The following is a 64,199-nucleotide window of genomic DNA, read 5'->3' as shown; positions in this document are numbered from 1 at the left end:
CCTCAGCCCTCCCAGGTCCTGTCTGCAGCTGACACAGGAAATAGTCTTCACACTATGTGGGTGGGGTGTGGCCTCCCGTTGACAGTGGAAAGCCTCCTGCACAGGAGACACCTCTGATGCTGGAGAGAACAAATGAATGAATGAATGAATGAATGAATGAAACACGGCTTTGCTCCCAGCACAGGGCTTGTCAAATAGACACGGGGCTATGCGAACAGATCTCAGCATCAAGAGGAGAGAGTCGTACTTTAAAGAAGAACATCGGCAAGACCAATAGAAGAGCTGGGTTTCCAGTGGACATGTTCATGGGGTGTCTACCCATGGGCTCCACTGCCTTCAGCACTGCCCTCCTCCCAGGACCTTTGCACATGTGCACATGCTGTAGTCTTTGTCCAGAGCACTGCTCACCTGCTCTGCCCCTCCACTTATCACAGCACCCACAAGTCACCCCCGTGTGAGGTGGCTTTAGGTACAGTGGCCAGCTGTCATCGCTCATCATCATGGATATTGGCTGACATGCTTCTTGAACACAATGAAGCCTGCAGGATTCCTCTCCATTTAACTACAGTGAACATCAAACCTGGCCCAGAGTAGCTGAGTCATTTGCTAAAAGGCACACAGTCTGGAAGACCTCTCAGTCAGGACCTCTCAGGTCATCTCTCAGGTCAGGAGTGTGGACATTACCTGGGGCCCTCTGTTCATCTTCCCCACTGAAGCATCATGGTGGGTCTGACTTTATTTGAAGGCTTCCTCTCTCTTCTGTCAACATCTGACCTTCCCTAGGTCTCTTCAGAGATGTCACCAGCACAGTGACTTCATTTAGCCTGGTTTCTCATGAGGGCACTGAAGGATACAGAGGCAAGAAACTCTTGAGAGCTAGAGTAAAGCCAAACTATCTGTTGTGTTTTATAAAACAGAGCAGGATACGTTTTGTAGAACTAGGTATGGTGAGGTGGGAGGGGTGCCTTGGCGGGCCCACACTGAGGCATCCCTTCCCCCTGAGGTACCAGCCATATGATGGGTATTGTATGGAATAGAGTTTATTTAGGGGTGTAGGAAGGGGAGTTGAGAAGGGAATAGAGACAGAGAGAGTGGGATGGAGAGAAGAAGAAAGGAGAGGCCAGCCAGGAACATGTGGAGAGGGGGAGGTGGAAGAGGACAGAGGGAGAAAGGGGTCAGGGAGAGAAGAGAGTCAGAGAGAGAGAGAGAGAGAGAGAGAGAGAGAGAGAGAGAGAGAGAGAGAAGAAGGAGGAGGAGGAGGAGGAGGAGGAGGAGGAAGAGGAGGAGGAGGAGGAGGAGGAGGAGGAGAGAGTGAGACAGAGAGAAAGGAGGAACAAATAGTGCCTTTTATAGTAAACCAGGTCTACTTGGTTGTTGCCAGGTAACTGTTGGGCAGAGCCTAGAAGGAATGCTACCACTATCTTTTGCTTGCCATTTGGCTTTAGAAATTATTTCAAGTATTTCCATCAAGCTGGGCTTAACACTCTATCCTGTCTTAGAATTCTCAATGAAAGCACAACGGGCTTGGCTTGTGTTCTGTGCTGGAGCCTGGGTGCCGTGATCTCACCCTGTCTCTGCCCTGGCTCCACAGCCAGCCAGCCTTGCTTTGCCACTGGCCTTTGTACATACCTTCCTGTTCCAGTTGCATGCCCTGAGTCCACTGGCCTGTCAGGCTTGTGATTCTAGCTTCTTGTCTCTGTGGCCATGGCTAAGTTACATCTCCTCTCTGACTCTATTTCTTCTGTCTAATGGACTAATAGCCACCATTGCCTGATACCACTTAAAGTTAGAGAAGGGAGCCCTACAGTCAGTACCTAGTATGTGTTAAATAAAGACCATGTGGTCTAAGGGTTACTGGGCCCCAGGGTTCATGAGTTGGCTCCTAATCAAGTCTGTGTATCATATGCAAAGGCCTTGGGGGGGTGTCTAGGGCAGGGAAGGAGCTCATGAACAGGATTAATAGCCATGGAAAAGAGGCCCAGAAGAGCATGGCAAGCCTGGAGTTTGGTCCTTGGTGGGGTACTGAGGAGAGAGGTGTATTGATATTGAATAACATCTGGGATAACCGAAGTGCAGAACGTTGTTCCCAGATGCCTTTCCAGCTAGCACTCTGCTTTGGGCTTCCTGAAAGAACTCCAGAGCTGAGAGTCAATGGTTTCTGCTACTTCTCAGCCTGTATGAACCAGAACATTCTGCTGTCACTGTAATGAGGACTGCCTGTCACTTTCTGGGAAGATGTGTTTGTCTGTTTCCAAAGTGGCAGTCAGCAATATGTTTCCAAAGTGTGTTCTCTTACACACACACACACACACACACACACACACACACACACACACACACAAACACACACACTCTGGCCCGACCTCTGTGCTGTAGGCCTCTGGCTTGAAGTACAAACTGGTGACTCACAGACTCCTGTGGGGCCCGCCTGCTATCTGGCTGGGTTCTCTGTGTATGCTCTGCCATCTGAGTTCAAGGCTGACATTACTCAGAAAGCTGTACCTGAAAGTCACTCCATGGGCATCCTTTTTTCCTTGGGAGGAAAAGTACCTTGTCCATCCCTCTGCCTTTAATAATTGGTCTGATGCCCAGGCCACAGTGTCCCCATCAAGGCATTCCCTTGACTCATAAGGGCTGCACTTAGACCCAGGCTCAGCAACCTCTGCCTGTGGCCATTCTTTCTGTCTTAGCCCCTAGTGTCGTCCAAGGGTCTGTTTCATAGAAACACGTGCAAGAGTTTATTGAGTGAATAATTCCCCACCTCTGGATAGGAGCTGTCTCAGTAACATCCTAAAGCAGAAACCCGGATGTCATCTTTCTCCTTCAGGGCAGGGGTGGCAGGAAGTCCCCTCTGAGTCACTGAGTCTTTGTAAGTGTCTTGCCTCCAAGTATAGGAAACTGACCGACACCAAGGTGTATTTTGACTTTCCCAGCATGGAGGCAGAGTGTGAAGAATATATTTCTGCTATTTACTATGTTGACATTTGCTCAGTTTGTCAAAAATTGGTGAGCGGTACAGCTGAGAAGTTTAGCTCTAGTTTCAGATATAACTGGACCTAGATGTTTAGAAGATAGTAGAGATTTTTCTTTCTTGTCCAGGGTGATTTTCCTCTGTTGGCTTCACTCTCTGACAATCCCTGCTATGACTGCTACCACCTTCTATCAAGCCAGTAGCCCTTAGAAACGAATGCCTGTTTCTTGATAGCTTTGAGAACATCCCAGCTCAGGGCACATAGCTGTTGTTCCTGGACCAATCGCTATAGCTGAGGGCTGAATGGGTTGACCACACTGCTCTGTATGCTAAAGCCTGGAGCAATGGAACAGGTCCTGATCTCTTGAGACCTTGGTAGTCTTCTCAGAAACCCAAGGGGGCACAAAGTCACTGTCCACCTGCCCACCTCCACTCTAACTCAGTCATCCGAGTGAGTCACTGGGCTTCCTCAGTGAGCCTGTGGGGCCCTGGGCCTTGCCTTGCATTTATCTCACAGGGAACTGACATCTAGTGGAGGAGAGGGAGGCCATCATCCAAAGCCAAACATAGGACCTGGTGGTCCAAAACATCTGATTTTTCGGCTCTCAGTAACTTGGTTTTGAAATGAGCCATACCTGGTGAGTCACTTGATTTGGTCTTATTAAGTATCCATAGCAAAAAGAAGACAAATGTCACCAATCTAGAGCCCCACTGATGGTTACTACCCAGTACCCAGTGCCCTGCATTTTCAGTGACTTCCCCCAGATTCTTGCTTTTCATCTTCTGGATAGTGAGTGAGGGATGCCACCAGTCTGGCCTCACAGTGCTACCCTCCTCTCAGAGGTCATTATGTGGGCATCTCCCACAGCACTGATGTAAGGTAAGGTCCTGGCAGGAAGCTCCAGGGATGATAGCAACCCTGGAAGATGGTCTTTTAGTGTCCCCAGGAAGCCAGGGATCAAGTTTTATGCATCAGGCACTATGGTACCTTCAATAATCTTTCACTAAGACAACAATATGTCACATGTTTCTCACCTCTAGTAGCTATCACTCAAACCCAAACCCAGAGATGCAGAACACACCACACTATACCACATACATGCGCGCGCGTGCACACACACACACACACACACACACACACACACACACACACACACCCTCCAGAAAGAGAGAAAATAAAGGCAGCCTTCTCTCTGTGTGCAGCGTCAGCTGTGGCTGTTGGCCAAGACAGTTGGATATTGGAGTGGCCTGGGTTCTGAGATACATGGCAGCCCTTTGGTTTCCAAGACAGATAATCCCAGGGAGGGTGGGGCACAAAGCATTCAAGTCCCTCAAGCTTAAGCCTTCAGCATGAGAGCCAAGGTCAAGCAGAAAAGACCTAATCCTTAGTGGGGAGCAGGATAGGAAGCACCTTACCATCTCTGGGTGGTATGCTGACCACCACATAGTGCTTAAACATCTGAGAACTTCAGGTGGCTTACTGTCACCTGTGTTGGTGTCAGAAGGAGTCAGCCTCTCTTTGTACCCAGTCGTCCTTCAGCCCCTATGACACTGAAGGTGCAATAGAAGGCAGAATTCTTTCCACATATGATGTTAGAGAAACTGGCCCAGAAACAGCATTGGTTCTGTTCTAAGTCACCCAGTGTGCCATCAGCAGCCCAAGCAGATAGGCTTCAGACACAGCTGCTGCTGTGGTCAGTGCATGGGCTCTGTGGAAGATCCTCTTGGCCCGTCTCCCTCCCGAACTCCTGAGCATTACCTTGGTCCTGCCAAGCCAGAGATCCCGAGGACCACAGTGGAAGATGCGATATCCTTTCGGCCCTGGGTAGCCTGGGCCACTGCCATGCCTGTCCTTTCTCAGGCCAGGAGCTCAGCTCCAGCCTGCCTCTGGCTCTCCTCCAGGAGAGGACCAGGCCTGCCAGGTCGGGGTGGCGGTGGGGGTGCAGATCTATTTTGGAACCTGGGACCCTGCAGAGGCCAGGAGGAGCCTGTGACCCAGAGAACCAACAGCCCCTTCTGGATTCTGTTTATTTTCATTTAACAAGCACAGCATGTCCCTGGTGGGAAGAGCTCCCCAGCTGGGGCAGAGTCCACAGTTTCACAGTCATCCCCCTCAGCCATTTCTACATGGATATAGGTTTTTAGTGATATTTTCTGAAACACACACAAACACACACAGAGAGAGAGAGAGGGGGGGGGGGAGAGAGAGACTAGTCTGTAAACCATTTTTAAATTTTATTTTACTTATTTCAGATTTATCTTTTGGAAAAACATTGTAACAAAACCCTGCGTTGCGCACACCCCTCCCTTAGATCAAGAGTTTGTATATTTGTCTTCAACTTTGAAAGGACTGAAGTAGTCCAGGCAAAGCAGGCATGCCTATAGCTCCTTCACAGAGCTCCTTGGTCCCTGTAGATATGCGCAATCGATGTAGACACTTTTGTGTTTTCTGAAGGCAGACTGGCAGTCTTCTGTGGGATGCACTTTTCTGCCCACTGTTTCCAGCCCACTGTTTTCAGGTTTGTCTAGATTGTATATCCTGGCTTGGCCCCAGGCCCAGGGTCATTTTCTCTCCTGCTGGGAGGTGCTGCATCCTGTAATTATATCCCGTGTTCCTTCAGCCTTGCCGATGGATGCTGGCTCCATTCAGGAACTTTTGCTTTTCCTAGTGAATTTGTGTGCATCGTCCTCCCACCCCCACTCTGCCCCCACAAGAGCCTTTTGGCCCAGAGCAAGGGTACGTGTCTAAGGGACTGAGTGAAGGGCATCCCTGCTGGGATGTGGCTGGCTGTACAGACTACTTCCCACCAGTCTGGGTCATCACTCCACCTGCCACTGGTATTGTCTAATTTTGCCTTTGTGACAATCTGGTGGTTGGGAAAGGACCTGTGCATTTTTCTAGCTCGTTCTTCCTACTTCATGACACACAAAGAGCTACTTTCCTCAGCACAATCTTCTGTAATTGTGTTTAGTAGTGGCCTCTGCCTCCAGGCCTCTAGTGGGAATTTTCTAAGTGCCCCCTGTTGTTGGACAGAGGGTTATTTCTGTGGTAGGCCTCCCCACAAGTCCAGAAGCACATTCCTCTTCCATTCCCCATGTCCTCAGCTCATTCGATAAAGAGGTAGGTTCTCTTCCCCGATCCTTGAGAGTGGCTGTGGTCCTGTGACTTATTTTGGCCAGGGAGATACTTTCAAACAGAGGCATGCAGAGAGGCTTTGCTTGGCTGTGCGCCCTGAATTATGGAGCCCAAGTGACTCATAGAGGGGGATACCGGTTCTTACAAACCCTCTGTGAGGGGTTATAAGAAAGCAGGAGCCAAAGTGGTCCCGGCCGGCCAGTCCACAGGCTTGGGGCCTCAGTCTCTGTAACTTGGTGAACACAAGTATGTTCCCAACTGTGGCTGGGATGGAATGAGTGGTCCATGTGGAGATTATACAGGGAGGACCCGATGCCCACGGTTCCTGTCACTGTCATGTCTCAGACATGACAAGTGACCTTTCTAACTTCCTAGCATTCTTCTTGATTGTTCTAGTCTGAGCTTGCTTATCTGACTAGGTATTCTGGAAGGTGCAGACATGTAATACACTGCAGAACAACTCCCTAACCCATCCCCTGGTATCCTTCAACAGGCAGGGTTCTCTGTGAAGATGTCACTAAAGATGGAGCTATGGGGCTACAAGTGATAGGCAACCAGGACCATGGCCACAACCAGAGGCTTGGAAGAGCCGGGAAAGGATGCGTATAGTACCAGAGGGAGATCAAGAGCACAGCAATGGCTCTTCTGGTACAAAGCTCTGGGCGAGGCCACTTTAGTCATTTTAAGCACCGGCCTTGTGGCACTTCAGGTAGCGGGGGGGAGGGGGGGTGGAAGGGGGGGGTTGGGGGGGGGAGGGACATACCAAAATCCATTGACTAATATGGACACCGAGAGAGGGCACCTCTTTAGGCCATCACAGAGTGGAGTCTGTGAGGCTCAGACACTTGGCACATGCTCAGTATGTCATGTCCATTTGCTCCTGTTTCTGTTTGGTTTGTGGACTGTGCAACCATCACATGCCCAGCCTTCTCTCCAGGCAATACCCACTCTGCACAGACTAGAGGGGCAGGCACTGAGAGATAGATACTTGTGTGGTGGATGGCCAGCTGTCATCTGAACCTGAAGGGGTCCCTCATGCCTGTGGGGGGGGGTATTGGTTGCTGTCTGCTGGAAGCCTCCTCCTCCTCGCAGGATAGGAAACTATAACAAATTCATGGGCTTCAATATCCCAGAGCAAGGCTCAAAGTGGATCAAATGGTTAAAAAAACTCATAGATTAATTCTAGTACTTGGAAGCAGAGGCTGATGGATCTTTGTGAGTATAAGACTAATGTGGTTTACATAGCAAGTCTCAGGACAGTCAGGGCTACATAGAGAGAGACTGTCTTAAACAAACCACCACCATCACCAAAATCAAATTACATGTCACAGTTTGAATATGTACAGGGCCCCACAGGCTCATGCTTTGAACCCAGCTGGTGGCACTATGTTGGCTGTGGAGCCTTTAGGAGATATTATGGCCTGGCTGGCAGAGACAGGTCCTAAGGGTTGGGCTTTGGCAGGGAGGCGTCTTTCTGTTAGGTGTGGTCTCAGACACAAAGTCATGTCACAGGACATGTGACTCAAGATAAGAGACTCATCACGAGTTGAACTTCACCAAAATTAGTCATTTTACTTTTTTTCAATGTACTTTTCAAAATCTATTTATTTAATCTTCTCTCAGATATCACACCCCAACTAGTTTCCCCTCCCTCCTCTCCTTCCCACTCCTCCTCAGTTTCCCTTCAGAAAAAACATGCCTCCCAGGAGGCATCAATCAAACACGACATAAGTTACAAAAAGATGAGGCACATACCCTCATATCAAGGTTGGAGGGTGCAACCCAGTCAGAGGTAAAGGGTCCCAAAAGCAGGCAAAAGAGGCAGAGACACCCCACCCACTCCCTCAATCCCAGTTGTTTTCCTCAGCACTTTCTTTCCATTCTTCCTTCCTACCCAGTCCCTCCTGTTCCCATCAACACTTGCTTCCAGCCCACCTGCAAAATCTATTGTTTCCCCTTCCCAGGGAGATCCATGCATCACCCCTGAATCCTCCTTGTTTACTTAGCTTCTCTGGATCTGTGGATTGTAGCATAATTATCCTTTACTTTATAGCTAATAGCTACTTATAACTGAGTACGTACCATATTTGTCTTTCTGAGTCTGGGTTACCTCACTCAGGATGATTTTTTTCTAGTTCCATCCATTTGCCTGCAAATTTCATGATGTTGTTGTTTTTAACAGCTGAGTAATACTCCAGTGTTTAGATGAACTACATTTTCTTTGCCCATTATTCAGTTGAGGACATCTAGGTTGTTTTTAGTTTCTGGTAATTATATACAGAGCTGCTATGAATATAGTTGAGCAGGTGTCCTTGTAGTAGGATGGAACATCCTTTGGGAATATTCCCAGGAGATGTATAGCTGGGATTTGAGGTAGATCTATTCCCAATTTTCTGAGAAATCATCATATAGATTTCCAAAATGGCTGTGCAAGTTTTCACTCCCACCAGCAACAGAGGAGTGTTCCCTTTGCTCCACATCCTCGCCAGCATGAGCTGTCACTTGCATTTTTGATCTTAGCCACTCTGACAGGTGTAAGATGGAATCTCAGAGTCATTTGATTTGCATTTTCTTGATGGCTAAGGATGTTGAACTTTTTTTTTTTTTTAAGTTTTTCTCTGTGAGATTCCTCTTCTGGGAATTCTCTGTTTAGATCTGTATCCCATTTTTAAATTGGATTATTTGGTTTGTTGATATCTAGTTTCTTAAGTTCTTTATACATTTTGGAAATTAGCCCTCTGTGGATGTGGGGTCCGTGAAGATCTTTTCTTATTCCGTAGGCTCCTTGTTTACTTAGCTTCTCTGAGTTGCTCGATTGATTGTCCTTCGCCTTATAGAAGCATTTCTGTATCAGGACGTCTCATTTATTAATTGTCAATCTCGGTGCCTGCGCTACCCTCCTGCTGCTGCATACAATAAACACACCCCAACATCATTTTACTTTTTAAAATTTATTAGGGTAAAGTAATGAAAAAGAAAACTGCAGAAGGAGAGAAAATATTTGCAAAACGTATCTGAAGGAAAGAGTTACTCATATACACATGAAGATGCTACCAGATCCAATAACAGAACAACCCATTAAAAACAGAGGCATTAGTTTTATGGCAACTTGATATACCGTGGCTGATTGATATCCATTGAGGCTGGCACTTCTATGAAGAGAAATTGAGGAGGAGAAGCTAGGTGGGGAGGAAGAGGGGAAGGGTGGGGGAGGGACTGTAGCAGAGGAGAGAGGAGAAACTGTGGTCAGGATGTAGAGTAAATAAAATGAAGGGGAAAAACCTCTGAATTTAAAACAAACAAACAAAGGAAAAACAGAGATAAGAAAGTTTTGAACTGTCGAGACCTTCCCTCCCCAGCAGTCTGTCCTGGGCTCTGGCTGGCCCAGTGAGGGCTCTGGTCTTGGGCCCCTGAAAGCCCAACAGTGTGTCATGCTTCCAGGCCCTGGAGCCTTCTGCATCTGTCCATGGGGCATGGTGTATACTCTGTCCTCACCGGCTCTTCACAGCCCGTTTTCTCTCCTGAGAGGCTGCTGCTTAGTTCTTTGGGGCAGTGCAGTAGTGCTAAGGGGCTGAGAGGCACCGACATTTTCCAGCTTCAGGACCTCAGATGGCATCCTGGGTGTTGGCACTTGAGACTGGTGTCTACCATCCTCCCGTAGTCAGTGATGGACACAGACAACAATGGTGACAGAAAGAGATTGAAAGGTTAGGAAAACAGGTCCTCTGCTGATTTGGTCTGGTGTCCATGAGCCTCACTTTCCTTGCCTGTAAAATGGATCTAGTCCTGTACTTACCAACCTTATATCATTTCAGGCGGATGTTACTGGATCAGCATTCAACGCCGTCAGTTCTTGGAGCAAGGTTCACACTACGGGCATCGTTACCTTTTTCTTCGGCTACTAGAACATTTACCAAGGACTTTCCACAGACCAAGGACTCAGAGACAGGCCGTCCACTCTGTGACTGAGGATGGTGCAAGGCAGTTAAGCTAGGTAACAGCAGGGATGGCCTGATGGAGCCACACTGAGCCCAAGGGGCAGCACCCACTTAATCCACAATGCTGGCTCAAATGGTCTCCACTGGAGACTAAGTATCACTGCCAAATCGGTCCATATGACAGACTCTGTCTGCACGACCATACCTCTACATACCATGCCTGTTGCTGATAGCAGCATGCTTCAGGCTCTGGGCTCACACACCCTAGGTACATCCCTGTCTCCCAAATGAGTGAAACCAGGAAAGTCGCCCCACCTCCTGCACTAGATGCCACCTGCTACAGAGTGTGGCTGGCCCCACAATCCACAGGCAGATGTAGCAAGCTGGACAGAGCAGGGACACCATGGGCTTTGGAAAGGCAGATCCAAGCCACAGGAGCCTAGAATTCAGACCGATAAATATGTATCCAAAACTCATCTCTGTGGCATCAGTGGCTTCCTGAAACCCAACAGAAGACAATGTCTGGTAGACTCCTGAGCTGTTCCACCTGCCCGTTTTCTCTGGTTCCTGCGTTCTCTAGCGTTGGCTGCTGCAGACACCTGCTCTCTCATCCATCATCCCCCTCTGTTAGATTGCTGGCACCAGGCTGGGGCTCACCACTGACTGTGCCCATCACCGTCCCTGGGTTTCTCCTGTTCCTCTACCCAGGCTTCCTATGTGCTCTCTTCCTGGATGCCCTACGACCTGCACCCTGGAATGGGACTCAGGCTTGGCTAACCCAGAACTCTTGGCTAACCCACTCCTCCAGGGCCTGTGCAGTCAAATGTCCCCTTTCCTGTCATTCTGTATGCCAAGATCAGCTTGAGAAATGTGGGTGGACACTGGCTGCAGGGGAGATGTTTGCTGCTCAGATCCAAGGGGCAGATGTGTCTGGAGATATGCCTCCCTATTTCTGCTTGCTTTGAATGTCCTGGATTGCACACCACCCTGCAGCCTTGACAGAAAGCAGGGCTGGTGGCAGCACTTGGAGAGGGGGTGACACATTAAAAAAGCATGCTGGACCAACCCTAAGGCCACCCTGTCACCTAAGAGAAAACTAAACTGATCTTTTCAATACCACACAGGATTCCCCTTGGGGACAACAGAAAGCATTCTGAGGGACTTACCTCTTGCCTCAAATCTCCTGAACCCCTTAGGAAGGCACTGGTTGGCTCCAACAGCCACTCTTTCTCACTCTGACTCTCTGAGCTATTCCCCTTCTGGGGTTTGGTTGTGGCTCGGCTGGTACAATGCTTCCTATCATGTGCGAAGTCCCGGATACAATCTCCACTACCACATAACCTGGACATGGTAGTGCATGCCTGGAACCCTAGCATTTCAAAGGTGAAGGCAGAAACATTAGAAATTTAGTCACCCTCAGCTACATAGCAAGTTCAAGGCTAACCTAGAACATGTAAGACTCTGCCTCAGAAAACCAAGCCACTACTACAACGAAAAGTTTTCCTTCTCTCCTCAGGACACGGGACACACTCCTATCGCACAGTGGATCATGTGACCAGCAGATGCAAATACACCTGACTCCTTGGGTGGGCACACTTGCTTAGGAGCTAAGTGTGTATGGACAGTTCCCAGCATAAAATCGGGGGCGGGGGGGAGGTCTTTCCACAGAGGAGAGATATGGGGTCCTGGGTCAGTGCGGATAGTTAGTGCCATGTTCCTGGCCCTCCAGTTTCTCTGACAGATGCTGGAACATGGAGGCTCTGGCTTATGGCTCTTCCAGGCTTTTCGTTTGGGTGGGATCTCCCTGGGAATAAAGTTTAAGCCATGATTCATGAATCAGATGACAAGCTGCGTTGGTGTTCTTCTGTTCTCCAGGCCCAGCATTGCCTTGCTTGGTCATGGAATCATACTGTTCTTTCCCCTAGCCCTTGGGATACCGAAGGCTGAGGACGACTCCTCTCTGCCCCCCTCCCCCATCCCCCCCTCCACTCCTCAGCTCTTTAATCCTTTTCCTATGGAGTTCTTGGGCCAAGTAGGTCTGAGTTCAAACCCTCCTCTCTCCCCATCCCATGCAGGTGTTACATACCTGTCTACACTTGTGACTCAGGGTGTGGGGACAAGCAGAAACACCAAGTGTCTGCCCTGGAGGCCCTGGGGCAGCTGCCTGTACTTGCTCTCTGAACTCTGCTCATTAATCCTCCTGTTCTAGGACCAGGGCTGGAAACATCTAAAGAAGCACCGGCCCCACCTAGGTCTCCCAGGGACCTGCCTTGACAAAGAGGGGACTCTGACTGGGCTCCTGTCCACAGGCCTCCCTCCCAGTGCTGGCTAATTTTGTGTTAACTTGACACAAGCTAGAATCATCTGAGAGGAGGAAGCTCCAATAGAGAAAATGCCTCCTTAGATTGGCGTGTAGGCTAGCCTGTAAGGCATTTTCTTATTTAGTGATTAAAAGGGAAGGGCACAGCCCATTGTGGGCGGTGCCACCCCTGGGCTGCTGGTTCTGTGTTCTATAAGACAGTAGGCTGAGCAAGGCACATAGAGCAAGCCAGTAAGCAGCAGCCCTCCATGGCCATCAGCTCCTGTCTCCAGGTTCCTGTCATGTTTGAGTTCCTGCCCTGCCTTCCTTCAGTGACAGACTATGACGTGGAAGTTTAAGCCAAGTAAACCCAAGTAGATAATTCCTTCCCAACCTGCTTTTGGTGTTGTATCACAGCAATAGAAACTGTAACAAAGATACTCCCCTTTGGAGGAGCCAGAGTTTGGGGGTTGGGCTTGGGCCTGTCAGGGCTGCTAGTTCCTTCTGCAAGGATTGTCACGCTAGACACTGGCAGGGGAAGTCAATCTTCATGGGCTTTGGCACAGAGCACCTTTTGGTTTCCTCATGTTACCTTGTACCTTTTGCCTGGAGCCCTCAAAGGTCTGAAGATCAATGACAACCCATCCTAGCGCCACCCCCGCTGGCACCAGTGAGGCAGACAGGCGAGAGAGGTGCCTGGGAGAGTCCTGGTGACCACTTTGTGAAGCCCAGGCCAGACGTTTCTAGAGCCCTCCCCTAGACTGCCAGACGGCGCCCAAGCAGGCAGAGGGTCTGGCGACGGGACAGGACACTAACCGTAACAAGGGTAGTAATCACAGAGCCTCTGCAGCATTCAAGGGCATTGAGGGGCCAGGGCTGGCAAGCTGAGGCCATCCAATCCTGGCTGAGGCAGAAGGAAGACTGTGCTGAGGTCAGCCAGGTTCACGGATGAAAACACAGATCTTGGGTGGGCAGATCCTTCTCTGAGCTCCCTACTGGTGTGCTCTCCCCAGTATCATCATCTTCAGTATGATCTGTGGGCTAACACCTGGCACCTTTACAGCCAAGCTCACAAGAGCTTGATGTGAGGAACCCTCGGCCTCCTGAGGCACATGGCTCATCACAAGCGAGAAAATGAACCTGAAGAGTTTGGTGGGGATGAGTGCCATGAAGATCCTAAGACACAAGACAAAGAGGGCCTGTGGACCTCTACACTGGGGACTACTTTTGTTCCTGGAGCTTAGACATTGTGGTAGAGGAAATCCCTGAAGAGTTGGTGAGGAGGCCGCTCTGGGCAGAGGGAACAGCCCGTGCAAAGGTCCTGAGGGTGGACAGCTTGTCATCATGGAATGGAAGTAAGGGTATTATGATCAAGTGGAGAAGGCAGGAGATAGTGTGACGAGAAGGTTAGCTCCGGTGGGCAGTAGAAGGCCTTATCTAAAGGCCAGCTGCGTGGGGGTGAGGGTGGGAGGTAGGAGAGAGAGTCCTGGAGATGGGGATTTCTCCTTTCCCTCCATATGACAAGCTGGTCCCTCCTGGCCTTTTCTCCAGTTTTCACTTTCTGTCTCTGGGTCCTTTGCAAGTAGAGGTTGAGTCCCCCAAGACAGAGACTCAGGTCTGAATCCAGGCCCTCAGAATCTAGATCACAGTCTCACTTTCCCAAAGAGCCTGCTACAAAAGGGGGCAGTCTGGGAGTCCTGTCCTGACTCACTGTGTCACCTGGCTCTTCTCTGTTCAGAGGTGGGCTAGTCTGGAGCCACACTTGGCAACTGTCTGACTCTGAGCTCGTCTCTAGCTCCTGTCTCATCTGTGGAGTAAGGATGGCTCAGTCCCAAGGTCATCATGAGGTAGCTCATGAGTCACTGTGGGAAATCCCCATTCTTTGACTCTCTATGGCTGTTGCTAGGGCTGTCATCAGGATAATTATGTAGACCCTGACCCAGGTCCCCTCTGGCTTCAGAGAGGGTGGATGGCTCAGTAGTCAGTGTGTGGGAGGGTGGCTATTGACACTTGTATGCTCAACCTAGGCTGGGGGTGGGGGTGGGGACAGATCATTCCTTCAGGACTGAGTCTTCCTATTTGTTCCAAAGTTCTACCTGGTCCTTGTCCCTCCTCTCCTTATTCACAGGGAAGCACTTTGTCTTCACATTCCTGAAGGCTGGCCTTCTCTGCTGCAGAACAGTGACCTGCCTATGGGCTCTGTGGCCCGGCTCCATTAAAATGCAATTAAAATTCAGAAGGCGCCTCTGTCCAGAGCTCTGGGCTTGGTCCTAATCACTCCCAGGCATCTTGGCTAAGTAGCCACCGGCTGCTGGCTGCCCTCATCCTCCACTGAAAGGGATGAGTACAGACCTGGAGCCAGGCTTCAGGCTCTTGGCCTGTGAGTGGAGGGCAGTTGGTCACGGCTCATGGGCAGAGCTAAGCAGAGACTGTGGCGGCAGCCAGCACGTGTGACTTGTGCTGCTGCTGTTTGCTGGCTGCAAGGGATGTCAGTGTTCTAGGATCAGGTTCCCCATCTGGAAAATGGGATGGTAAAGCTCTCTTGGGAGAATGGTTCTGGCCCACAACCAGTGCTCTTCCCTCTAGCTTCCCTTCCTTTCTTCCTAGTTTCCTTTCTTCCTGCTGCTACCACCCACCAGACACTTGGAGTTCTGAGGAAGGGGCTGCAGGCAAACTTAGAACTCTGCTCACACATCCACTTCTGGCCCATTTCCTTCCCATTCCCAGTTCCCAGTTCCCCAGGATGCTCAGGGCACACACTGGCCAGCAGCTATACTCCCAAACAGTTATGAGGGCTCAAACCACTCTCGTCAAACTTGAGCTGTGCTCCTATTATGTGCTTATCACAGCTCTTTAAGAGAAACATTCTGATATACTATTACTGATTTAGTGGGGAAAGGTCTGGAAGGTATAAGGTGGTGAGTTAAAACTCTTTCCACGTGTGCGTCCTCTCTTGGCCCCGCTTCCTGCTCATTCCCAGTTCCTTACGCAGACAGTTCCCCAGAATTCACCCTGCACACGATGGCCAGCCGCTTCCTTTGTCCCTGGAACAATGGACTCCGCACAGAGCCTGTCAGCACAGGGCCTGTGCGTCAGAATTTTTCATCACTGCATCGTTTTCTGCACTGTGGCTGGGCCACACGGTTGCTGATGTCGGGCAGCTGAGCTGGGGCTAATGTCCTGTCACTAGCAGGGCTGAGGGGAAGTTCTTGTTGGTGCCACTGTGTCCACACAAGCCTGCTTCTGAAGGGGAGCGTCCTAGACAGGAGGCCAGTGGACACTGCATTCTTTAATGCTGGACTCAGCCGCCCACATTCCACCTAACCAGCAGCAGGCTGGTCTAGACTGTCCTAGTGTGGAGTTCCCAGTGCCCTCCCCTCACCCCTGCTTCTATGAGTTACTTTTCTCACTGCTGTGATCAAATACAAGGCTAGAGGCAGCTTATAGGAGAAAGAGGGTTTATTTGGGCTCACAGTTCAAAGTTACAGTCCAGGAATGCAAGGGCATCGGTGACTGCAGGGACATGAGGTGGTGTTGTCACCGCAGGCAGGGAGCAGAGTCAAATGAATGCTGCTGTGTATGAATATATGTGTGGATGTATGTGAACACTTGTGTGTGCTAGTGTGTATGGACATGTGTATTGCTGAAGAGAGACAGAGACAGAGACAGAGACAGAGACAGAGAGACCAGAGGTTAACATTAGGTGTCTTCTTCAATCTCTCTCCACCTTGATTTTATGAGACAGGGTCTTTCACCGAACCTGCAGCTTCAGTTGGACTGGATTATAGGTGTGGACTGTCCGTCTGTCCCAGTTCTCTCCTTTTTTAAAAACCATAGGTTCAGGGGATTTGGACTCAGGTTCTCATGCTTGTCCTCAGACTCCTCTCCTCTTTTCTTTTTTATAAGAGCCTAGCCTATGGGACAGTGCTCCTATATTCAGAGTGAGTTTTCCCTTCTTAGCTGATACTCTTTAGAGACCTTTCTCCTAGGTGATCCCCAAACACAAGGCTGACAATAAAAACAAGCCATCTCACTGGCCTTCCCCAACCTCCGGGCCCCTCACCTTGTTCATTTCCAATTGCTAGAGATGGCTATTCCTCTGTGGCCTTGGCAACCAGTACTGGTAGAGACAAGTTCTCACCCTCATCTTAGGGGACACTACCACAAATACCAATAGAACCTGAGTCCACAGGTGCAAAGAATGGTTCAGTAGTGTTTGGATGTAGGATTTTTGGAGCCAGGCACCCAGGTTCACATCTAGCTTCTGCCACCTGCAGGCTGTGTGACTCTGGGCAAGTTACTCAATGTCTCTGAGCCTTGGCAGGGTCATGAGAAGTGCCAAGCTAGTAGGGGTGCCTGGCTCAGATGGCTGCTGTACAGTGTAAATGAGGAGCAGACATTGCTTGGATCCTCATTGGATGCTTCAGCTTCTGGTATAGTCGCCTGCCCTGTGGTACAGAGATGAGGAGGTGTGTGTGTGTGTGTGTGTGTGTGTGTGTGTGTGTGTTGGGGAAGTGATTCTTGTGAAGCTTGCCTGGGTTATGGAATCCCTACCAGGAAGGGAACCAGGGGATCTGTGAGGTATGGGGCTGTAGCCAGGCTGTCTGCTTCTTAACCCTCACCTCCACCCTCTCTCCTCATGGGTCTTATGTGGGGCTGTTCTGTCCCTGTGGGGAGGGTGGCTGGATCTGGCTGATATACAAGGTTTCCAGGGCTGGGGCCCAGTCTACAGTTCAGGCTTGATGAGGAGCAGATGTTTATGTACCCAGGTCCTCTTGCCCTCCTCCCCTCCCTCTTTCCTCCTCCCACCATCCTTCCCCCCTCCTCCACCACCCTCTTCCACTGTCCTCCTTTTTGCCCAGGGCACAGATAGCTTCCAGATGGGTTGGCCTCTGAGCTGGCCCTAAAGCAACTTTGTCAGGGTCTCCTCAGGGACAGGATGAACTGAAGGCCCCTTGCTGGCTCTTAGTCCCAGTGGCTCCCTGACACAGCACCTTGGTTCAGCCCCAGTGGTCACTCCATCAAGCTGATCTGTCCAGTGGATGTGTTTTAGAAAGCAGGAGGGAATGGCCTCCCCAAAGAACACTCTGGGGAAGCAGCTTCTATTTTCTGAGGATGCACTCCTCAAGAATAGCATGAAATCTCAGTGTTACAAACAGACACTTGTCCCTGATTCCAGCCCCCGAAGATGCTAGCTCTGCTCCCTGAGGCCACAGTGTGGCCAGTTTCCTGTAAAGCTTCCTAGGTGTGTTTTATCCACATTTAAAGAAATGCACAGATGGTGAGCTTTGGTTCAACACACGGGCCTGCGCTGTCTTTTGCTGTTCCGACAGAACTCGTCAGGAATGCCCCTATGTCCCACCAGGACAACTGCATTCTTTCTGCTGTCCAATGAAGATGGTTTCAAAACACAGAGTTTAGCATGGGCACCGACCAACTGTAGTGGATTCCGTCCAGCCCCTGCAGATGCACATGGCTGACAGCCAAACGCCAGTACTGTCGCTGTAGTTTTCCACGGCGCTGGCAGGCCAGCATGCCCTTGGGCAGTCTGCAGGCTAGGGGCACAGGTGGCTTCCGATGTTTTCTCTTTGAGTCAAAGTTGCAATAAATACCATCTTGTACATTTATGGGAGGGTGGACAATACTTTCCCTCCTTCCTTCCTTCCCTCCCTCCTTCCGTTCCTCCCTTTCTCCTTCCTTTCCTCTCTCTCTTTTTTTGTTAGACTGAAATACTCTTTAACTCCCAGTCATCCCTGTCAGCCTCCAGAGTGTTAAGATCACAGGCATGCACCACTAAACATGGCAGATGGGTAGTTTTCTTCCTTTCTTTTTTCCTTTTATGCATATGCTGCAGTGTGTGTGTGTGTGTGTGTGTGTGTGTGTGTTTGTGTGTGTAGGCCAGAGACCAGTCTCGGGTTTTGGCCCTCATCTTCCATCTCTCTTTTTAAAAAAGGGTCTCTTGTTGCTACAGTGTAGCCCAGCCTGCAAGCAGGAAGTGGAGGCAGGAGAATTAGGAGTTCAAGGTCGTCCTTGGCTATATAGCAACTCCAAGGCCAGCCTGGGAAACATAAGACCCTGTGTCAAACAAACAAACAACCCCCAAACCAAAACAACAACAAAACTCCCAGCAATAACAAAATATAAAAGTTCTGTTCTAATGACATTGACTGTTGAAAAAAATGAAAAGATAAACCAGAGATTAGAATATGCAGGCAAAACCAGCTTCGGTAAAAGGTTTACATCTAGAAGATACCTTTTATCTGTCTGTTCATTTATTTGTCTTTATTTCTATACTTGATCCTTGTCTACATAGAGAAAGAAAGGAGAGGGAGCTTTTACAACTAGGTAAGAAGAAAACAATCCAATAAAAAAGACAAAATATTTTAAAAGAAACTATATTTATTATCTTTATTTATTTCTAGTTATATACATATACATTATACATATACATCATATACATCATATACATTTCCTCTATGTTGGTGCACCATGAGTCTGGTTAGTTCCTGTGGAGGCCAGCAAAGGGCATGAGAACACCCTGGATCTAGAGCTACCACCATGTGGGTGCTGAGAACTGAACCTAGTTCTCTGCAAGAACAGCAAGTGCTCTTAACCACTGAGCCAGCCCTCCAGTCCCAAGATAATGTATTCATAGGCATTTTAATCATTGTGAGGAAACCCTTGAGAACAGGACTTAAGGAAGGCTTCTTTTTATTTGGATCATGACTTCAGAGGCTTCAGTTCATGGTTGCTCAGCTCTGTGTGTCTGGGCAGAACATGGTGGCAGCAGGAGTGTGTGTGTGTGTGTGTGTGTGTGTGTGTGTGTGTGTGTGTAGGGGATCCTCACTTCATGGTGTTTGGGAGACAGAGAGAGGGGGTGGGAGACAGAAGAGGGGAGAAGGAGAAAAGGGAGGTCTCAAGAACGTGCCCCAGTGACCTTAATTCTTCCAGATAGGCCTCACATCCTAATATTTCCAGATCTTCCCTGAATAGTGTCATGAGCTGGGGACCACCCCGTAATCACCTCTTATTTAAACCATCACATCATGCTCCAGACCCTCAAAGTCTCCTCTCCATCTCATAATGTGAAATGTATTTGGTCCATCCCGGAAAGTCTTCATAGCTGCTTTAAGCAGCTGTCACACTGTTCAAAAGTGTAAGCCCAGAGTCTCCTCTGAGACTAAAGGCAAATGCCTGTAAAATCAAAAACAAGTGTAAAAAACAAGACACCAAAGCATGGAATACCAAACGGGAGGCATTAGGAGAAAACAAGGTAGCAGTGAACCCAAGGGCTTGGGCAGACTGCCCTGTGGCCTTGTAGCCCACATAGCTTCTATCCTGGGCTGGTACACGATGCCCACCTTTTGCTCAGCCAACTTCTCACAGTCTTGGCATATTTAACATCCATGACAGCTTAGGTTTTAGCCTCATGGGTTTATAAGTCAGCCCCTCAGGGACCACAAGTAGGGACTCTGATACTGGGCTACCTTGATGTATCCTCTTCCAGATATCACATTTAATCACAGCTTCCTACAGTCTCAGGATGTGGGGATGGGGGAGTCAAGGAAATGCTGGCAGGTTCTTTGCCGGAATGTAGCATCAATGGGTTGTAATTCACTTACCAGTTGAGCCCCTGCTTCCATTCCTATCGCCATCCTGGCCTTCTGAGGACCCAGGGAATGGGCCAGCGAGTTCTACAGACAGTTTCTAACTTTCTCTAGCCTGCTGACCTAAAGATTTCCCAATTCCTTCACAAACCAAGTCCAAAGATCTAGAAACCACATGGTCAGACTTAGTCACGTCAATGTCCCTGGTAGCAAGCCTGATGCTGGTTACTTTTCCTGTGGCTGTGACAAAATGTCTGACAGAATTGTAACAGATCGTAACAGGGCCCCAGACCTTCCCACAGTTGACACCATGACATAAGGATCACCCAGGCCACAAAGCTCAGCACGCAGACAGCACCACCTGCAAAACAAAGATTTAATGCATCCAAGTCCACCATTCTGGGAAAGTCTCTAAATGAATTAACCTTGCTTTTCAGCTTCTGTAGCAATAAATTAGAGTCTGCCTAACTGTTCTTGTTAACTGAAGTGCATCAACCCAGGATATGTTTTGTTTGTTTGTTTTTTTTTTTTTTTTTTTTTTTTTTGCCTAAAAATTCACCTTAGAAAGGCTCAGTGCTACACTGGGATTCCAACCGTCCATTGTAGTTCCTTGCCAGCTAATAAAGACTTGCTATTGGCTTAAACCCAAGTCTGAGTAGTCATCTCTGGTGAATACCCACAACAGAAACAACTGAAAGGAGGGAACTCACTTTGCTCATGGCTTTGGAGGTTTTGGTGCATTGCAGTGGGGAAGCAGAGAAATTCACATCATTGTAACCAGGATGGAAGGAGCAGAGAAGAGAGGGAGTGGGGGAGGGAAGAAGAGGAAGGGAAGGGGAAAGGAAAGGAGGGAGAGAGAAAGAGGTGGGAGGGAGAACCCAAGAGGAATGTTTACAACTGTGATTTCAAAGACATGTGTAGCCCAGCAGTGGCTCACTTTGCTCTTCTGTAAAATGGCCCTTCCTGCCTTGGAGTGTCTGAGAAGGAGACTGCAAAGCACGGAGGTGGTGCTCAGAGAACCAGTGATCTAGCAGCTCCCTCCCTCTGTCCCTCCTCCCTCTGTCCCTCTTCCCTCTGTCCCTCCTCCCTCTGTCCCTCCTCCCTCTGTCCCTCTTCCCTCTGTCCCTTCTCCCTCTGTCCCCCCTCCCTCTGTCCCTCTTCCTTCTGTCCCTCCTCCCTCTGTTCCTCCTCCCTCTGTCCCTCTTCCCTCTGTCCCTCCTTCCTCTGTCCCTCCTCCCTCTGTCCCTCCTCCCTCTGTCCCTCTTCTCTCTGTCCCTTCTCCCTCTGTCCCTCCTCCCTCTGTTCCTCCTCACTCTGTCCCTCTTCTCTCTGTCCCTTCTCCCTCTGTTCCTCTTCCCTCTGTCCCCCCTCCCTCTGTCCCTCCTCCCTCTGTCCCTCCTCCCTCCCAGCTTCCTTTCTTCCCCAGTGTTTTTCTTCATGTTGACTGTGATTATTATTATTATTGTAATTATTATTATTATTATTATTAATTTAAAGCTAGCATACAAAGGAAGAGGTTTAAATCAGGTGTGGTGGCACACATCTTTAATCCCAGCACTCGGGAGGCAGAGGCAGGTGATCTCTGAGAGTTCCAGGCAGCTGGGGCTACATAGAAAGACTCTGACTGAGCAAAACAAAAACCATAACAACAAAAAAAGGAAGGGATCCTGCTGTGACATCCTCAAATGTGCCCACCATTACACTTTGTCCCCCTTGCCCCCATCCCCTTCCCCAACCATGCTGGTCTCTCCTTCTGTGTCGCGCATATTCCATTACCCTCGTTTACCCCTCCTCTCTTTAGACTTTTTCCTCCGTCTCGTAACTCCATTTCCATGTCCTTCATCCATGGGTGTGTGTGCCGTATTTAACCGGATTCCTCATATGTGAGAAAAAGATGATACCGCTCTGTGCTGTTCAGGTTTGTGAACTTGATACAAACCAGAATCACCTGGGAAGGGGAACCTTAGTTGAGGAATTGCCACCGTCAGGTTAGCCTGTGGGTACGTCTGTGTGGGCGTGAACTAGATCCATGATTGACGTGGGAGGGCCCAGCCCACTGTAGGCGGTACTATCCCTAGGCAGGTGGGCCTGGGGTGTATTAAAAAAAGGTATCTGAGCAAACCAGAGGAAGAAAGCCAGGACGCAGCGTCCCTTATAGTCTCTGTTTCAGTTCCTGCTTCCAGGTTACTGCGTGAGTTTCTATCCTGATGACTGTGGACAGGGCTCTCTAGGGCACCCCCATCCTCTGTCCAGTTCACGCTCAAGGTTTCCTTTCCCAGCTTCCCAGACACTGCTGCCCCCTGGTGACCTGGACAGGTATAGGACAAGGCAAGAGAGAAGGGGAGCTGGGGGGAGTCATTGGAGGACAAAAAGATGGAGCAGGTAAGGCTCTTAGAAGGAGGGGTGTCTATGCTGAAGACACATGATTTGGGTTGGTGAAAGAACGGAAGATAAATGGAGTGATGACAGACAAAGCTACCCACCTTGAGGAACACCACTGTATGCCTGTGGTTCACAACTCACCGAGTTGCCTCCACCACCATCCTGGGAAGACCACTAGGATAACATGCTTGCCCAGGGTCAAGCAGCCAGCCAGGCAACGTGCTGGAGACATGCCCTGTGACTTGCTGGCACACTCTGTGGCTCCACTGCAGGGAGGACAAAGGAATCCAGGGTGTGGAGGCACAGTTCTGAGTCTGGCCATCTGGACCCTGTCTTAGCAGCACTACCACCCAGATCCTGCTCAGAGCTGGAGGAGGTGGACATGGCCTGTGTAGACAAGAGCAGGCTTGCTGGGAAACAGTGGGTGGTGCAGCCTTCAAGGCTGGACCATGAATCTTTGATAGGCAGCTGGAACTGCACACTGGGGGGAGGGGTCCCTCCTTAAGTTCCAGGTATCATCTGAAGGATGTGTCCTTTTGGAATTTACGCCAAAGCCTTTGGAGTCCTTCGAAGGGCATCTTAAGACCAGTTTTCACAATATCTTTTTGACCCAATGTTGGTCAATGGCTTAAACTTAAAAGGCGCAAATGTGAAAACGCAGACCCCTTTCTGCTTCCTTCCAGCCCCAGCTCTTGCCCAGCTCCTTAGAGCATCAGGGCACTGGTTCTAATGTCTTCTTTCACACAGGCTTGGTGCACAGACACCCTGCACACGAGGGGCTTTCCTCCCCTCTCCCAGGTGTCTCACCCTGCACTCTGACGTGCCTGCTTACATGTCAGCAGCACATTTCTTAGCGCTGCTATTCATGACAAGGCCCACGACGATGCCATCATGCTACGTGGTGTCCACTGGTAGTGCATCTTACACAGCCCTCCTTTGGGTCTGGATATTTCTGGTTTTCTTGTGTGCACCGGGTTAGAGGGAGCAGCTGTGGACCCAGGAACCTTTGAAGTTTCACTTGTGGGACAGTCTAAGTGAAAGGGGAACCAAGGAATGCCAGGGGCCAGAGGGCATGTGCACCGCCATTTTGATGGTCACTGTCAGATGCCTTCTACAACAGCAGGGCCTATCTCACTCCTCTGAGGAAGGCAGGGAGAATGGAGACCTACTTGGTCACCCTCCGGACTCTATGAAAATGATATCTGTGTGATGTGTCATCATGACTTGATTTCCAGTGGGAGGACCTGTCCTGCTCTCCCATGCCATGCAAAGCAGGCCTCATCTTAGGAACAAGCGGCAGGAAAGGCCATGGGGTGCCCCACGAGGTCCTGGTCAGGGAATGTTGTATAGAATAGAGGGTTTTATTTTTTAATGTTCCAACTCTACTACTTATTTTCTAGGCCTTGGATACCCTGCATGTGAGAAACATAATTTGGAGCTCACTAAAGAGAGCTCCAAATTATTTTTCCAAATTATTATTTTTATTATTATTATTATTATTTTCCAAATTATTATTTCCAAATTTAGGGGGGCTGGAGAGATGGCTCAGTGGTTAAGAGCACTGACTGCACATGGTGGCTCACAACCATCTGTAATGGGATCTGATGCCCTCTTTTGGCATGTCTGAAGACAGTGACAGAGTATTTATATACATTAAATAAATAAATAAGTCTTTAAAAAAAAAAAGAGTTCAGGGGAGCATAAATTTTGAGTTCCATGCTAAATGGTTGCCCCAGCTTCTGGCTCCAATATTATGTTTAGTAAATGTTTGTTGAATCAAAACAGAGACTAATGAGCAAAGCCATTGTCGGCACATGTGTATCTAAACCCTGTCACAGATTACCTGTTGAAACCTCACATCGACAGCGTGGAAACTCCTCTTACTCCCCTTCACAGAAGAAGAAACTGAGGGCCAGGAGTGCAGGCTCTTGCCCACAGCCAGGCAGGGTGGAGATGGCAGTTGTGGTTTTGTCCTGTTCTTACAGGTCTCACGTCTGCTGTAGGAAGCAGATCGATGCACTGCAGCCGTGTACTCCTGTGAAACAACTCTTTCCCCACCACAGGAGCAGGAAAACATGGCATCTGTGTGACACGTCATGATCTGGATTTCCTGCGAGAGGACCTGGTCTACTCTACTCCGCTGTGTAAACCAGGCCTCATCCTTCAGGAATGAAACATGTGTCAGGAAGGGCCATGGATCTCAGCCCAGAGATGCCTGATGAGGTCCTGGGCTGGGGCTGGTCCTGACCAGTGTTTGATGTGGCTGTGGTATGTAGGGGAAGGCGCTGATAGTAAGGTCTGTTTCCCTGTTCTTGATTTGGTCAATAAAGGAAGTCAAGAGTCAATTGTTGGACAGAAGGGACAGGCTGCAAGTTGGGATGGGAACTGATCCTTGGGCCCTTGGTATAAAGTGACTCTACATATCCCCCTCATGCCTTCTGCTTCCAGCTGGCTCTGGGGGCCTAAAGAGCTATCTGACCAATGGGCTATGGACGGATGTTTTGAGCTTCCTCCCAGAATATCTGTCTCCTCTGTAAAAGGCCCTTTATCATTGGAATAGACTGAACACATAGGAGGAAAAGTCCAGGTCTTTATCACCGGTATTCTGCAGTATGAGACACATAGTAGGTATCTTATGCATTTTTTACTGAGTGGATGAAGCTGAAGAATCTGGATGAGTTTCTTTTTTCTACAAGGTGGTTGACAGGGGTGTGTGAATATGCAGCTGATAAAGGTTGTAAAAACTTAGGTATGTAAGAGGGCATCAGGGAAATGTGACTTATTACGGTCTCTATAGAAGGAGTGGATTAAGAACTGAAACTCAGCGGTAAGGCTCTTAACACCTCTGCCATACACTGGGTGCTAAGCCAATATGGGACACCATCTCCGCCATCACTATCACTTTTATTGTTAGAATGTGCATTTCCAAGTCAGAAGGATCCCACAGTTTGAATGAAATTGTCTTAAAACTAGCTGGGGTGTTCAGTCGCCTGGGGCTGATGTCTGCAGGTCACTCATGGCTCTCCTGGAATGTTGGACTCTTGTCTTCTGAGTCTGGAGTCAGGTTTCTGTTCTGGGCTTGGAATGGCTTGGGACCTGGGTCTAGACATTGTATGCTGCTATTCCACTGAAGTCACTGTTCAGTTGAGTGGGAGGCAGCCTCTTGCTACCCCCCACCCCCCGCAGACAGCAATATGCCCCCAAGTTCAAGAGAGTGGGCAACGATCAGGCTGGCAGTTCCTGATTGAGTGACACCCTCTAGTGGCTGTATATGGAAACAGCAGGCAGCTCATGGTGAAGGCTCAGGTGGAGATGGGAGGAGTGAATCAGAAGACCTGGTACAGCCCCACAGGGATGGAGCAGGAGGGCCAAATGTCACTGTCACTAGAACATTATTGAGGTGCCAACCTCCTTGGCTTTCTCCGTGACTCCAGCCAGCTGTAAAGCATTTCTGAATGTTCCCAGCATTGGCTGGTGAAGCACCCGATGCCATGGAGCTTCCCTTACCAGGAAGGTGGGAGAGATGTACCATACCTTTAAACTTGAAACCATTAAAAAATTATTTAAAAAATATCCAGAGACCTTGGTTAGGAACAGAGTATCAGGTATCAGGTCCCCCACCTTAAAAGGGAAAAACATGGCCAGATAAGTGCAGGCCATTATCCACTCTTGTTCTGTAACAACTATAGAATTTTAGGCCTCCAGTGTCCTAGGGTTTGAATCTTAGCAGGAAACTCCAGGCAGGACATATCTGTATTTCCCCATCTATCCAGACTCAGACCTTTGATCTGTGCAGTCAGAGCTGGAGCTGTGGCCCTCAATCCGGACCACGGAACTCTAGGTGCCCTTCCCCCTAACCTATCCTAGAGTAAGTTCTTCTCTCATTCATTCTCAGCTTGGTCATAATGTGTAGGTCTGGATGGGACCCTGAAACCTGAAGCTGTGAAAATTCTCTCAAAGCCCAGCACATGGCAGAACCTTCCAGATGCAGGCAATGGAATTCATCACAAGGAGTAACAGAAGTCCAGAACTGGCATAAGGCTTGGCCCAGACTCCCAGGTAACTGCTCACAGGCTGGGCTTACATCAGCTCACCAGCAGCCCAGGTTATACCCATGACTCAGTGGGACAGTGCTCTTCTGGAGGCTCCTGGCTTCCAAAAAGCCATATAGATCACAAATTGGGGCCTGGCTGCATCTAATTCAGGAGGCTGAGAGTTTTTGGTTTTGCATCTGGCTGAAGCTTAAGCAAATTCTCTCTCTCTCTCTCTGTATGTGCTGTGTGTGTGTGTGTGTGTGCACATGCATGTGTGTCTGTTGTGTACAAGTGTGTAGAGGCCAGAGGATAATCTCAGGTGTTGCCCAGTGCTGGCCAACTTTTCTTTTGAAACAAGGCCCTTTACCAGCCTGGATCTTGCCTCTTGGGACAGGCTGACTGGCCAACAAGACCCAGGCATCTATGTGTTTCTGCCTCCCCAGTGCTGTGATACAAGGGCACGCCGCTATGTCTGGCTTTTTCATGTGGGTGCTGGGGGGTCAAACTCAGGTCCTATGCTTGCAAAGCAAGCACCTTAATGATGGAGCCCCCGAGAGCCTCCTTCTTAGGAAGAATTGGTCAGCACTCCAGCAGATGCCCCATCTGTCCCCAGTCAGTTCCCATGAACTTTGGCCCCTCTCCGCTAGAACACTCTGGTGAGAGCTGCCCCAGGAAGTTTAGAGTCCACTACTGTGCACCTCTGACATGGTGATTCCTAACACTATCTGATGCCCAAGCAGTCCTCGAAAGTTTCTCTCTTTTTATCTTTCTTGAAAAAGCAGCTGGGAGTCTCAAAACAACAAGAAAGCATTTCAGAGGTGTGAACTTCTGCAGAGAATTTGGAGCCCTGGCTGGGGACCCAGCTGTTCTCAATGGGGCACCAGGGAGGAGCACAGCTACAGGGTCCGAAGTGGTGTGAGCCCCACCTGCCAAGTGTAGGGTGACCGTGAAGGTCACAGTCTGAGTGACATTACACCACACGGAGCTTTTCTCTTACCCACACTACCTCCCTCCCCAGTTATCTTTGGGCCCTAATGCCTGGACGCCTCTCAGCAAAAATGGCAGCTCCTAGGTCAATGGCAGGGGTGAGGACAGACTTGCCATTTGATTTATTTTACCGGAAGGCTCCTCCTAGTATCCTTCCTGCTTGGATCTGGGGGTTATCATAGTGAAAGAGAACACTCAGGGTATTCATGTGTGGGGTGGGAAAGTGGGAGGCCACCCCAACTGCTAACCCAGCGATTTTCTCTACTTCCCTAAACACAATGGAGCTTCTTCACAGATGTGATGTGCAGACCAAAGGCAGAGTACCCATCACTTCCTTAGATTTAGTCTCTATGGGCAGTGAACAGAGTGGGCGGGGCCATCTCTAAGCTCCATCTTCAATAGTCTTTAGCACTGTTGAGTAACAGGAATCATAGTCCCACATGATCTTGTACATGAGTCTCCTTGGGACGCTGGTCAGCTGCAGAAAGATCATGGGCACTATGAAAGGGAGACCAGAGCAGGGTGGGGGTGGGGTAGGAGGTGAGGGTGAAGAGATGGGAGGATGACCGGAGGGTGTGTTGCAGGCACTTCCAAGGAGATGTGCTGGGGGGCCTGGGGCCACTGTCTAACCAAAGGACCCCTAGTGGCTTCTATACCACCATCCTAGATAAGGGGCTCAGGCTGGGCCTTTAAAGGTTGCAGAGCCTGTCCCTGGTGGCCTTATCACAGAGGCAATGGCTAAGTGCTGTAGAATCAGCATTGAGGGACTAGCCAGGTGAACAGTTCATAACTCTGGCTGCAGAGTCTCTCTGGCTAGAAGCAGAACTCTCAGGGCTTGTCAAGTTGCACCCAAACCTACTCCTCCTAAATTGTAACTTTGCAAAGATGCAGTCAGGACAGAGTCACAGAAAGATCTAGAAAAAATGTTTGCTTTGAGGTGCAGAGAGCCACACGGAGGACATGAGCTCAGTGTCTGTCTCTGATGGGGGGTGGACAGGTGAAGAGCAAAAAGGAAAACAGGAGGAAATGAAGGAAAGGCACACAGAGAGAAGGAAAGTTCCAAAGAAGAAACAAGGATGCGAAGAAGGAAGTGAGGGCGAGAGGAAATGGGAGATGGATAAAATCTAGCGGAAAGACTGGACAGGCGGGAAAGGTAGAAAGAGTGAAGGATGTGGAGAAAGAACAGGGCAGGGGAGAAGGGAGGAGCCCACAGTTGAAGTGCAGCAAGCCAAAGGCAGAGGCCGGAGCCGGGAATGGTCACTGTGAGCCGCGCTGGTGTGGCCTGCGCTCCAACTTTCTGTCCTTGCGCTGGCGCCGATCCTTCCTGTTCTTCTGCCTGGGATTTCTTTCTGTAAGAGAACACAGGTCCCGGCCAGGGAAGTCCTGAGAGACGAGGAAGCCCCAAGTAGTCCCAGCAGGCCCCAGAACTGGAGTGCTGGGCCCAGAGTCACCCTGTTTTAAATTTGGGCCTGTAGATAAAATTGTTCTAGAAGATTCCTCCTTGGTGATTCCTAGGGGGCTGGGAGGACACTGGCCTGAGGGAGTGGCTGAAGGACCACTTGGGTAAGTGCCTGTCAGGCCTTAGGATGGCCTCATGGGTGTCCGTATGCCCCTACCCTCCACCGGTTATGTACTCTCTTACTGTTAAAAAGGCTTCCTGCTGGAGACTGATCTTTTTCTGCTCAAGCTCCTGTCCCAGTCCCCAGCCCCATAGCCAGAGACCCTGAGGTTTAGCTGCTGCTTGGTGTAGGCAGGATGACCCAGAGTGTAAATCCACACGGTGGGAGCAAAAGCTACAATTTCTATCCCATTTGACAGGCGGGGAGAGAGGCTGGCCACAGCTAGGGCTGAGGGACATAGTACAGAGGGCTGGCTGCAAATCCCAGACCCTGGTCTCATCAAGACCCCAGTGTGTTCCACAAGCCCTAGAGGAGTCCAATGTGAACACCTGATTCGTCTCTTTTCTCAGAGAGGACTGGCCAGATGATTAACTTGCTCAGGAGCCTGGAGTTCCTGCAGCCAGTTCTAATTTCCCTTTAGACAAGTTCATCTGGGTAACCAGCAGCCAGATTGGCAGAGCACAAAACCCCAGCACGCTGTCTTTAGGAGAGCTGAATGTCCCCTGGCAGGGTCCTCTGCTAGCTTGCCTCAGCAGCTCTTCTTTGCTCATGGTCACTACCTAGGCTGTGCTTCCCTGTGGCGATCCATACTGCTGGCCTGCCTCTGCAGGGATCCACCTGTTCCCCGGGGCACTCCTCTTCCCAGCTCGTAGCTGCTCTTGCTGACTGACAGGGGGAAAGACTGAGGATCGACTCGGAGCCAGAACAACCCTAAACTTCTGGTTTATAAGGTGCCTCCTCACCCAAGCCATTTCACAGGCTCTTTGTCTCAAGGAAGTCTCCTGGGGAGTCGTGTGTCCTTGGAACTGATAGCACCATTCGGGGCACTGCCTTCCAAGGATGCACACAGAGAGGGCACGCTATCTCTCCAGGGATAACTGCTTTTGCAAGGAGCCAGGGTCTCAGCATCTCCCTTTGCAGAGCAGACTCAGTGGTACCCCATAGAGTAGGCTGCTCACTTTTGGGGCTCCCCACCAAATCTAAATCCTTGGAGGCACTGTGCAGGACTGGAGAGCATTGCCTAAGGGGTCCTTGTCAGCTTTGAGGGCTGGGATTGGGAAAGATGAGTGGTTTGTGTCTTCACCCTTCCCCTATGCCAGCCTGCTGGCTGCCTATGCACACCTCCATTCACAACTCCGCTCACACCACCATGCTCCCTCCCACCCATGCATCCTCCCCCACCCATATACCCTCCTACCCATTCCATCAACCCACCCACTCACCCCTGCACCCTCCAACCATGCATCCACCCACTCACCTAATTTTCTAATTACCCACCCACTCATACAACTACCTACCTATCCACTCATTCCCCATGCACCGATCCTTCCTCCACCCAGGCATCTACCCATCCCACAAAGTTAACATCTGGGTCCTGGTCCAGCCCCAGAGACAGCCTTACTCTCCCCGGAGACCAGACTCTCCACACACAACTGCAGAAGGAGCAGGGCTTTTTCCTAGAGGTGTCAATGCTATGACATGATGTGACAGGAGACGGCTCTGAGAGGGTGAGCTCAGGAAAGCTACAGGTGGACAAGGCACCTGGGCTGAGGTTCTGTGGGGACTCACTAAGCACATGCCACCCACAGCAGTCACCTCAGAGTCTGCAGCCACAGCTCCTGGCACCATCATTTGAGAGAGGGCTTTCCTTGAGTTGTGGATGTCTAGTCTCATCTATGCCCCAGTCTCTGTCCCAACTGCTCACTGTGTATGTGTGGGTAGTGGCGATGGTGGGAGAGATTCTTCTTTGCCTACTGACTAACATTCGGCTTCTAGGCTCACCTAGTCCTGGCTGTGTGACCCTGGGGCATGGGCCTCAAGCTCTGTGGGCTTCCAACTCTTGAAATGGGATAATAACCACATCTATATCCCAGTCACTGGCAGATCAAAGGCACCAGTGACTATGGAGAATTTAACACACCATGACTAACACTGCTTTTCTGTGCTGACGCCATCTTCCTCACACTTCATGATGCATGCGGTTGCCCTCTCTTGTGGTTTTCAGCAGTCTCCATTGGAAACTTGTGGTCTTACCCAGGGAAGGGGTCCCTGAGGCACTAGTGGAGTGGTATAGCCACAGGTCCTTGTTCTCCTGTTGCATAGTTGACAGCTATCGATTCCTCAGCTGAGATTTCTTTGCACATGCGTGCCTATGGTTTTAGAGTGTTTCTGCTCAGATCTCTATGGCAACCTTGGCTTTCTGCATCCTGGGGGGTCTGCCTTAACTGACTCCTGTATGTTGGGCCAAGGACCCCCTTCTCAGCACCTCTTCCCTTTTGTGTTCCAATAGGTGCTGCAGTGCATGGCAGTCACAGCCACACTCCCCAGGCTCTCCTGGGGACTCCACTAGAAACAGCAGACTATCCCGAAGTCCTTACAGTACAGAGGGCTGGGCAATGCAGACCAGTCTCCTTATTATGTCTAGGACCCTTCTCTGGAAGTACTTGACAGGGTAATGCTTAGCTTACAGAAAGAGTTGGCAGGCAGGGGTCTTTGAAGTGGGTTTGCAGATGTCATTTATGGGGCTGTCTCTCTCTTCCTGGACCCAGTTACCTCTGGGTCTTTCCCTGCAGAATCTTGCAGGACTGATGCTCACCTCCTGGACAGGGCCTCTTTAGAGGACACTTCCTGGACTCAGATAACACTCGGCAGCTTGCCATCTCTTCCTGCTTGGCTGGGCCAGCCTCCCGCATCCGGGTCTCTAGGCCCCAGCCTGAGCCACAGGTCTTCCCATTGTGTATGCAGGGACTCCAGCTGCCCCAAGGGCTCGGCTCACACTCTTCTGTGGGTGAAGGGAGAGACAGACAAGTGAATCCATCAGCAGTGTGTGCTTCTTGGAGTCAGTGACCAGGGGTCTGAGGATAGCATCTCTACATGCAAGGAACTCAGTCTGTTGCTGGGAGTGGCGAACTGCTTTTCCCAGGAGCTTGCAGAGAACTCAATGAAGGCTGTGCTAGAAGCCAGGGCTGGCTCCTGGCAGAAGCGGAGTCTCCACAGAGGTGTAACAGAGCTGAGTTAAGCCTCCCTGGCCACCAGGATTTGAGAGACCAAGTGGCTGGAATTCAGAAAGGTTCAGGAATTGGGGACAGACATGAAGTAATTGGCTGCTAAAAGGTCTCCAAGAGCAGAGTTCCAGCTTTGAGCTTGGCCACATGCCTTTGATCGAGGGTAGAGGGCCGAAGACACCTAAGTGGTATTGTGAGAGGGGAAAATGCTCACAGACAGAGTTCTCAGAAGAGGGAATTAGAGATACATTTCACTCATTCCTGAGTGGGAGGCAACACCCAGCCCAGGGGACAGTAATGTCCCATCTTGCAGTCCTAAGTGCTGAGACCTGGAACAGTAACAGGTGTACACAGCATGGCTGGGAACAGGTCTCCAGAGACCTCAGGTAGCTACGCTGTCACCACCCAAGAATTTCACCTGACCAGTCAAGACTGAATACCTACTGCGAGAGCCAAGTTTTGGGTACAGAAGGGCAGCTGCATATGAAAGATACCTGCCTGTTCCCAGAACACACCATGTCGAGACACTGTACCAGGAAGGCAGGGTGCTTTGTGTAATTCTGGAGGGCACAGAAGTAGAGGGAACCCAGAGGCATGGGCCACACCCTTGGGTCCAGGAAGACTTCTTGGAGGAGACTGTGTTTTGGAGTCCCAGTGGGATGGGAAAGAGAGGTAGGAGGTGCTTCATGTGGATGGAGTCTCCCAGGATGCTGAAGATGAATGAAAAGGCCACGGACGGGGACCTGCTTGCCCAGGCTCTGCTAGCAGCCAACAGGAGCCACAGGAGGGCCTTGAGCAGCAGAGGCAAATTTTGGTCACAGGTGGGCATGCAGGCTCAGAGACAGACCCAGGAGGCCACACTGAAGAAAGACGTAGGGAGCGATTGATGGGTCCAGGAACTTTATGATGCTTCAAAATTCCTCTCAGAGATTCTGTACCTAACACACTAGAGACCAACTGCATGCCCCTTGTGTCTCCCACTGACATGTAAGGACGGAGTCTTAGCCACCTCCAGAGAACCACATTGTGGGAGTCACAGAGAGTGCCTACTGTGCCTGGCTTTTATATGGGCACTGGCCAGCTGAGCCTCCACAGCAAGACCTTTGTCCACAGAGCCACTTCCCTTGTCCCAGGCAGTTATTTTTTAAAAAAATCTTCAGATGAAGTGACTTTCTTGAGATGGCTACGGGTAACTCTGTTCCTTGGTGCCTTGTTGGTGAGAACACCCTTGGTGACAAAAGCAGTGTCAGAGTTGGTGACACAGTATCCACGATCCTAATGGTTAGTTACAATGGCACCAGAGCCCTGAAGATTCTCTGAGTACCAACGTGTGGCTGGGCTGCCCATCATCTGATAACATTTCATTGATTGTTTTCAGGTCTCCTGCCCTTCCCCCAACACTAGAACGGGTAGCCAGGGCCTCACTCACCCTGGCACTCCCGGGTACTCTGGTGGGTCAAGGTGCCTGGCGGACAGGTGGGCAGGCACTTCCCTTTGTATAGGTGAAACCGCCTTTTGCAGCGGATACAGAAGTCCTGGCTGAAACAGCTCTCACATGTGGCCCCGCATTCTGCAACAGAGCCAGGGACAACATAAGTGAGCTGCCTGTGATGGGGCTCCATAGCTCTGCCTGAGGTGAGAAGGTCTCTGTGCAACCTCAAGCTCTGGAACACTGGGGTCAAGATACAGTAACTTATCAGCAGCCCAGACTTGGCCATTGATGAGCTGGGCTACATCTGAGAAAGCCTTCCTTTCTCATCTAACCTGAGGTTGAGCATGGGAAGTGATACACTAAACATCACATAGTAAATCTGGGCTGGGAGTGAGGCTCCCTCACCCTTTACCCACAAGACCCAGAGATTAATTTGTCCTAGGTCACAGTGAAAATGGAAGAAAGGTTAGGACTACTTTTCCTACTTGAGCTAGACCCAGAGGAGGTGAGAAACCTGCTTGAGGTCATACAGAACCCAGGTCAAAGTAAAGGTTCCCTGCCCTGTTTGTGCTGAGACTGATGGTGTCCTCTAAGAGGTTGACGGAATCAGAGAAGAGTCTACCTGGTCTAGGGCTGCAGGGACAGCTAGAACCAGTAAGCTTGGGGTAAGGCATGGTTCTGCTTCCTCCCAGGGTATGTTTGGGGAGAGGGTGGGATACAGGACAGCTCTACCCAAGCCTGCCTGCAACACTGGAGGAGATACGTACTCTTGCACCTGTTGGCCTCCTGGCCACGGATTCCAAAGAAGCCAAGGGGACAGTCATGCACACACTTGCCATACTGACGGATACCTTCCCGGCGGATGAAGAGGAAGAGCCTCTGCTGGCAGGTGGAACAGCCATTCTCCTGTGAGCATATGACACAGCCGGTGCAGTTGCCCTCCAGACCAGTGCCTGCTGCAGCCAGACCAGGAGAGAGAGTGAGTCAGAAAGAGAGGGGGGAGGGGGAGGCGGAGGGGGAGGGGGAGGGGGGAGGCGGAAGAGGAGGGGGGAGAGAGAGAGAGAGAGAGAGAGAGAGAGAGAGAGAGAGAGTCAAATCACACATGTGAGCTACTTAGATGAACTCATTGGGCTTTTAGCTGGATATGACAGGAGACTACATTTCTAAGCATCGCTGACTAGTAGATGCCACATGATCAAAACCTGGCCATTGGGACATAAAAGTAGACATTTATAGATCACTGATATGAGAGAAACCAATGTGTTCTTTGCTTACCCATTGCGACCTGGACTTTTCTGTTATAAGCACATTTCCTCTTTACTAAAGCAAAAGAGTGGTGTGTGTGTGTGTGTGTGTGTGTGTGTGTGTGTGTGTGTGTAGTGCATAGGGATGGGTGGGGCCATCACCTTGCTCAGTTTCTAAACAATACTCTAAACAATATTCTAAACAATACTCCAGTGCCCACTGTTACCATCAGGCTCAGGAAGTCAAGGGGAGGCAGGAGGCAGGAGGCTGCAAAGCTGAGGAGAAGGTGGGCGATGCTGAGCAGTGGGGCTGGATGCTCTATGCCGAGGCTCTCACGGAGATCCCTGCCAAACCATGTGAGGTGACAGTCTCCGTGCCCAGCTCTGCCACCGGTCGCTTCTTGTGCATCTCTGAGCAGAAAAGGGCCCTGAAGAGTGGGGCGGAGAGCCGCAGCAGGAAGCCAACCAGACTTCATGGCAAGCATGAGGAACTTGCAGCGAGGGAACCCATGGAGGACCCAGGTCACAGGGTCTGGTTATGTCTTTGGGAGGCATGTGCCCAGAAGAGAGGGAACACTGTAGACCACAGGGGTCAGGATGTGGGAAGAGTTGGAATCACTAAGCAGGATTCACTCTTGCAGGAGTAACTAAGAAAGGATCGGAAGTTGCCCAGAAGGCATTAAATTGTTCTGTTTACACCTCATCAAGCTGGGATACTGAACAAGCTAGTTGCCCACCCTGGCCCACCTGAGCCCATGGCTCCCCACATTCTTGGCTGTCCAGCACTCAGCCCTCCTGTTCCCCTTAGTGTGTATCTTCCCCACTGAAGTGCCTCTGGTATGTGAGGTACCAGGACCTCCCTAGTGTAGAAACCAGGGGCCACCCTTTCTCTGCCAGCAGAGGGCAGTCTTCTCAAGGCCTGGATGATATCAGACACCCAGTACACAGTGAGGGACACATGGGACTGCCTGTGGTCTCTGCTTAGACTTGGTTGGTTTCTGTCCCGCTCTTCTAACTCCCAACTTAGAAACCTGAGAGCCTTCTACCTCGTTACCCGTTTCTGTTGCTTACATCCAAGGAGCTGACTGATGTGGGTGACCCTCACAGGGTCACACTGTAGCACATGTGCACCCTGTGACACACCCTGGGTACCAGGCAAGGATGCCAGTGCCATGGATGCTCTTCTTCCAGGAAAAGAATGTGCAGTGGAACGGAAGAGTAAAGACTTGACGCCTCCAAAAGTGTGAAGTCATGAAAAGATCCCAGACTAGAGAGAGCAAGCCACATCACCAGAGCCAGACAGAGTCAGGTCCTTCCACTCACCCAGCAAAACCTGCTCAGTTCAGGTGACACCAAGGACAGACAAGAACGGGAGGAAACCCTTCTGCTAGGTGTGTAAGCCCTGGAGAAAAACCTAACAGCATCCAGTTGATTTGAAGTCATGCTGTCTCATGCCCAGGAGTTCAGCATTGGAGCCTCACTACAGAATGGCTGTGTGATTGGTTAGTTCCATGTTGATTTGAAGCATGATAGAAGGAAATATGGGGACAGGAGAAGGGGAAGAAACCCCTCTCTCAGGGGTCTAGCTGAAGAGTCAGCAGCTGAGAAGCATTCATCTCAGGGTAACCGACAGCGTCCACTGGAGGCCTTCTCTCCTTCCAGATGCAAACCTGAAATTTTCTAGAACCTCCTTGTGCAGTACTAGTGGCTTGTGGTTTTACTTTATCAGATTATAACTCCACCCAAGAGACACCCCAGAATCTCAATGATCAACAGAGGGACTAACATCCTGGAGAGGCAGATACCTCATAAGCCCATTCAGCAGGGACTAAGGAGATGGGTTAATGGACAAGAACATTTGCTGTCAAAGCCAGAGAACCTGATTCAAGTCTTCAGCACCCACAGAAAAGCTATGACTGGCCATGTAACTTCAGCACTGAGGGGTAGGGACAGGCTGATCCCAGGAGCTTGATGGCCGGCTGGCCTAGCCAATGGTGAACTCCAGGTTCCTTCAGAGACCCTGTCCCAAAAGGTCAAAATGGAAGGTAATAGAAGAAGATACTTGATCTCCTCTTCTGCCCTCTGAATGGATGTGCAGCAGACACACACACACACACAAGCACATATATACATATACACACACATACACACAGACACACACAGACATACACACATAAACACACATACATACACACAATACACACATAGATATACACACAGACACACATACATACAGATACACATATAGACACAGACACATACATGCACACATACACATATAGACACACCCATACACACAGACACACACATACACACAGAGAGACACACACACATACATACACAAACACGTACACACATAAATACACATACACACAGAGAGACACACACATACACACAGAGAGACACACACATACATACATACACACATGTACACATAGATACATACACATACATACAGAGACACACACATACATAAGCATAGACACAAACACACAGATGCACACATACACATAGACACACATACATACACACATACATACACATAAACACACATACATCTATAGACACACACAGACACAACACACAGAAGCTCCCAAAGTCCTTTATATAATCACCATTAGGACACTTCAGTGTGAGTCTTCTTTGAGACACTCCCCTCCTCCAATGCTCTCGGGAGTCATTTTCTTTCCCTGAGTGCCTTTCTATTTTTATAAACTCCAGCTCCACTTCACACTGGATCGTCCTGAAATGCTTTTCTGTGTTGGAGCCAAGGGTCTGGTTTTATCTAAGTTGAGATTAAGGGAACTTCTTGGATGCCAACAGTGATTGTGGGGGATTGTTCCTCTAGCCCACAATAGCTGACAACTCTAAAGGAGGAGAGGTTTACCTCAGCCCAAAATTTCAAACCAGTCCCGTCCATGATGGTAGGGAAGTCACGGTGGAGCAGAGCAGTTCATGACTGTGACAGCATGTGGCAGAGGCTGTTCGCATCACAGTGGACCAGGAAGCAGAGAGGAAGACAGCAAGATGGACTAAGGAAAATTTTCAAAGACTACCTTTAGTGACAGACTCCTACCAGACAGGCCCCATCCCCTTACAGTCTGACAGCCTCTATAGTTTCTCTAGCCATAGAATAGCTTTCAAAACACCAAGCTGTGAGAGACGCTCCAGATTCAAATCGCAATAGGAGGCCCAGGACAAAGATCGAGAATCTGCTTTTCTACCAGGTGATCTGCCACCACTTGTCAGCAGACCTCACTTGGGAAACCACAAGGCCAAGAAACCCTTGCGTATCTGTGTCAAGAGACCCTGACAGAGATGTTTACTGCAGGGTGGCTTGATAGCCCACAGTAACAAAAGAGACCCCCCTGTGGGAAGAACAGATAAACACGTGGTGGGGTAGTCACATACCACAGCCCTACACCACACACACAGCAGGCCCACCATAAACGGCTGAGGCAGAGTTAGTTATCATTGTGGACGAAGCTCAAAGCCAACATGGAGGAGAAAGAGCAAGCTGTGTGGTGAGTCATGTAGAAGACACCATCTGTATCAAGTTCAACAGCAGAACCATGATTGGTAACATTGCCTATACATGAGGGATCTGAGGAATGAGACATATAAGGGGTGCATGCATGGTTAACTCAGGATGGGGGCACCTCTGGGGCAGAGGTGGGGGGGTGGGTAAGAAGAGAGACATCACTCATATTTATCATGTTTAATTTGAAGCAAATGTGGACATGGAGAGATCCGGTCAAAGTGGCTGATGAGGGTGGTGGGTGGGAAGATGGCTCAGTCAGTGAAGTGCCTGCCACAAAAGCAGGAGGGACCAAGTTCTGACTTTCAGTAGCCATACAAAAGGCCAGCAGTGTAGAGCGGGGTTGTAATCCCAATGCCACGGAGGTAGAGACACGGGCTTGTTAGCCAGGCAGGCTAGTCAAATTAGAGAGCTCTGGAGTCACCAAGAGACTCTGATAATAAATAAACAAACAAATAAATAAGGTGTCGCGTGACCGAGGAAAACATTCAGTGTTGACCTCTGGCTTCCACATGCTCACACACAGAGGTGCACACGACACAAACATACATCTATACACCAGAATGCTCATTATATTCATTTTTAGAGAAAAAGAGAATTTAGCTTCTCTGGTGCACTGGAGTAGGGAAGCACTACGGTTTTAAAAAAACGATTATGGTTTTGTGTGTACGACTGGTTTGCCTGTATGTATGTTCATGCACCGCGTGCCTGCCTGGTGTCCACTGAGGTTAGACGAAAGCACTGAGTTCCCTGGGACTACAGTTAACAGGTATTTGTGAGCGTGCCCCGTAGGGTTCTGGGAATTGAACCAGGGTCTCCTAAAACAGTGGCCAATGATCTTCAGCACTGAGCCATCGCTCTAGTTTTGTAGGGATATAGTCATTCTTCCCCACTTCCTCCAGATCCCCTCCCCACACTCCATCCTGCCCTCAAGTTTAAGGAATAGGGAGGGAAGGAAACACATTCTGGAGGAGGGTTTTCCAGAGCAATGGAGGCCTAACCTCGGGCCGTAGGCTACTCACCTCCCTCATTTACTCCCCCTGTTCTCAGGAAGGGACCGCTGAATTTTAACAGATTTGTCTAAGAAAGGTCATTTCCCAGATCCCCTTGCACTGTGGTCTAACCCCGGTCAGACATGAGATGGGCATGTCATGGGCTAAGAAGGCCTGTACTACTCTTCTCTCTTCTGTCTCTTTGTCAGAGTAGCAGTTTCGATGGTGGGAGCCTTGGCGATCCCTGTGGCAGAGGAATCTTGAGAAAGGCACTAGTACATTCACCACATGAACCCAGGGCTTTAGTGGGAGGAGGAGAAAAATCTCACACATCTTGTTTAGGTCATTGGCCTTGCCAATACAGCAAGGCTTGTGTTGCTGGGCACGTTAGCATAGCGAATGTTGGTGGCAATGTGGCTGCTTGCTCTGGGCTATGCACCAGGGAAGCGTGTGGAGCTGAGTTGACTCCCCAGTGATGAAGGACAAGGGGCTCTTAACAGACACAAAAGGGTTGCCATGGAAACTTAGACAAATTGCAAGTTACATTCTGTCATCGGAGTGCAAAGCTGATTTTCCTTGCAAACTGAATCTGTGGGATGAGATACCCTGCTATGGGGATGTTGTCATTTGCCAGCTTAGGAAACCCAGGCTTCGAAGAATTGCTCAGGGCAACACAGAATCAGGAGGCAGAAATCTCCCACTGTTGTCCCCTCCACAACCCCAACCCAGAGTGCCAGTGCAGGGCTTGTCTGTGACCAGCAGCAGGAGATGGAAACCATGGCCTGGCTTCCATGGGATTCATCATAGCAGGAGTAGCAGACACCACAAAAATAATGTCTGAGAAGACAAAAGTACCCGGAGACAGGTGCAGGGCAAAGCTGTTACCATCCTCAAGGGAAAAACAAAGTCTCAAACCTAAGTAAACCTCTACTGGAGCTGAAGCACCCTTTGGAAGATACTGAGTGAACATGCTGAAGGCAAAAGACCCTATAGGAACCTTCCCCTGGGGTGTGTGTGTGTGTGTGTGTGTGTGTGTGTGTGTGTGTGTGTGTGTGTGTGTGTGTGTGAGAGACAGGGTGGAGGGAGGAATGGAGGGAGGGAGGGAAGTTGGGCAGGAGGGAAGGTGGAAGAGAGGGAGGGAGAGAGGTTTCTGACTGCATCCTTGATCCAGCAATTGGCGAGAGTGCCCTCTCGTGTTTCTAGGCTGTAATGGCATCTTTTGAATTTTCATAGTTAAGACTTTATCACATCTTTATCATTAGACAGAACAATGGTGTCCCCTCAAGGTCACTGGTGTAGCAACACCAGTGCTCACTTTATGAATGAAAAGGGATGACTACTGGAGTTTGGACAGTGCTGCTCCAGAGAGATCCAAACACAGTGGTTCTTACACCTGACTGCTATCAAAGTCCCAGTGAGGCTCAAGAAGTGGTTAGTTTGGGTCCAAGTCTGAAGTGAGCACACTGGGCATTTCACGTTTCACAATGTCTTCCTTGTTATGGTTTCCTTTCTCTGAGCAAAGGAGGTGGCCACCAGACATGTGCTGTCTGGTCCTATCTCGGGTCTGGCTCTTCCAGGCCAGTTAGATAAACCTTTGGAAAGTGACTTTGAATGAGAGCTGGTGGTCAGGACTGTGCTCGGTAGCTAAGGACAGTGGTGGCAGGTGGGGTGGTACATGGGTCTTCCCCAAGGTAACGTGACCATTGGTGGGCACTAGCACCTTTTCTAGCAAAGGCTAGCTCTCGACTCACCTGACTTTTGAGGCACACATATGGAGACATCTACACTTTGGGACTCATTATCTGGCTTGAGCAGACAGATCCACCAAGTGCCCTTGACCTTAGTGACTTGTGGTCCAGATCCAGGCATGTGATCCAACAGAAACTATCTTGGGGTTTCCCTTTTCTTTAACTCAATAGGGGTGTGTGTTGTTTAATGTGTGTATGTTGTGAGTGTTGTATGTTGTGTGTGAGTGTATGTGTTGTTTGTGTGGTATGTGGGGTGTGTGTTGTGGTACGTGGCATGTGTATGTGTGTGCAGTCTATGTGCTGTTTGTGTGGTATGTGGTGTCTGGTGTAGTGTGTGTGATGTTTCATGCACGTTTTCTTTTTCTGCTCTTTGGACCTACGCCAGGAGCTACATCCGAGTTCCAAAGGGAGCCTCCATCCCACCTGGCCTGCCCCAGAGGCCCTGTGCACTGTCCTCATTTCTCAAGGCATTTTGAGTTGGCTTTTCTGTCACTTGCAACCAAATGATTTCCGACTAATACAGAAGCAGAGGGAGAAAGAGAAATAAACAAATAAGATGCAGAGAGAAGCATCAGCCAGAAACCTCACGAGCTCCAAAAGGCAGCAAGACTTCTAAGGGCTGTCCAGGCCCTCCTGGGGCTTGGCTTCCTCATGGCTCCGAAGGAAGGCACTTTTCCATTAATGCTTCTCTGTCAGCCTGTAATCAGAAAAGTCCTAGCTCGATAGATAGAAAAAGACTGGTGGGCAGCTCTGCTTCTGTAAGACAGAGGTGCCTGCGGCACCACCCACTCCACTGCCCTTCACGGCACTTCGGGGAAACACTGGGTCCTTCTTCATGTCAGGTAGATCTTGGCCTGAACCCCTACCCTATCCTGGATCAGCCACAAGCTTATAAATAAGCACATTTGGGCTCTAATTGCAACCTCATGAGCTTTCTTGGAGCATCAGAAACACCCATGTGATTACCCCAAACAACTGTCTCTCACAATTCAGACTGGCTCCCTCCGATGGAAATACCAGTTGACCCCACAGGTATGGATCTACCAGTAGCTGAAGAGGTCTGAATAACACCCAAGTCACCTGTCTTTCTCCCAGTACCTGGGGAACAGGTTAGCACTTGGAACTTCACTCTGTAGAGCATGATCACGTAGGCTTGACAGTTTATAAGGTGACTCTGGCTTATAACACTGAATGTACTAAGAAACCCAGTGCTGAGCCAGCCAGATACTCAATCAACAGTAGCTGAACCCTTTGAGACTTTTTTTTTTGTGGGGAACTGCTAGGAGTCAATGGATACATGCTTTGGGGGTGGTACAGTGTGCACCTGGGCAAGATCTGTTACCACCCTGAGCCATACCTTATCTAGGTCAAAAATGGCACAATGACATTTATCTTGCAGGGCTGCTGTGATGGAGGGAGACAGTGTGTGTGCTGTGAGCTCAGAGCCCAGCACACAGCCAGCATCTGAGAAACTGCAGCCAGGGTTACCAGGTTGAAGAAGATGGTGCCATTTCTGTTTCCAGAAAATCTAAAGTATTTGCAGGTGTGTGCAGGTGACCAGGTGGACATTCTGGTTCCTCTGCTCAGTGAACCACCTTAGACAAGTCCCTTCTCACTGATGACTTGGTTCCCCCACTTGAAAACTTGAAGTAGCAACTCCCAGTCCCCAAACCTTAAAGGGTCATATCAGCAAACTGGCAGACCACGCCACACATAGCTCATCCACACACTGAAGTGCCCATCCTGTCTCTACACTGTCACAGCCCACAGTGGAACTGTGAACTAATGTGTATCCCCTTGTCTCATGTAGGTCAGGGACATGGGAAAGACTAAAAGGTAGATATCAAGGACTTGGGACTTGGCTTTCTGTCACCACTGGTCTTATCAGGTGGCTTTGGTCTTGGGTGAAGGGCAGGTTTGTTCTTTCCTCTGGGGACAAGGAATGACAAAGATCCCAGGTCAGAGTCATCTGTGTCCCGAGATTGGGCCCTAACACTTCATCTAACAGGAGAGTCAATGCCCCTGATAGATTTGGACATTTGGAAACTGAGTGGATTTAAGGTCACCTCCATATCAACATACACCACAGTCATCTTTGCCCCAGGGCTCAAGTGGACACCTGGGACTCCGACAATGACATGCTGGCCCAGACAGGTTCATCTCAGCAGTCACAGTGTGCCTGACATTAAATGCCCTTGGTACCCAAGCCAAGTCTACAGCTCTACACTTTTTTTTTTTTTTTTTAAAAAAGAGTAATTGGAACAGATGGCCAGATTTATAAAATCAAGAAATTTCACATGAAAATTTGGAATCTGGACTTCTGGAAAATCCAGGGCATCTGCCAGTTCACGATGCGTACTCAGGGTGACTGTGACTGAGGCTGACCACGGTGATGCTCTCCGGTGCCATTTGCAGACCCTTCGATTCCTATCCCCATCCTGGTAACAAGCGTGAGGGAAGCTCCAGGTCTCACTGTGGCTGGGGGTCAGTCACACCCACTACCCCCTCAGTGACAGTGGGAAGCAAAGGATCTTCTGTTGGTTTTTAAGACAAGGAGGTTTTTTTTTTTCTTTTTTCTTTTCTTTTTTCTTTTCTTTTCTTTTTTCTTTCTTTTTTTTTTTTTCTGCGCTGCTCAGGCCGACCTTGAATTCTTGGGAAGCTTCCTTCTGTCTTCTAAGTATGGAGAACAACAGGTGTGGGTCACTACCCTGGGCCAAAAAGGATCCACTCCCTTTGGGCATACATAGATTCTCCTGAAGATTGGTGGATTATGCCGGGCGGTGGTGGCGCACACCTTTAATCCCAGCACTTGGGAGGCAGAGGCAGGCGGATTTCTGAGTTCGAGGCCAGCCTGGTTTACAGAGTGAGTTCCAGGACAGCCAGCGCTACACAGAGAAACCCTGTCTTGAAAAACCAAAACCAAAAAAAAAAAAAAAAAAAAAAAAAAAAAAAAAAAAAAAAAAAAAAAGATTGGTGGATTGTCTCCAGCTGGGCCTTCCATCAACTCTATACTTTGGGAGGGCTATCAGGACTTAGAATGCACACAGCTTACAGATCCTTCCTTGTAGTCTTGAAACTACACTTTTAAATTTACTGGTGGAGAGCAGGTCCAAGGCTGGACTACGTAGGTTCAAATCCTGGCTCTGACCCTTCCCTCTTATCTGTGTTACCACGAGCTAGCATCCTAACCGCTCTGTGTACCAGCTTCCCATTTGTAAAGCAGGAATCCTGTGAGTTCAGCTCGAAGATATGCATGGAGATGCTGGGCAGGACTGACAGGTAAGAGGGTCCCAGTGACATCCCTCTTTAGCTGTGACCTCTGCCACCTGCCCTTCCTCCACCAATCTGTGGCTGTATTTCTGACAATCAGAGCTGTTTATTTCAAAGCCAACATTTTTTTGGGGGCAGAGTTTCTCCATAATTGGGGTGTGTCTTGCATGAGAACATGGTTTGTCATGGTGGACTAAAGATTTAATACAGCCGTCCTCAGGACTCCCAGGGCGAGAAGGTGGGGGAGGAGCCGGCAGAGAAGGATCGTGGTCCCTGCTCCAAGCTAAGTCTAAGGAGGACCAGGGCAGGACCTGGTCCCTGCTTTGCCCTTGGGAAGGATCCAGAACCCCAAAAGAGGAGCTGCAAAGAGAGAGCTAGTCAGCACATCTCAGATATCCTCCTGGCAACGAGGGATGCATGTCACTGATGACCAAGGGAAATGAACAACATCTGGGCGCCCGCCTGCCCGCTCTGACTGCCACATATGGGAGGCAGTTGCCACCGCTGGAGGCTGGCTCTGAGGGCCAGCACATTCCTGCCTGGGGGGCAGATTGCACCATCCAGACTCTGGAGATAGCTCCCGGCTTAGAGGCTCCCAAAGAGTACAGGCTTAGAGGCTTCTAGACCACCAGGCCCTTCTCAGCACCAGGATGGAACACCTAGAGGCTATGTACCCAACAGAATCCAAGGGCTTAACCTTGGTGTCAGGACATCACCTGCCCCTTCAAGCCAACACATAGTGAGAGACACAGACGTTTCACCAAGGTCTTGAGAAGCCTTCCTAGTGGTATGCTAAGGTGATTACTGTCTTCTCCAGTGTTCACCTGACCTTAACAGAGGTAGAAAACCTGCCAAATGAGGGCAGGGGCTGTGCTGGCTACCTCAGGCCTGACCCAACCTCAGACTTTCTACTCTCCGTTTGTCTCTCTCAGGAGCCATGGAAAGGTCAGTAAGGGCTTCTGAAACGAGGGGGCAGTGGCTTGGGATTGCTCTATCTACAGAAGGAACCTCAGTTGTGGACAGTTCCTCCCATGTCTCATATGACAGGAAAGAGAAGGGTTAGTTGGGACCCCATGTTCCCCAGTTGGTGTGACCACCTCTAACAGACCGAGATGACCCTGGTTGCAGCATGGAGAACCCTTTGGCCTTTGCTCAATGGTGCCCCTGCCTGGCCTTCTAGTGGGGTGCAGGATATAGACTACAACAGGCTGCTTATATCTAAGACCAAATCCAATTTCTTCTCCCATCTCTGCAGACCCCACCACCAGGTGTATTCTACCCATTAGTTACTCAGTAGAAGTTAGACTTGGTGTTCTTGGTAGGAAGGGTGGGGAGCTTGCAGCACAGAGCTCAGTCATCTTCAGAACCAGCGATACAGAGAGAGGATCTGTCTTCTTGGGGCCTTGCTGGCGTGAACATGCTGAGATCCGGAGCTGGGTAATACAGGAGGCACCAGCTGGCTTCTCCCAGATTGTCTTCCCACAGCTCAGCCTTCTGATAGCTGCCAGAATCATCACAGAGCGGCCAGAGGAGAAACTGTTGGAGAATCAAGCAGCCTGGCCTATGTGTCAAATGTATAACATTGTGTAAGAAGAAACCGAAAAACTGGGCCACGGAGACAGCTTGGTCAGTAAAGCGCCTGTGGCACAAGTATGCAGACTCCAGCCAATCCCAGAACCCACATAAAAAATGGGACATGGTGCAAGCTTGTAATCTTGTAAAGTGTTGACAGGTGGAGGCAGGGGGATCCCTGGAGCGTGCTGGTCAATCAGCCTAGTGTTACTAGAGAAATCCAGGTTCCATGAGAGACCCTGTCTCAAAAAAACCAAGATGGATGACTCTTGAGAAATGATATAAGGTTGATCTATGCCCTCCACTTTTATAGGCCCGCACGTGCACCTGCACACACACTCAGGAGCCCACGTGAGTGTGAGTGTGACCCTAGGACTGCCCTCCAGCTGCCTACTCTGGGGGTTGACTGCACTGGCCTTTCACAGCTGTGAGATGCAGAGGGCAGGATGGGAAAAGGGAGAAGCTCATACCAAGCCCTTCTGTTCCCTTAGTCTATCTCTAGAGCAGCCCAGAGGTTGGGCTGACATCCAGCTGGGCTGATGGCAGGAGCGGAGGAGGAGGGCCATGCTTAGGGGCAGCCAGGAGTATAAGCTGCTGAGGCAGATGGCCTGAGTTCTAACCCAGATGAATGTCCCAAAGCCTCCATTTCCCTTTCTGTACAAGATGGATCACTGTTCCCAGATGTAAGGTCCAGTGTGATGGCCTGTGTGACATGCTCAGAACATCTGGCAGGTAGTTGGCAATGGGAGCTGTGAGCACATAACCCTTGGATGTGGGTTTTATTAACTCATAGACAAGGAAGCTACGGCACATTGGAGAGTAAGTTACCTGGGGGCACACAGACTCTGAGTGAGAAACTGGAGGTCACTATTACTTTTAAGTGCTGAGGATGCAGACCTCCTCACAGCTTCTACCTGAACACCTGCCCCTTATGGAGTAGAAGGCAGCTTTGGTGCATCTGCGTCCAGTGCGACGGGAACCTGGCCCCACTGCCAGGGAAAGACTCATGGTCAGGCCCAGGCTAATCTAAGAGTGGACTCTGTCCATAAGGACTGGGGAGATTGTGGAGGATGGCAGAGCCGAGAGTCATGTTTGGCTCTCCACTACACCTGCTCTAGGGAGCATATTTAGAATCTGATTTTTGTCTGACCTCTCCCTATGGGCTCCCTCCTCCTCTCAAATCCTAGAATTAGGCAAAGCCCTGATGTGACCTCTTTTCTAGGGCTGTGTGTTCTTGGGTCTCTGCCTGATGGTTAAACTGTGCTTCTAAGTACTTGAGGTTCACTCATATTCACCTCTCCATCTATCCATCCATTTGTCCACCCATCCACCCACCCACCCACCTATCCACCCACCCATCCATCCACCCACCCATCCATCCACCCATCCATCCACTCATCCACCCGTCCATCCACCCATCCACCATCCATCCATCCAATTCATCTTACTGCCCTTCCACTTACCCATCCATTCATCCATCCACACATCTACCCACCCTTCTACCCATCCATTCACTCATCCATGCATGCATCCATCCACCCATTTGTTCATCCAGTATTTCTTGAATACCTACTTCATGTCAGGCTCTTTCTAGGCTATAGGAATTGGGGGGTTGGTGGAAACCGGTGAAAACAAGAAACCTCGATTACACTGGGTTTAGTAAAGAAAGAGAAACAAAACACATTTTGTCTGTACGGGCTTTTGAGAAAGTTACATGAAATAGCACTAGACTAGAAACGTAAGCTGCCACCAGACTCCGCCTTGTTTACCAGTGGCCCTCACCACTGCCACCACCTACCCCCACCATGCCTGCTGCATGTGCATTCTCTGCAGGTGGTCAATAAATAACCTTCCTCTTCTAAAAAGTAAAGACAAACTCCCTGTCCTCTCCCCTTAATATAGAATTGGGGTCTACCCCCCTCCTGGACTTTCTAGGAAGGGACCAGCTTTCCTTGGCACCTTTCATTCCTTCCCTTGTGCCTCTCTAGCCTGGGGTGCCTGTCCACAGAGCACTGAGGGGTGGCCCACTGCTGACTAGCCAGCAGTCACATCCCCTGATCCTACATGCAGGTAGGCTTCTGGTTTGGAGGGGCCTGAAGGATGGGGGAGTTTGGAATGCCACACCCCAACTACACCCACATTTGTAGGATGAGCAAACTAGAGAGAGATGAAGGGGGTGGGGCAGGTGGGGCAGCCATATTGTCATCTAGAAACACCAATGGAGTCAACTGACTGATTTAAGCTGAAGATTCCTACCTAGAGGAGTCCAAGGCTTCAAGGTCCCACAGTGGGGTGCCTGCCACCCACGCAGTACAGATGTCCCTAGCACACCTCTTCCTCTCTACCACTGGGATAGGCCCTGAGTTTTCAAGCTCTGGGAATTTTGAGGTGATAGCCACAGCTAATTTGGTCCGCACTATTTCTGCTCACAACACACAGGCAATAACACACTTGGGACATCATCTCCAAAAACCTGTATGTGAAAGACCTGGTCCCCTAATGAGATGTGGGGGAGCCTTTTGGAAGCAAGATCTAACTAAGTTACTGGGGCACATGCTTGGTCTCTCCATCTTTCTCTTCAGCTTTGCCCTTGTGAGGGGAACAGTCTCCCTACCTCTCCACCATAACTGTCACATACCCCACCGGGAGCCCAGAGCGAGGGAGCTGCTCAGAGGGGAGTGGAACCTACGGAACTGTGACCTAAGCAAAACTTATCAGTTGTAAGTTAATTATCTCAGGTATTTCCCTGCCATTACAGGAAAACCCAGCTGGAAGGGCAAAGCCTGACACAGCTCTGTCCCCATAGGGAAGAGGCCTGTCTGTGACAAGGGGCAGAGGCATGTGTGGAGGAATACTGGAGGGTGGCATCTGGCCTCCTCCACAGGAGAGAACTCTGGATCAGACCCACACGTTAAAATCTCAGCATCGGGTCTGGGTTTTGATTTGTTGTTTTATTTGTTTTTGTTAACCTTAAATTTACCAGAAAGTTTTGAGAACTGCTCAGTTACCAAGGATTGGGTTTTAGAGTTAAACTGGATTAGAGAGAAAAAGAAGTGTAAATTTCCTATTGCATGTTCAGCCTGGTCATAAAGCCAGCCACACAGCAGGCCACACATGTACCAACAACTTGTTGTTTAATATACAAACAACTTTAAAAATTAGTTTTTTCAAGACAGGGTTACTCTGTATAGCCCTGGCTGTCCTGGAACTTGCTCTGAAGACCAGGCTGGCCTTGAACTCAGAGATCTACTTGTCTCTGCCTCCTGAGTGTTGAACTTAAAGGCATTCGCCACCGCCATCTGGCTACAAACAGCTTTTATAAATCAATAAGGAAAATATAGCCCAAGGGGGAGCAAAGAGATTCCAAGCAACTCAAAGAAAGTTGACAAACAGATCAGTTCCTATGTGGTAAGTGGCTCTTTATCACTGACAATTTTCATGAAGATTAGAATCTGGACAAAGGCTGGGAAGACGGCTCAGCTGGTGAAGCACCTACCCCACACACATCAGGACCTGCATTTGATCCCCAGCAGCTACATTTTAAACAGTCATATATGAAGGTGTGCACTTTTATTCCTAGTGGTACAGAGGTAGAGACAAAAGGATCCCTGGGTTCGCTTGCCTGCTTGGTGAGTTCCAGGTCAGTGAGGAGCCCAGTCTCAGAGAACAAGGTGGGTGAGCATGTGCAGAAGAATACCTGAGGTATATGTATGTGAAAGACTTTGTCCCCTAATGAGAGGTCAGGGAGCCATCTGGGGGCAGGGTCTAATGCAAGGCCCTCAGGTTACTGGGGTACATGTTTGGCCTCTCCATCTTTCTCTTCAGCTTCTCCTGTGAACAGTTTCCCCTACCATGAGCTTCTCCACAATTGCTGCTCTGTACCCCACCAGGGGCCTCCACAGACCTATGCACACACATGTTAAAAATATAAAAACAGAGAAACTATTACTGTGATCTATTGTATAGGCAAACTGAAAATGACCAGCAACATCCGCCACTCTGTGAGAAGAGTGGGGCAGCTTGGCAGGAGACAGCATTTTACTGAGGGCACTTCTTCAGTAAAGGGTCCTCAGTGAAGGATAGGATCTGCTTCAGAGGCACACAGTAAGTCCTTGGAGTCCAGGGTTGAGACCCTTGGATCTGAATGCGTGCTTCTGGCTCTTAAACTCTCCAGCTACTGTTTTCTCCCCATCTGGACACAGGCACATCCCCTGACTCAGAGGCCAGCTCTGCCACGCCCATTGCCACAGCCAGTTGGAGCTAACAAAGGCCAGTGGGGGCTTTGCCACTCCAGCCTGACCTCAATGTGTGGACATGCAGAATAGGCAGGCCACATACAGGGGATTTACTGTAGTTGATTTGTGCAGGTTCTGCATTAAAAATATTAAGAAAAAATACCCATGCGCAGAACACCCAGGGACTTTTCCTTGTTCTTCCATAGACAATACAACAGAATTATTTACAAACAGTTACATTGTCTGTGGCCTTGTCTGTGACTTCAAGCTTATATGGTGTCTTAATTACGTTTCAATTGCTGTAACAAAACACAATGACCAAAGCAACTTAAAAAAAAAAAAAAAAAAAACCAAAGCATTTAATGTGTAGCCCATGGCTTGAGAGTGTTGAGTCTATGACCATCATGGCAGGGAGCACGACAGCAGGCAGGAAGGCGTGGCACAGGAGCACCAGCTGAGAACCTACTTACATCTTGATTCATAAGCATGAGGCAGAGAGAACTAACTGGAAATGGTGTGGGCTTTCAGAAACTTCCAAGCCTGCCTCCATGGCACACCTCCTCCGACAAGACCACGCCTCCTCTGACAAAGCCACACCTCTTAATCCTTTCCAAACAGTTCCACCAACTAGGGAGCAAGCATTCAAATATAGGAACGGATGGGGGCTATTCTCATTTAAACCACCATGTATGTCCATATGCTGTATTATACAAGGGGCTTAACACCTGCAGATTGGGGGTTTCAAGGTGGTGGAATATCACGGAATGATTGTTTTGTGTCAAATACTGTTCAAGATACAGGGAGACCTTAGTGGACAAGATAGCCATTACACAGCGAAGGTTTCCATCCTGAAGGAAGTGGGATTCCAAAGGCTCTGTGGAATATACATTCTCGGTAGAGGGACCAGCAAGTATAAAGATCTTCAGGCTGGAGGGAACAGAGAGGAGTGACCAGGCAAGGAGGAATGGGTGCTGAGGTCGGAGAGCAGAGGCCCGGACCATTAGAGTGGGCTTACTGTAATTGACTTGTCTAGGTTTTGCATTTAAAATATTATGAAAAAAAAACCTGTTGACAAAGCAGCCAGGGGGCTTATTGTCATTCTCTGAACAATACAACAAGAACTAGTTACTAACAGTTACATGTATGTGGCCTTGTATATGACCTCAAGGTTATAAGCCAGGATCATTTTAATTTTCCAGAGCTGGGAAGTCACCGGACATGCTCAAACCAGTCTGCTACACCAAGCACACACCCCATCCCCACCTCCAGGCATTGAGGAGAGGGGGCAGGAGAGGCAGTGTGGGAGAGAGGGCTGAGAGCCCTGGCAGAGATGTGGTGGTCATCCATGGTGCTGTTCCAGCTGTTCCATGGGAGGAACAGCAGACTCAGGAAAGAGAGACCATCAAGTTTGCTTCTGTGCCAAAAGAATTAGAGTAGATGGCTCTGTCCACAGTGTCATACCCAGCAGATGACAAGTCCTTTACCTCTTGTCCTCAGCTTCAAAGGGACTTTGTCATAGAAATTCATAGTGCTAGCTAGTTTCATGTCAACTTGACACAAGCTAAAGGCATCTGAGAGGAAGGAGCCTCACTTAAGAAAATGCCCCCATTAGAGCTGCAAGAGAGCCTGTAGGGCATTTTCTTAGTTGGTGATTAATGGGACAGCCCATTGTCAGTGATGCTATCCCTGGGCTGGTGGTGGTCAGCGGTTCTATAAGAAAGCAGGCTGAGCAAGCCAGTAAGCAGCACCCCACCCCCAGCTTTTGCTTCAGCTCCTGCCTCTAGGTTCCTGCCCTGTCTGAGTTCCTGTCCTGACTTCCTTCAATGATCAACTGATATGGAATTGTATGCTTTTGGGTTGTGGTGCTTCATCACAGCAAGAGGAACCCTAACTAAGACACTCATGGCCATCCCTCTCGAAACCTCCAAGCCCCAGTCAGGGTTTGATTTTTTTTTTTTTTTTTTTAGCAGTTCTCAGCTTTTAGGGGACTACCAGCCAGAAATGGGCAGAGAGAGGCTGGAGTTTCTACTCTGATCTGCATCTCACCTGCATCCTACCTGCATCTCACCTGCAACCCACCTGCATCCCACCTGGCTGTTTGCTGCGCATGCTTTGACCAGCTGTCTCATCTGTGCAAATGAGGTGTGCATAGTCCATGCCTTGTAGGTCTGGGATGAGCCCTGCTGCTAGTGGACATCGCTGAACTCATTATCGGCCCCCCTCCCCCAGATCACTACACAGGGGTATGTGATGCTCACATAGGGCGGCTCATGAGGCCACATCACTAAGCACCAACCTTATCCTCAGAACCTGGGCTCCTCAAAGTTGCCTCCCTTTGACTCATCAGATCTGCTTAAGATCTTCAGCTGGAGCTAGAGCTGTGTGTGGCATTAGATTTGAGCATTCCACACACTAGAGAAGCCAGCCTCCTGGGATACATGGCTGTCATCAACACTAGCTGAGTGCTTTGTGTCTTGCAGAGGGGCCACAGGCAGTGACCCTCAGGACACTGTTCTGTCAGGTGCTATCATTGGCCCTGTTATCCTGACAGACAGCAGTGACATTCGGAAGTGAAGCATCTGCACCCAAGCATGGCTGTAGCAGAGTGGGGATGTGAGCCCAGCCTGTCTCAGCCCTAGTCACAAGTCCCTGCCTAGGGCTGACACTGGCCATTCTGTTGAACACCCGAGTGCTAGTGTGCTATCCTCGTTCCAAGGCTGCTTTGTGATCAGCCCACGGGGGCACAGAAGGAGGCATGACTTGGGCAGGGCATCGAGAGTCTCTTGCCATTGGCCCCAGAGCTCGCCTGAACTCACTTAGACCAACATGTCTCTCTGTTCCTGCCATCAGCTGTAGGGGAGGTGGAGGCTCTGGAGACACGGGTGATCCCTATGTGGTCTGGGGTCCCAGACTTAGCTTTTGATTTACTCTTGCATTACTGGGGTACAGCCCCTTCTAAAACATGCATCAAAGCCTCCCCCACGAGTCATGGAGTGGAGTCTGGGCCCTAGAAGGAATCAATCCAGGGTATAGAAGTGGTCCAGCCTGGGTGGCAGTACCCAAGGGAGCAGCTCTTCCCAGCAGAGGCCAGACATGTGCTGAGGGATCTGGGGCAGGACATGCGATTAAGATGAAGAAAGAAGGCTTGGACTCTCAGAGATTGCCTGGGGATATCCCATCTCTCCCTATCTGTGTGTGGCCTTGGGTACCTAATGTCTGCCCCTGCTTCTCAAGCAAAGAAGTCTTTAGGACCAAGTCATCACCGAAGGTATATTTTGGATGGGCCAGGCGAGGACTGGCATGCTGGCACTGGGCCTGAGCTCACCCATCCATCATCTGGATTTAAGTCCTGGTTTGGCAAACCTTACTTTGTTGAGCTATTGTTTTGAAACATGAAAGTGCTGATATTTGGCTGTTTTCAACCTACAAAAATGGTAACTGCATATGCTGCAATTAGTGCTTCTGCTCTAATTCTGTTTGCTGCTCTGTGGGCCGTGGGTAACTCAATCTCCATGAGTGGTTGCTGTGAGGCTGCTCTGCTCAGTGGTTAGAGCTTAGTTGCCAGGGCCACGAAGGATCTGAACCTTAGCTGTGTAGCCTTGGATAAGTTACTTAACCTCTCTGGATCACATATTTTCTCATTTATATAATGATAACCACTTCATGGGCTTATTAATCCTGTGAGCACCCTGGGGTCAAGGTCCCTCAGCAGCTGGCTAGTCTTCTCAACGTGGGTCAGTGAACATCCTTCCAGCCTTGTTGAGTCTTTGTAGAGGCTTAGAGAAGGAATTACTCTTACCCCATCTGCAGAGGCAGAATGCAGTAGCGAGGTTCACTGGTGGAAGGATTAGTAATGGCCAGTCCTGTAAGTCAAAAAATGAGGCAGTCTCCCTAGGAGACCAATGAGCAGGCTGTGTGGAAGGAGCTGGACGAGGCGCACGTTTTAGGAGTTACCACGACAGGCCACTTCACGTCTTGATAGCGCCCACAGGCATGGCTTTGGATGAATGGCTAGCCCTGAATTTACGACAACTTTAACCAAGTCTCCACTCCCTGTGTGGTAGCTGCACATCCCCAGGTCACTGGACAATCCTGTGAAGGCACCTGACCATGGTTGTTGGCTGCCTCCCTCCATCTGTGGAAGATCCCCTGATGCCTTCTGACACGGATGCTGCCTGGGGAAAGGCAAAGCAGCCTAGCCGCCCTCAGGTACACAGTGGCAACAGAGACTCTGAGGAGCCACCTCAGACTCCCAGACTCTGGAGCAGGTTGTCTATGGTGTCCTTGGTCACTTGTACTCCTGTGTCTCCATGGCTACCAAACGCTGATGACCTGAAGCTGGTCTGTCCCTGCTGCCACCTCCATATTTACAGGTGTTAATCTCAGGTTTCCTTTTTTTTTTTTTTTTTTGGCCTCCCCATCCTCCAAAATTCTATAATCACCCCCAGGAACTCCAGGGAGAAAGTAAGCATAAACTGCTCTGCAAACTGTAAAGTTCTGTGCAAGAAGCTGGTTAATGACAGCACTCAGCACCCCACAGTAAGTGGGATTTGCTCCTGTGAGTTTTGGAACCAGAAAAATCCAGGTGTCTGTCTGTCTGTCTGTCTGTCTGTCTGTCTCTCTCTCTCTCACCACACACACACACACACACACACACACACACACACACACACACACAAACTTGCTTTGTGACTCAATCCCCTCTGAATCAGTTTTCTTCCTGTGTAGAGTGAGAAGGAGGAACTGTGTCCACTAGACAGGGCTGGGCTGAAGGCTAGTGTTAAGAGAATATGATGGTGTCTGTCACAGTCACTGTCTGTCACAGTCACTGCTCTGGGGTATCTAATGCAGAAAGACCCCAGAGCCCAGACAGCCAGACAGATGACTCCAACCTTCCAGAGGCTAACATCCAAGTATGCTGTGTGTGTGTGTGTGTGTGTGTGTGTGTGTGTGTGTGTGTGTGTGTGTGTGTGTGTGTCCTGGAGGGAGTGAAGTTATAACTCAGACTTCCTGGGCTTACTGACCAGTTCCTGGATAGTGCTTCATCTCCTCTTGGGAAAATAGAGACCTGCTACCTTAGTAAGGTCCAGTATCTTACATATGTCCTATATTAGGCCAGCTTGAAAGGGTTGAGTGTTTCAGACAGGTTAGCTAGGGGAATGGCGTCCACATTCCGACAACAGAAAGAACACGTGTTCAGAGGCTAGGAAGATAGATAAACAGTTGGTGTGCAAGTCTAGTGATCTGGGTTCAGGTCTCCAGAACCCATGGGAAGCCCAGGCAGGTGAGGTGGCCACTTATAATCCCAGAACTCAGGAAGTAGAAACAGGACATCCTCCAAGCAAGCAAGCTAGCTAGACCAGCCAGAATCAGCAAGCTCTGGTTTCGGAGAGAGACTCTGCCTTGATAAAGTGAGAGTCATTGTGCAAGACACCTGGCATCACCTTCACACTCATGCACACATATGTGAGTATGCACACATATATGCATGGACACCACACAGGCATGCATACCACACATATATGCACACACACACACACACATGAAATATATTTTGTATTAGCACATACATTGTACACACACCCAAAGTCACAAGCACACATACCACATATATTCACGTACATGTGCCATTACACATACTTGCATGCATGCTCACATAGCTGTGCATACAGCCCTACACAGAGGCAAGCAGTAATATACTTCTTAATACTTAAAAAGCACTGTGTTATTTTCTGCAGGGTATGGTATGCCACGGCTTCTGGCATGATCCTGTGTGGTCCACAAAACCTAGAATATTTACTCTGGTTCTTTACAGAAACACCCAAAACTCCACTCTCCTCTCTTCCATCCTGTTCTGTTCCCTGTCATTTCATTAAAAACTCTGCCTCTAACTTATTCAGTTGACTGCTGACTGCCAAGGGCTTCAGGTCTCAGTATGAATGCCCTCATAAGGACAGCAAACCTCTTATATGTGACACCCCAGCTCAGCAATGTCCTTTGGAGTGTACAGCTGAGATTGGAACAACATTCAGTCTGCCTATCAAAGGCTGGGATGAAGAGCACTGAGGGTCCTGTTGTGGTATTCTCTCTGATGGGCTTCGGGGACATGCTGGGTATTGTGACATCAGTGACATGCGGTGCTCTGGACCCATCAGAGCCTGGCCAGGGGAAGCTCAGCAAATGTGGTATCCAAAACCACTTCATGACCAATGCTGGCCTTGTTCACAGTGCCATTTTCATCTTCTCCCCATCATGTGGTCCCTAGAGTGGCCGGGGCCCCCTTTCTCCTGCAGCTTGTCACACTGATGCTCTGCTTGATGACCTGATAAGGCTCCTCTTAGACATGACAGTCGGTCCCAACAGGGTCCCTTGATAGCTCTAAGCACAGGCCAGGGTGCCTCCAAAGCTATGGTTCTGTGCCCCAACTCAGCAGCTGGGAGTTCTCCACAGGCCACTGACCCTCAACTTCCTTGCCTGAGAAATGGGTCTTCCACAAGGCACGGCAGAAGAAGTCTATCCCCTCTGCAATGCTCTGGTACGTGGCCAACCCTCTCTCTGTGGTCTCTGAATCCCTGGGAATGGGGACAGTGACTCCCGGTGCCATGCAGGGTAAGTGGAAAACACCTCTCTTTGTACCCCAGGCTGGTTTCACAGTGGCTGAGAAGGGACAGGCCAGAGACCGAGCTCAGGATCAGCTGCCTGCCTGTCTTCTGTGAAGCATCTTCTAGATTCTATCAGCTGCTGTTTTTACCAAAAGACCAGAAACTCAGGGCAGGACTCCCCCACACCTCAGCACTTATTAAGGGACAACCCTGCTCTGCCTCAAGGGAAGTGACTTCCCTCTTAAAGCCACCCCAATGTCCATCTGAGCCTGGCTCCATCTGCACACCAGCTCTCCTGGGATACACCTCGCTCTGCACCCAACCACTGCTCCAACCTGCAGACAGGAGGGGCAGGTAGCCTGTGCCAATTCCCTGTCTGTCCAAGTGTCGGCCTCTCCTCTGGATCTGCATGCAGGGCCACAGCTGCCATTCAGACTTTGCACAGGGTATTCCTTGCACCCACCTGACAGGTCCCTGGAGTGGATGCTACCCCTTGTCATTTCATGGTAATCAAATGGACTCAGGGGAACAAGCAAAAGTTCTCAGGGAAGCCAGTGTTCAGGAGGTATCCTCCACTGAGCCCTCTCTGCCCTAAGGCCTTTGCACACTTTTCCTCTGAGATGGTGGTGCATTTCTCCTGCTGCCCAAGGAGGTAAGTTCAGTGGTTCCCACGTCATAGATGAGGGAACCATATATCAGAGGACTCCTGTGTCTTGGCCAAGTTCTCATGCCCAGGGTAGGAGAGGACAGAGGCTTTGGACCTCAGCCTCACCTACAGGAAGCTACAGATCTGTGAACTGGGGGCACAACTTAGAGTCCCTTCATTTTGCTCCACTGCCCCACTGCCAGGCACACCAGCTCATTTCGAGAGTAATGTTCCCATCTGGTTCTAATTCATTTATACTTAATTAATCAAAGTGTTTTGTAAGAGACCCTTGAGGTCCAAGAACCCCTTTCAAGCCCTTCCCTTTCATTCTATTTTGTAGAAACAGAAAAATTAGGTTTCATCAAAAACCAATGATGACGCTGGAGCCAGAGTCGCCCAGGTCCACAAGAAGCAGACCCCAAGGGAGGCAGCTCGGACCAGGCCTGTCTGGGGCAGGCAGGAAACTGGGCCAAAGGCTGAGGTCAAGGGCAGGGCGTGGAGGAGGAAGCTCAGGAAAGCAGGAAGAGGTGAGCATCCTTGCTGGCTTGGATGTCTCAGCTCGGCATCCCCAGACTTGGACAAGCCTGGCAGGGAAGGAGCCTGCCCTGTGACATTACATAAATATTTGAATGAGGGAGCAAGTGAGAGAATGAGTGAGCAAGCGAGCAACTAAGGCTCTGCTGATAACCTTTCGTCTAAAGGACACATCCTCTAGTTAAAGTCAGATCAGACAGCCAGTGTTGACTGGGGACCACATGCACAGCCTCCCATGGCTGAGAAACAGTCCTCATATGCATGTCTAGGTTTGGGAGATGTCAGCCTCTCCTCACCACCTCTTCCTGGGCCCATGGAAGCTCTCGATAAGCCGAGAACTCAGCCAAACCCAACACTGCCCCAAACCATTTGCCCACGAGAACTGTGACTGCCTTGCAGGTGTAACCTCCACACCAGCAGCGATGGGGGAAACTGAGGCTGTGGGCAGAAGCAGAGGAGAAACACTTCTGTCCAAAGTCACACGTTATGAAGGGTTCAGGAGAGGGACTGAAGCCCACGGCTGTCTCCTTTGTATCATCTGGACAGTCACACCCTCACTGAAGATGCTGGGCAGCTGTGCTCACATGAGGCTCAAAAGCAACCCCTTCATCTACCTTCATCTAACTTCAACCAATGCAAGGAGCAACACTCGGCTCCCAAATTCTTTAAGAGGTGCTGGTGAGCTGGGCTAAGGGGAAGGACAAATGATTTTCATGTCCCCCTCCTCCTTCTCCTCTTCCTTTCACCAGCGAGAAGCATCTTAGAAAGCTAACTCTGCTCCCCTCCAGGTAGGTAAACTGAGGTTTCAAGAAAGGCAGACTAACCCTGCTCATAGGATCTCACAACACCTACCAGGTAGATCTGAGTCTGCTGTATTGCTTATCTGCTGTGCAACCTTAGACAATTGCCTTGCCCTCTCTGAACTTGTTTCCTCTCTAAATTGTAAGCACCTCTCTTTGCACTCACTGGGCTTTTGCACGTAGCGAATGACATCACAGCCAAGAAACTGGGATGATTAATAGTGTCAGGCGTCACGAGACATCCGCCTAGGCAGCTGACGCTCTACCTTACTTCATCTTAGCTATGGTTCTCCTGATGAGTGGGAGACTCAAGTTTAATGCTTCCATCTTGAAGACAAGTTGGCAGAAGGAAAGGATTTAAAGCATCCTTTCAGAATGGAGAAGTATCTTGGAGGACAAATGTAAAGGATCTCATACAGGTAAAACTGAAGTCTGAGGGCCTTCCCTGAGGTCACTCAGCTGGAACCTTCAAAGGGGGAACATGGATCCAGCTAGGCTGGCTCCGGTGCCTGGGCTCTGGACAACTGGGTGTCATAGGCTTCCACCTCCAGGACCCTCAAGCCCCTGCAGCCTACCCGAGGTCCACCTGGTCCTCTATTCTCCCTGCTCTTTGTCCAGATCCCTTAGCCATTGGGTTCCTAGGCCATGGCCTGCTATCCCACCCATACCTGCTCGCCCATAGTCCCTGTGTTCTCTGCTTCCTTACAGGAGTGACAGCATCTGTAGAAGGCTTTCCATGCAGATGGACTAGAAGTCTCTATGGGAAAGACCACTCTCCAACTCACCATTCAGTATTCTCAGACCCAGGCTCTCAGCCAGAGACCAAATCAGAGAGAGCTTCCACCTGCCTGCTGGACACAGCAAAGCGACCTGTATGAATGTTGGGTCCCTGCTCTACAGAGTGAGCTAAGTCACTGTCATTAGGGCGTCATAGGGATCCGAGGAAACAGTGTGTGGCACTCTCGGCACGGCGGCCAGTCTTTGGCTGTTGATTCACAGACAGACAGACATCCAGAGACACCCCCCCCGACCCCCCCAACCCCCCCCAACCCCCCCAACCCCCCCCCCCCCGCCGCGCCCTGTCCAGATACAGGGCTTGCTGGTCCTCTTGCCCTCCCAGTCAGCTCAGGTTCTGTCAACTCTGGCTCTGCAGGGGCAATCTCCACTCACCTCTAAAACGTATCTGACTGTGGCACTGAGGAACTGTGGCACACAACCCCAGTGTTTACAGGGCCCAGGCACAGTTAGAGTCTCAGATTCAAGTTTCCCAGTGGCCCCAGGAGGTCCCAAAGGAAAAAAATCATAATACTCTGACAGAGGACAAACTTCTTCCAGGTCATCTCCAGACTTCAACTTGAACAACACAGGTCTCAGTCATGCTGAGAATACTAGAGAGGCTGACCCAGATCAATTCTGGTGGTGGGGATGGGGATGGGGATGAGGATGTGTGTGTGTGTGTGTGTGTGTGTGTGTGTGTGTGTGTGTGACAGCAGGGGTCAGGAGAAGTGATAGAGCCCCACATGGGCCCTGGAGTCATTGATCTTTATGTGACCCCCTGGTCCAGCATGGATGCCTGGGCTAGCTTCTAAGTCACTAGCCCTGTCTTCTGCTGCATTGTTTCCAAGGATAGTTCCTTGGGTTTTTGGTGTCTGTGGAGTTACCCTTAGGGCACTGCTGGGAAGCTGGGGCCAGTGAGCCAGACCTCTAGTCCCTTCCCAGTAGTGCTTCCTAGGTCCAGGCTGCTCGACGGCTCCCCGTACTGACCCTGAGTCAATAGTCCAGGCGTCAGGCACCAGACAAATGGCCATATCCGCTGGGCTACCACGAGTCTGCCTTGTAGTGCTTACCCCACCGCCAGCCCGGCCACATCTGTACCTTGCTTCTTCCTTCGGTACAGGGCGAGCATGTCCACTGCGTGGGCGAGGAGCAGCAGCAGGCAGAGTGGAGCCCGCATCTGGGCAGCCTGGTGCTCCTGGCTCCCCGACGGCCCGGCAGCCTCTGTGCGGGGACGGCTTGTGGCACGCGTTGAGCATCCGCGGGTCGCTGGTCGCTGCGGCCACCAGGGACCCGCCGGTGCGCCCAGGGCGCGGTGGGTCTAGTGAGGGCGTCAGCGCGGCCGCGCGGCCAGGGCGGGGAGGAGCCGGCGGCTGGGCGGCGCTTAACCCTCGGGGGGGCCCGTGCGGATGCTAGCGCTCCTGCCCGCTCCACGCAGCCCCACGCCCCCCGCACGTGCACAGGCCGGCTCTAGGTACACAGGCGCGCACGCAGTACTGCACACTCACCCGGACAGCTCTCCCTCTGCCACTTCTGGTCTTCCCCCTTCTCCTGCCCCCAGGACCCTCCTGACTTGTTTTTCTGTTTATCTCCTGATTGCCTCACCTCCACCACCCCACTCTTGCCAAGCGCTTGGTCTCTCTCTGGCTCACTGTCCCCACCTGGCCAGGCTTCAACTCTCTAGAGTCTGGCCCTCTCCATCTCTCGGGCCCTCAGGGTGGAAGTGTGAGCAGGCTGCTGCCCCACACAGTTTCCTTTTCTTTCTAGGTATCCCAAACACTTTATGGTTGCAGATCCCTTTCCTGCTACAGCCTTAGGGAGCCCCTACTCTTTGACCCAGTGTCCAACATCTCATAAATTTTCCCTTCTAAGGGGCCTGAGACCTGGAGTGTATTTCTTCCAGCCTTATCTCCGGGATTGGGTTGTTTTTAACCCTTTCAGTGCCAAACTGCTCCTCCAATAAAACAATATTCTCCTGCCTCCTGTTATGTTACCCTGTGAACCACGCTCAATTGCAGTGAAGCTGCCACAGAGAATGTTTGAGAGCCATGAACTTGACCTTCTGCTAAATATTTTATCTGCGTCGAAGCTTCAGAAATAACTATCTATTTTGACTAATTGTTCATTCGAAAGGGGAAGGGATACCCAGAGAGTCCAAGCAAGTTGCCCAAAGCTGCACAGTAGATCCATAAGCCTTTCAGACTCGTCTCAGCTCAGCACACAGTCTCATCTCAGGGGGGTGGAAGAGAGCTTTGGGAGCCCAAAGGACAGTCTCACTTCCTGTTTGCTCCAGGTGTGACTTGATAGAGACAGGTCCTGAAGCTGCTGTCCTGCCCACTCCCACACCCCTAGCCCACGGGCACAAGCCTGCCTCTGACCAGCCAGGTTCCAGTGTCTCTGGTGTCTGTTTTCTCCCTTTTAGCCCAAGTCTCCAACTTCTTACAGTAGTTTGCAAGCTCTTCAAACCTCTTATGTGTGTGTTTTTGTTTGTTTGTTTGTGTCTGTTTGTTTGTTTTTGTGAGACAGCGTCTTATGTATCCCAGGAACTCATTGTGTAGTTAAGAATGACCTCGAATTCCTGATTGTCTTCCCTCCATTCCCCAAGTGCTGACCTTACAGGGGTTTAGCACCACTTCTACCTCCCTCTCACATCCTGCGTATTTTTTTTGTCCTGGCCTCTCTATGGATTGGTGGCCATTTCTCCACTGACTCGTTCAGAACCCAGTCATAATTTGACCCTCTTCCAGGAAGTTCTCCCTCCTTCTCAGTGCCTTATCTCTTCTGGGCTTCCATATTTCCTCTTAACACACTGGCAAGCACAGATATTTCTGTCTCTCCCTTTGCCCCAGTTACCCATGCCTTCCCTTGGTTCCCACTCTTCAGGTACAGGTCCTTTACAGGGCTTTTGCTGTGGCGCTGTTTAGAAAATTCTTCCCTACACTGCCCCCAGAGCTTGGCTCCTCTAGCATGGCCTTTCCCCCAAACCCCCTCCCTTCATTGCAGAAGTCCTGGACACTCGATCCGATTGCTACCTCACTCTCCTCTGCTCTCTAGGTGCCACGCACCACTGGCCTGCTTTTGGCTCCAGCTTGCTTGCTTGTGAGTTACATAGGGTAGCAACCATCTGCGTATTCTCCATGTGCCCACAGCATAAAATGATCACTCGATATCTTTGAAATGAATAAATGTATGAATGTGTGAGATGAATGAGCGAATGGCCGAGCATTCTCTAATCCCCAGATTTACTGTGGGACCTGTGGCAGTTTGAGTGAGAATGGCCTCCATGGGCTTGGATGTTTGAGTACTTGGTCCCCAACTGGTGGTGCTGTTTGAGTAGGTTTAGGAGGTGTGGCCTTGGTGAGGGTTATGTCACTGGGGGTGGGCCTTGGGGGTTTTAAGTCCTGCACCATTCCCAGCTCTTGCTCTCTCTCTGCCTCTGTTTTTGACTAGTGATGTGAGCCTTCAGTGCTCAGCTTCCTGCTGCAGCCACCATTTCTGACATCTTGTTTCCACTGTTAAGGACCCTAAATTCTAGAACCCTAATGTTGCAGGAGGTATTTAAAATGGCTTTTTCCTAGGCCGACTATCTAAGCGGTGGCAGCTCTGCTTAGCTTTGCCACCATGTTCTGCCATGTGTGCACCGCAGCTAGAAATGGCCAGCCAGAAACACTGGCCCTGCCACCCATGAGATGCCAGCTTGGGAGATGGCTCTGCCAATCTTCCAGGCTGTCTCCATAAAACTGGGCTGTGCCCAGACCATCCTGCCATCCACGATGTACCTGTATAAAATGAGACTTTAATGCTTAATGATTAATCAAAGCTTCATATGTTTGGCAATGCTCAATTAACAAGATGCTCACATAATTAGAAGTGTTAACCAATTAACTAACCTAGATATAAGTTGTTAACCAGGACTGCTGTTAGTCTAGGCGTGGTTCTCCATCCTCCTACCTCTCCCTCTCTGCCTCCCTCTGCTCCTCCTCTTCCTTCCTCTTCTTCCTCTCCTTACTCCTCCTCTCCCTCTCCTTACTCCTCCCAACTTTCGAGGAGATTTTCCCGCTGCACCTTAAGACAAAATAAACCCTTCCTTCTGTAAGTTGTCTCCGCCATGGTGTTTATCACAGCTGTAGAAAAGTAAACCTCAAGAATTTCCTAATCTTAGGAGCTCAGTGGACTTTCTGGGCCCTCCAGAATATGATTTTGAGAATTTAAGGTCCCAAACTCAGTATCTTTTTCCTCCCTTTGATGCTCAGAGGGGCTGCTGTTTCTCTAGGGGTTGTCTGGACACTTCAGTCTGCCCTCTGGACCCGTCTCCAAGCACAGCTACCCAGGGAAGACGCTGAGGCTGGGGATGCTGATGATCTGTCTAGGAACTGTGGGCCCAAGGATATTAGTTAGGGGATACTGGTCACTGTAAGAATGGTGGCTTATAGCATACGTTCCTAGACTAAATCCCCTCAGACCTGTAGGCTCAGGCTTTCCCCTCTCTTCCCACCGTAGTCCCTGCTCAAGCATGGTTTTCTTTTCCATGGTTTCAGGTTATGTCAGTTGATAAGTCTGCAAAGATGAAATGAAAAAGAAACAAGTACTCATAAGTTTTAAATTGTAGCCTGTTTTGAGTAATACACACCTTCTGTTTAATCTGGTCCTGGATTTGAATAATATAACTTTCTAGTATATTCATTCTGAGTACACCACCTTCCTGTTAATCATTTAGATGACTTGGCAGTGTTTGTGTTCAAGTCAGCCTTATGACGTTGATTGGTGGTCCCAAGTAATGACACTAACGATTCACATATGCCAGAGAAAAGCCAGGAAGCACTTCCTTTAAGGA

General features: G+C 49.9%; 1 protein-coding gene across 2 annotated transcripts; it reads right to left on the bottom strand.

Annotated features, from left to right (window-relative positions):
• Positions 1 to 25,218: 25,218 nt before the first annotated feature.
• Rspo4 (R-spondin 4) lies at positions 25,219 to 60,687 on the bottom strand. Of its 2 annotated transcripts, none has more exons than XM_076929966.1 (5): positions 60,467 to 60,687; positions 34,178 to 34,363; positions 33,408 to 33,548; positions 31,570 to 31,755; positions 25,219 to 28,703 (listed from the first exon to the last, which is right to left on the bottom strand). In XM_076929966.1, the coding sequence occupies exons 1-5, from the start codon at positions 60,543 to 60,545 to the stop codon at positions 28,612 to 28,614; spliced, it is 684 nt and encodes a 227-aa protein (XP_076786081.1). In that variant the 5' UTR covers positions 60,546 to 60,687; the 3' UTR covers positions 25,219 to 28,611. The 2 variants fall into 2 exon arrangements, with proteins under 2 accessions (XP_076786081.1, XP_034351557.1); XM_034495666.2 differs by having other exon boundaries at positions 34,178 to 34,366; positions 60,467 to 60,686.
• Positions 60,688 to 64,199: the final 3,512 nt, after the last annotated feature.

Source organism: Arvicanthis niloticus, chromosome 2 (genome assembly GCF_011762505.2).
Source record: "Arvicanthis niloticus isolate mArvNil1 chromosome 2, mArvNil1.pat.X, whole genome shotgun sequence".
In the NCBI taxonomy this organism is placed as follows: Eukaryota; Metazoa; Chordata; class Mammalia; order Rodentia; family Muridae; genus Arvicanthis; species Arvicanthis niloticus.
This window is presented reverse-complemented; position numbering and strand designations above follow the sequence as displayed.

Coding starts and splice junctions, on each gene's coding strand:
- Rspo4 (XM_034495666.2), bottom strand. CDS start 60,545: ATGCGGGCTCCACTCTGCCTGCTGCTGCTCCTCGCCCACGCAGTGGAC. Junction 34,367..60,466: donor GTACCGAAGGAAGAAGCAAG/GTACAGATGTGG, acceptor GTCTGGCTGCAG/CAGGCACTGGTCTGGAGGGC. Junction 33,549..34,177: donor GGAGGCCAACAGGTGCAAGA/GTACGTATCTCC, acceptor GCTCTGTTGCAG/AATGCGGGGCCACATGTGAG.